The following is a 71619-nucleotide window of genomic DNA, read 5'->3' as shown; positions in this document are numbered from 1 at the left end:
ATTAGTGGTTAAAACTACCTTTGTGTCTGTGGGGGCAAGATTAATGTGAATTAAATGAGTATAGCCTCCAGACTGATGTATATGTTAAGACAGATTATGGTATTATTAGATATTTTACGAAGGCAAATTGTTGAGAAAATGTTTATGACACGTCAAGGTCCCTTGACATTTTTTGTCCAAACCGGTTTATGGTGATGATGGCTTTAATCTATCAGATTTTCAACTTTATCACTGCAATTTCATTTTAACATCCATATTTTTGTGGAACCAGAATCTTTTTGAGTATCATTCTCTTTGGGCTTGTTTACAGAGCCATTGTGTGACTTCTTTGAATCTTGGCAACTCCTAGGATCAACATAGAGGTTGCCGTTCTCAGCCCTGAAAATTGCTAGACACATTTGGACATTAATAGGCTGGTACTTAAATTCTGACCTGGACCCAAATGAGAAATTGTAGTCATAAATTAATCCCAATTTGAAGATAGTGGGGAAAATGTTTTATTGGAAGTCCTGGGCCAGCAAGGAATTATATCTTGAATTAACTGATTTATAATGGCCAATTCAAGGCTTTTGAGAGGATATGCTTTGAATATGAATCATCTGCTAGACAGTATATAAAATTAAAGTATGTATTGAAAAAACAATATGGCCTGGATGCTTTGGCAGTTTTAGAGGTATCCAAAATTTAAATGATGCTATATTTGAAGTAAAACCAACAATCCAATTTTACACCAGATTATAAAACAAAACAAAACAAGATGAAGGTTAATAATGGTAATACAAAATATGGAGTGAGGAACTGGAATATCCAATTTTGGAAATCAACAGGTCTAAATTTTAAGGAATATAACGTATATGTCTTATGACCTAGGGATGAGGTTAATTCAACATAAAATATTGTTCTGTATTCATTGGATTCATCAAAGAATGTTTTTAAAAGGTTGGAAATCAGATTATTGTATTGGTATTGCAAAAGATTTGAGGGCACTCTGACTATGATTTAGTCATGTCCAGACATGACTATTTTTTGCCTTCAAATTATTACATTAACATAACCTTTGAGAAAAAATATATATTAGTAATGAGAGATGTAAATGTGATGATGAATTATCCTCCTAAGTTATGCAATCCAACATTTTATGAAGAACCCTTGTTTCTCTCAAGCATGAGATTCAGCAAGAATTACTCTACATAGCTGGAAAAAAAATTCACTCCTGAGGTTAAAGAATAGATTGAAGAGAGGCGTTCCTATCAATTTTTGAAATGCTTTTCTATTGTGAAAATGAGAAGACGGAGCAATACATTTCTATATTGTCTGATTTAATAATATGGTAAAGAAATTAGCTAATTCTATATTAATACTATACAGATCATTTTTCCCCTTCGCTTTTAGTTCACTAATTGCTATTGGGTATTTCTTTCTTTTTTATTGTATAATCATGGTTGTATTATTTTTCTCTATTATTTAATAGTTATATTTCACCAATTAAAAATTTAAAAAATGCCAACTGGGAATGGTACATTCTGCATGCAATCTATTTTATTTTTCCAAGAGGGCAAACAAAACAAGAAGAAGAACAATCTTCTCCTGTCCACTTGCTGAAATATAAGCTTGTTACCTTTATGCCGATTTCCATAGGAAAGGTAGAGAACAATGGAAAACATTTATGCTTCCACAACATCCATATCCATTAATAAGAGCGTGCATTTGAAACAGCTGCAGCTCCTACAAACGAGAGCCCCTCTTTCCCCTAAACCTCCATACTGCTTACTCAAAAGTAAACCCTCCAACAGATCAGACCTCCAGGAAAGTATGCATGGAAGAATTGTTCCAGTGGCTTATAAATTTCGATGCAGTTACATTTATATGACCATCCATCAGTGACTATTTTCGGGAAAGCTTATCGATTCAAAAGCAAAGTCAAGCAAAACGAAAGGTGAAAAGTATAAAATGCCATAACGAAAAACACTATGTACCTAAAAGGATTTTCTTCTGACAAACATACTTTATATATGTGTGTGCACACACACACACTCACACACATACACATACAATAGACCTACTGGTCATCTCAAATAAAAGGTCTTATTTTATTAAAACAGCCAGCGCTGCAAGAAATGCCCAATACTCACATTGACTCTCATCTTGCTTGTATCACTTTGCACCACTATCTTCTACCACCTCAGAGCCCATGCCCAGACCGACTTTTCCTTTCTGCTGTAAGGCAACGGAGTCAGGCACAGCTTTTAAAAGCCTAGTGATGAGCCTTAGCCGCCTACTTCTGCCTTCCTTTTGCAGCCCAGAGAAGTCATTTTTTGAGTGAAATGAACAGCCTTCCTTGGGGTGGGTGGAGGAGATGTGTGTGTGTGTCTAAATCGCATCACCCACTGAAATTCTCCCCCGGTATTGCAACTGGCCTGCAGTTTTCCTCCATGCAGATGAAGGTCTTCCCAGAAGGTGCTTGGTGTCTCCAGTGTCTAGGAAGAGGGGAGAGAGGAAGGAGGCAAAGGAAACCAGCTTCCACCCTAGGCAACCATAAACGTGGGATTCTGAAAGCAATGCAGAAAGGCTGAATATGCCTAATGAATATGGTCTTTGAGCCGTACTTCACAGCAGCCTTCTAACACTGCAGCTGAAGTTGCCAGTTTTTTGATGGGTGTTTCTCGCTTTTCATTTTTCAGCACTGCTGTGCCTGTCCTGCCTCAGGAGTCCCCTTTCAAATTGCAAGTAGAGGCTGAGTAATGACATCTTTATAAACAGGGCAGGGAAGGGGGGAGAGAGGGAATATATATCAGAAGGAACAAAGCATGACAGAGCCGTAAAAAAAGAAACACTTTCACTGAGGCCTGCCTATTCAAATGGGCCATCTGTCCTGGGCTGGCATCTGCAATGTAATCACTTAAGAAAAAAAAAGCCTCAGTCATACAGTGCGGGTTAGATAGACCTGCCTGGTCCTTTAGAAGAGCTGGAGAAGCCCTTTGAAGATGTCATCCACTATCTGGGACTGTCTGGACAAGGAAGAAGGCTTTCTTCTACGGAAGTCTCAAGCTATGGAATACACTGTCCAAGACGTGCATTTGGGCCCTCTTTCTCCTGGTATTCAGGAAAATTCCAAAACCACTTCTCTCTTCTCACTCTCTCTCATAATTACTTTAATATTTTCTTGATACTGATTTTACATTTTAAAGCATCTATATGGATGCCTAACTAGAATACTATAACTCTGGGCGGCATATAATAAGCCAATTAAACAGAGATATCAAAAACAAAATAAACAATGCCAAGTAAAAACAGATATAAACAATTAGTCAGTGATCGAAAATTTAAATGTATGACTCTTCCAGACAAAAGCAACTTCATCCACAGCCAAGAATGCAAACTCTCTAGATCCTAGACTTAGGGGACCCAAAACCTACAGCCGCTTGGTCTTGGTAGAGTTCAGCTGTAACCTGTCCTTCCCCATCCAGCCCTCCACAGCTTCCAGACACTGGGAAAGAACCATGACAGCCTCATTTAGTCACCAGAGGTAGAGAGATATAATTGAGTATTATCAGCATACTGATGATATCCTACCTCAGCAGCTTCATGCAGATGTGAAAGAAGCTGGGAGAAGGTAAAGAAGGAGTCTAGGGCTGGACAGCTTCCCCCTACCAACACTGACTGGAACTGGCCCAGAAGGAGGGGAATAACCTCCATAATGCCAGGTCTCCCACTCCCAACTCATGAGCCAGTCCAGAAAGATACCATGGCTGATGGTACGGAAGGCCACCAAGAGGTCAAGAAGAGGCATGGTGGATGCGCTAACCCCATCTCAAGTCCACCAAAGGTCATCAACAAGTGCAACCAATGCTTCTCAGCTCTTCTTCAGGAGCATGTGGAATGTCATCTGATCCGCGGGGTCCATCATCCAGCACAATATCATGAGACACTTTATATACTTTATCCATGTTGTTTTCTTAATAAAATATAGCAGTGGTTTACCACTGCTCCCTCCTGCACAGTATGGAATTATGCCTTTGCCATGGTCACTAAAATAATCATTTGTCTCCAGCGTCTTCTTATATCACCTCTGCCTGATGGCCTTCACACCTTGGGTAACCCTACTGGAAGTATATACTCTTGGTAGACACTCCTGGCGTCCATTGCTTATTTCTCCTAGCAATATCCCTTGCCACAATGAGGCAACATAGTAGGACTTGAAGAGGTTTTACTGTTTACACAAATAATAAAATGAGATTGATATTCAATAGTAGCCAGACAGAAACCATCCACACATATGAGGGAGGTGCCTTCAGACCTGTGGTATTTACAGAAGTACAAGACTTCGTTAGGAAGAGAGAGAAACTTTGAGGAGATAGATGCCAAAAACAATCTGTTTCCTCTAGCACAAAAATATAAAGAACCATCCTTTCTTATGGTTTCTGGAACAGAGTAAAGCATTTTGCCTGCAATCTTTCCATCAAGAAACATGCATGAGGAACAAACCAACAAGAATCTGTTTCCAGTGGGCATGGCCCATGCCATATACTTCCTTTCTTTGGAAGAAAGACAGAGTGTGGATGAAGTGGAGTTGTTCTGGCTACACTCTTGCACATGGAGAAGAGAAGGCTTTAGGGAAAGTAGAAAGATTTTGTTGAAGCCTTTCATGCTGGATCCCTTGGCCCTTTGGACCGGATTAGGTTTATCGGTCAAAGTTTCCATTCCAGGAACAAAATGGTCCCAGAATAGGGAATGGCTGACTACAGGATAGTTACAGGTCATACTTGTGTCTTCTAGAACAGTGGTTTAGAAGATCCACCATTCATGTTTTCAAAGAACCTGGTTCCCACTACAAAAGAAATAAAAACTCCACTTTTTCCAAGGAGCTAGACCTGAGCTGAGACTAAAATGGCTGTAGTATTTAACTCCTATCCTTCTTCCAAGAAGCTCATGGAATGTGATTCTGTATTTTGTGTCTTGTATCATCTTGAACTCCCAAAGGAAAAGTGCAACAGCAGCAGAAGTAGTAGTAACAGAGTTACAGCTCAAAATCATATAAGCAGCTTCATATTTGAGTGCCAACACATTCAGCTTTCTGAGAAATCATGAATAAGAATGGATAGAAACCCAGAGCTGGAAGAGGACATTCAGGACAGCTTTGAATAAGCTAAGTTCCTTTTGCTTCAAATGAGGAAACCATACTGAGTTCTCAGGATGGAAAAAGGCGACAAAAGAGGAAACATTATAAAAGCATATAGCCTATTGAAAGTACTACACAGTTGTTAAATATATTTTCTATGGCTGCTTCCCAAATGAAAATAAGAAACAGAAAAACAAGCATTTTACAGTCCTCAAGGAAACCCTCAGAGCAGATCTGTTTGCTGAAGTAAATACTATTGTTGAGCAGAAATAAGAGAATCCTATCGTGTCTGATATGCAAACAAATTTAGGTTTTTGCCAGTTAGTGTCTTAATAGGCATGAAGGACTAAACCCAGTTAAGGTTTAAGTTATGGTTATGCAGACCAGTTGTGTGCATAATTATTCAGTTGTAAGATCCATCATATTTAATAAAGCTTACTACCAGGTAAGTGGGCACAGGACTGCAGTCTTTAAGCACCTAAGACTTTGTTCCTATTCTGTTCCCACAGCAGCTGACCAGATGTGTATTGGAAAGATCACAAAAATAGGAGAGGTATAAAACAAGCATCTTCTTATTACTGACAGGTATTTTGTCTCTGATACTGGACATAACATATTGGCATCGTGACTAGAAGCCGTTGATACTTTTATGGTCTATGAATGTATTTACTTCTTTCTAAGATAGTATTTTTCAAACTTAGCAACTTTAAGATGTGTGGACTTCAACTCCTAGAATTCCTCAGCCAGCATGAGAGAGTTGAAATCCGTACATCTTAAAGTTACCAACTTTGAAAAACACTGTTCTAAGACAACTAAGCCAATAGCCACCACTATAACATGATTCACACATTGGGCAAAAATGTGGCTTGTTTTATTTTGGCTTAGTGTGGAATTCTGCAACTTTTCAGGTACTGAATGTCAGTGTTCCACAGACAAGACAGTACAAGCCATGATGGTGTCATGGCATCATACATGCAAATGACATGATGCTAATGTCTGATCTAACTCTATAGTGTAGTCACTAACAAATTACAATAAGTAAATTTGGTGAAATTTCAACCATCTCACCACTGCTATATCATAACATTCAGTGATTTTGTGAGATGTTGATTATTTTAAAAATAATTCTTAAAAATATAATTTAATTCTATTGATGCCATCTGTAGATGTCCTATGTACTTTACATCCTGGTTTAGCATACTATGTGAACTTGGCCATTGAAGTTTATAAACCATGGCTTATAACTTAAAGTCTTATGTGTGAACCCAGTCTGTATATCATGATACAGATTCAATAATTTAACTATCCATGGGATGAAGAAATACTTTATGTCTGTCCTGAACTTCTCATCACTCAATGACCCTCTATCCCTGTTTTAAGATAAATTTCTGCTTATTCACAGTATGTATAATTTTAGACTTCTTTATCATGACCTCCTTTATTCATTTCCCCCTGAATTAAAGAACTTCAAGTATTATAACTGTTTGCTCACTAGACAATTACTTCAGCTCTTGATCATTCTGTGTGATTTTCTTAATTCTGTAGTATTTTCCTACTCTATAAGATACAGTCATACCCTTGTATTTAACTGGGGAAGAAACCCTACCATTATACATTTTGTCTTAGTATTAACTAAAGTTTATTTTTCAGCATGTATTGATAAAGTCTCAAAACCAGTATGCCTCAAAAAGTGTGCATAAATCTCATTGTTTTGTCATCCTGCATACAGATACGTCAAACTGGTGTGTTCAGAAATTATTAAGCCATATTAAAGCTCCTATTCCTGCCTACTTCCAAGTAAACCCTATGGAATTAGTGGGCCTTACTTATGACTGTGCACACATACACTGGATTAGGTTAGACACAAAGTTAATTAAGTTACCCAGAGATACACTCCAAAGTTGTTGTGTAACCACATTTCAACAGTGCTGTTTTGGAGTGAGCTGGCTGGACTAAAACTAATCATGGCAAAGACAGGTAAACTGATGCTTTCCAGAAGTTTGGAACAACAATTCACACATTTCTTGCTGGATAATTGAAGACCAATGATCAGGAGTCTGGTAGTACCTTTTCAGACTAACAAATTTTATTGAAAGGCATAAGCTTTTATGAACTACAGCACAGATGCAATTTCATTGGATGCATGAAGAGCATAAATGATGTTGGATTTAAATCAGGATGGGGCGGGGAGAGGAATGGGAGGGGGAAGCAGGGTGGTTATGCACACGCAGGTTACAAGTGAGACAGCTCATAGGTACCTTATCAATTGTAATGTGTTAAAAACCGATTGAGTCCTTCTGAGACGGCCTGAATGTATATAAATTCATCTCTCTCTCTCTCTCTCTCTCTCTCTCTCTCTCTCTCTTTCAAAATGTGCTAGTAAAATATCTTTGTCCTAAAACAGCTACTTTGAAATCTGCAATGGAGTGTCCTGGGAGATTAAATGCTCTGATATTAATTTGTCCTTGTTTTAAGTCCTGATGTCAAACTGAAGTCCATTCATGACACCAAGTTGCCTGCTTTTACATTAAAGTTTATTATAAACTTGATCAGTTAGGATTATCAGATCTGAGTTACAGTAGTCTGGAGGACTACTACACAGAAGCAGTTTGATATAGATTCTTGCTGCCAATGTGTGGCCATCCAATATTTTTCAGCCTAGATCTAATAGGTCTATATTAAACATGTCAGAGGATTGTTTTTACAGCAACCAATGAATATAGCTATTTGTCTGGAAACTAATATCCATGGCTGGGTTGACACTGCAATTTGTTTGTTTTAATGCTTTTAAAAAATCATAATAGATTCACATATAATGCAAAGTCTAAAACCCAAACCCAAACCACAGAAAGACTCCATTTACACATCACACTAAGCCATGGTTTGCTTAAGCAGAAATTCTCATAATTGGCTGGATATTAAAACATGCTAAACCACAAAGATGCAGGCCACATAGTAGTGTAGGAATTAGCATTTGGGATTTCCAAAGCTAGAATTTATACCCAATGGTTGCAAGTGGTAGTTTCTAGAAATCAAAAAACAACAGCTTTTCAAGCTCATATAATGCTGTAAGCCACAGAGCATGCTTTAAGAGCTGCACACTATTTATTTATTTAATCAATCACTTTATTAGCCTGCTCAGTCACCAAAACAACTCTAGGCATTTTACAGGATAGTAAACAATTAAACATAAGATACAAACATCCATAACAAGAATCAGAAATATAACATCCTATGTTGCAGAACAAACAATGCCATATAACATTTACAAAGTGGGTTACAAATCATTCTGCCCCATAGCCTGCTGGAGATGCAGATTAAGTGATGGGATGTGTACTACCATCAACTGAACTATTGATTGATTGGCTGAGTTTTTACACCATGCAGTAACATAATGTCATATGCACCCAGTCATAATATAAAAGCATGGTTAGAAATCAAGCAAGAATAAGCCTCAGTTCCAGGAAAGAGCATATCAACCCAACATGATCCATGATTCCAGGAAAGAGCATATCAACCCAACATGATCCAGTAGTTCTATGGGTAGGCAAGAGATCTAACACCAGATACTAGCAAAACAAAAAAAACGATTTAGAAATTATTCCAGTATCAACTTCTGTATATTAGCCCTAGCCATAGGCAGTTCTGACCATTTGTGGTGAATTCCAACTCCTCGTAAGAACTGTTTTTCTGCTGAGTGTTTCTCATTTGGACTTTGAGTGTCCTAAGCTGTTTTGCCATACTCCAGTCTCATCATGCATGGGTCCTTTGGTTAAGTGGAACTGGAATCATGAAATGTGATTTTTGAAAGTGCTACCTCTAATTTAGGACTTCATGAAGCCAAATGCTCTCCTAAAACATCTAAGTCAGAATAGGGATGGTAAGGCTTAATTTATCTCCTGAGGACAACCTCCCCAACAGAAACTTATCATCAGTTTAGATACATTTATGTCATCCATTTAGAAATATTGATACCAAAAAATATCTCTATGAGCCTTTTCCTAACTATTCAAGGATACAGATAGTTATATGCTGTGCCCAGTTCAGTTCTGAATTTTTAAATTATTATTATTAGATTTTTATTCTGCTTTTTGTTCTTAAATAATATTTTAGGCTCCTCCAAAATATCCTCACAATGTTAATAGTGCAAGCCAATGAGTAAATATAGGAATGCTATAGAAGAGTTTTATTCTCTGCAGGTTTATTCCTAAGCCAGTCCAGTTATGTCCCAAAAAGCTTATTGAAAGAGAAGACTTCTCTTAAACTGCGATCCTATAGACACACTTCTCTGGAATTAAGTCCCAGTGATGTCTATGAGATTTACTTTTGAATATCTGTACAAGACTGGACCATGCATCTCTTAAATCACATTTCAGAGATTTCTGCTAAAAAAACCCAAACCTACCTTTGCAAGTGTGCTGAGTCCAATATTTCTATCCATAGTTGCAAGAGATATCACTTCCTGAATCATCATCAATCATCAAAGCAGGACAGCTGAGTTTTGCAAGAAGGCTGATGTCAGAAGTGTTTTGAGAAAAAGGCTCTGAACTCATATCCCTCTAAAGGCATCCCGGTCAAGGGAATTTCTATTTCTTTCAGTTGAGTTGAAGACCATTAGTGCAAAACTGTCAGAACAGAGGTGGGATTCTAATTTTAAAATGAGTTGAATTCTCATGACTGATTGCAGCTTTACTTCAAATAACCACACACAGGAAAAAAAACAAAACAACTTTTTGCTTTGCTTCATCTTCCTGTAGTTCCTATTTTAGACAACAAGTAGGAAGAACTGTAAGGCTTACTAGCTGTAAGCATATTGCAAGAAGTGGTCTGCCACTTGCCTTTCTAATGGAAACAATGCTTTTTAAAACAATGTGTGTCTACCTGGATGAAATGCCATTGATATTTTCGATCCAGCTCTGGAGCTGTCCAGAAATGGATCAGGACTTGAAAGACTAATGTAAGATGTACGATTTGTAAACAATGACATTTAGGTTCATGCTTTGGATTTAAGAGGCAGGGGATTAGGATGTGTGTAAAATGTAACACCATCATCCTGACCAGGTCTACTCACAGGTGGAATTGACTTCCTAGAAAATAAGGCAATTGTCTTACTAAACTTATTTTTATTTTAAAAATGCCTATGGCACCCTTCAAAACATAACTTTCTGGGGGTGTCTAAAACTAAAGCAACGATTAAAAATATAACATATAAACAATAACAAATAAAAGAAAGCTTTTACGCAAAACATGCATGTAAAATATTAACATGTTAACATATGTAAAGACCCAGAACAGTGAAAAGAACTTTTGTGCTGGAAAGACAATAAAGGCAGTGCCAGACATACCTCACTTCAAATTTGGGGATAACCATTCAGCAAACTTCAGCAGTGGAAGCTATTTGGAGCATGTCTCTGAGGTCTTTAGGGTGTATGTAAGAATATATGGAAAGATACATTCCTTCACATCCTTTAGAGCAGAGTTTTTCAAACTTGGCAACTTGAAGATGTGTGGACTTCAACTTCCCCACATTGCCAAGTTTGGAAAAACACTGCTTTAGACCCAAGCTGTAAAGGCAAAAAAATTGGCTTAAGACTAGCATAATGCTTAAGGGGTTGAGTAAGAATGGGGAAGGCACAGGTTCAAGTCCCCATTCAGCCATGGTAACTCACTGGGTGGCTTTGAGCCAGTAGTTGTCTCTCAGCTCAAACTACTATGCAGGTTTGTTATAAGGATGAAGTAAAGGCCCCATGTAATAAGCTTCTAGTACAATGTTTCTCAACCACAGCAACTTTGAGATGTGTGGACTTCAGCTCCCAGAACTGAATGCTGGCTGAGGAATTCCGGGAGCTAAAGTCCACACATCTCAAAGTTGCTGAGGTTGAGAAGCACTGCTCTAGAGAAATTGTAGAGAGTAAGGAAAATGACCTTGATGGAGATATGCAAGATTGGGCAACAGGAGGTAAAACGTATTTTAAATCCACAAAGATAGATAATACTCAGAAGTGGATCAGACAGACACCTCCCTAATTTACTGAACTATAAGAAGGAGGTACCACACAATCAGACTTACATGATTCTGTTATCATAGCCCATTTCAATAAAAGTAGTTTCATCCTTCCTGTGGAGTTGATTTCTTGGTCTAGTCTTCCTAGACACAATTCTAGAATACCTAGAATTGCAGGTATAAATCTAACAAATAAAAATGTACTCTTCCTTCAGTATTTTGTACTAACTGAAGTTGCTGAATTGTCATCAGGGGCAACCCCACACAGAATACATTGCAGTAAACTAAACAGTAAATTACCAGGCTATTTTTAAGTAGGACTGCTTGTAAAAGGCTCTTTGTGTCAGAAAGGACACATGCCTAATGACAGAGATGGACCTGGAACATCCCTTAGGCAATTAACTTGACCCTTTAGAATGAGTGCAACCCTTTTCAAGGGCAGGGTGATAACTTACCTGGCCTGATAAACCATCTACTAACTGTGTCTCTGTTTTTTCTGGACTGTGCTTCAATTCAGTGTCATATGAACTCAGCTATACAGTAACAATCCACTTCTATGCAGTTTACTCAGTTGACATTGTCGCTAAATTCATTAGTCCCATCCAAGTGTGCAAAGGACTGCAGCGTAAATATTACTTGGAAATTGCTTTTGCATAACCCACCCCAGACTACAAAGCCATTCTTTAGCACCAGGTCATTCATATCAAGACAAGCCCAAGAATGGGTGATCAGTCAAGAAGAGCTTCAAGCCAATTCCCACATGGTCCATCAAATCTTCCCCCCTTCTGGCCAATTCCCCTCCAAATATTCTATAAAGCTCACAGTTCTCCCAGAGCAGCTGATCCCCCTCCTCTCACAATACTTGGGCTTGAAGGGTGGAAAGGGAAGGAATGATTGTGTATCACATTTGTTTCATCATTAATCACATTTTTAACTTTCCCCACCCCTTTATCTCAATCTAGGGTTTATTTTTCCCTAGGCCTTTTTTTCTCTGCCCCCTGCTGCTGGGTACATCTGGTTAAACCAGGCTGAAAATAGAGTGAGCAGGAAAAGAGAAAGCAGAAACAGCTGCAGATGGTCCCCCTCCCCATCTTTAATTTATACTCAACAGGGGCACTTAGACCAGTCCCCTAGAGCAGTTTCCAGAAGCTAAAACAATGGGATTTTAGAAATGACTTCTGATCCACGCATTCATCTTTTCTGCTTCACTCAGTTTCTTGATACTTTGCGTTCTGCAGATTGTGTCAGCTTTTTCCAAATTTGGGGTACAATTTCCAGATTAAAATTGGAGACATTTTACATTTTTTTAAAAAGGAAAGTGCATAAAAAAGTGCATACATTTTCCTACATGGTCAGTATGCTCCTCTTTCCCAAATACAAAACAGGCATATGATTAAATATTATTTTCTGATTGTTACTCACTCTTAGTTGCCCAGTCAGGTTCTGGGTACAGCCAGTTCCATGCCCTGTGGCTCCTGAATAAGGTGCCCCTAAAAGGGCCTCAATCTGCACACTATTGCCACTGCTCAGTCCCTTGCTTCAGCTATACCCAATTTAGAGCACTTCCCAGCAGAAAAGAACCAAGACATCTAAAGGTACTGCTGTTCCTTCTTGTTGCATACTATGTTCATACAAGTTAACTTATGGGTTTCATGAAATAATGAATCACAAATTAACCACACAATGGTTGTGTGGGCTTGAACAGCTCACTAACCTAAAATATGGCTGGTTTGTGATTCAGATGTCATGCAAGCACAGCCATGATCTCAAGAAGGTTAGATTGACAATCAGGTGCTTCAACTCCTATAGAACTAGCCAGCATAGCCATTAACATAAAAGCATGGGAATTGTGGATTCCTTGGCACTCTTGATGATTCATGTTACCTAGTCGGGTAACGGAACATCTAAAAGCAAACAGCCAAGCCCAGAGAGCACCAAGGCCTCCACAGTTCAACCCTGAGCTAGAGACATTCTCTTCTATTGGAGTGTGGGAATTGTAACCCCAAGTATTTGTAGGCCTGGCAGTCCCTTCCTCTTTTTGAAGTTTACACAACATTCAACGGGTTCACTTCCTGTTAGAAATAATTTTTTTTTTTTAGTACTTCTTAGGAATAAAACTACTTTGCCAAAACAACTTTAAGAGCAAGACTTTAGGAAGTTGTGATAAGTATTAGCACATTACCATTAGAAGAGAATATGTGTAGCTCAGGGTTGAAGTGTGAAATCCTTAGGGTTCTCTGAGCTTGGTTGTTTTCTTGCAAATGTTTCATTACCCAGCTAGGTAACATCTTCAGTGCTAGAATGGAATAGGGCTTGCTCTCTGTTTATATACAGTGGCATGCCCTGCCATCAGTGTTGGTGGGGGCGTTTTATTTTTCCCCCCTAATCAAGGAACTATGTAAGCAGAAAGCAAACCCCATTCCATTCTAGCACTGAAGATGTTACCTAGCCAGGTAACGAAACATTTATTAGCTCATTATTTCACTGCCTGTTTTCAAATTTGCTATTATGCAGTAAGCCAACTATATTATAGTTTAGCACCCTGTGTGAATTTAGCCATTCTGGTTTGTAAAATGTTTTTATTGTTCAAATCTAACTGCACCTTATTAAACTATGTTTTAGTATGCTATTGAGCAAAACTTCATTTCACACACAATCGTTATTTCTCAATGTGTACAAGGAAAATGCCTTGGCTGTAAATGTTCCCATGTGAAAAGTCAATGTCAGGAAAATATTTATGTTGGTTGAATATTTAAGAGTATATCTGAACAACTTATCTGTAAATGGGAATGAAGATGGGCTCATTTTAATAGACTTTTAATTATTCACTGTTTTTTCCTAACATATTATCCATTTCAAGTCTTTGGGAATAGAACAGATTAAAATCCAATTTGCAGTTGTCCGTTATATATATCGTGGTGATGAAATTTCTTTGAAGTGTCACCTTCAAACCAATCTTAGCTCAGAGAAGTATAAACTAAGCACCTGATTAACCAGAACTTCCTAGAAGTATTTTGCAATCATAATATGTATTCCTTATTTGGGATTATGAGGTAGAAAGAGGAAATGACTAATTCTGAGAAAATGAAGACACACCATTGTAAGAATCAATTTTAATAAGAGAACTGTAAGCTACCAAGTGTAAATTGTCTAAATAATAATTAACAAAGCATTAAAGCATGGTACAAAATTACAAGTCAGAACTAGACAATTATTCGTATATCAAAAGAAATCAAGAATATTAAACATTTTGTTAAAAACACAAAAACAAAAGGCCAACTTTAAGTAGTAAAAATAGGCAGACTTGTATACTTAAGAAAGAAAAATTAAGCTTACTTTTTTTTTTTTAAATATATGACCACAACTTTAAAAATACCCTTAAGGTAGGGCTTCTTTCCTACAGATGATTCAGTTTCAAACTTCTTAAATTAATCATAATAAAAACAGACTTATTTGTAAAAGAAAATGGAATAAAATTTGGGCAAGTATTTCAGAACTGCAGTTTTAATCTGTAGTTGACCTTCGGTACCAAAATCGAGCTCTATAGTCATCGCTGCAAGTCATAAACCCAGGATTTGTAGGAGAATGGACAATACAGCGAACTATGCTATTATGCCCCAAGGAAAGAAGATTTCTTCGTTCTGCTGTTCGTGAATCCCAGCAGCAAAGGCTAATGGTCCTTTCATCTGGCAGCAGCACATAGTCTTCTGTGTGATTAAAAACAGCCTGTGTCCTGTGAACTTGGCGTCCACTCAGGCCAGCTCCTGCAGGTTTAACAGCATATGTATACAATTAATTATACGATATTAACACATTCCATCCTTTGCCAAGTGGATCCAATATTGTTAAGTATTAAATCCCAACAATAAGAATGTCAAATCTCCTACTATGGGCACCAAAATATTCATTACTAATGTCAGCAAGAGTATTCACAGAAAAGAAAATCCTCAGTGTTTACCAAACTACAGACTAGTTCATATTCTTCTCCAAATTCATAGTATTTGGGAATAGGCCTTAATTTCTCACATGACCATCTCTGAACCCAGAAGCTAAATAGGGTCAGGCCTGGATGGAAGACCTCCAGGCTGTAGGCCAGACTGGGAGGTTGACATAATCATCCCAGAAAGCAATGGTAAACCACTTATCTATTGCTGCCAAGAAAACTACCTGGACATATCCACGAAGTCATCAGCAGTCAAGATCAACTTATGTTTCAAAGCTTCCCCTGAGTGTAAAAGGATACAAGTTTCCTCTGTCCATTATGAACATTTGCCATGAACTATAGAGAACTGCTATAATTTCAGGTCAGCTGTTGTTTCAAGAGCAGAATGAGACTCAGCTATTGGAGATGTAGCTTAACACCCCAAAGAAGAAGGTAATACAAAGGTATAAGAAAGATACCATATGTGGCTTTTCAAAAACAGCCAGAATCTATGGGTTTTTTTTTTTACTCATTAGGGGAATTAGTGTTATTAAGAGAAGACAACATGCTATTCTTTCATCTACAACTGTTCTCTTATTTAAAAAATGAAAAAGAGAAAAAAGTCTGGATTACTCTCTGTACAAGAAACTGTGAAATCCATGAACATATACAATATGAGATGGGAAAGAAAGAGCTGTATACATTGCCCAAATTTACAGTGTTGTAAGACATATACAAAAATACTAGCACCCTACCTGTAGATAACGCTGCTCTAATTATTCCATAGAATTCTTAAGATAATAGTTTAATAAATAAGTGTTAAATAAATCCATTAATTAATATCAGTGAAACAATCAACTAACATGAAATTTTATCAAGACTTATCTGTAAATCATATTTCATTCAATAAGGCTTATTTAATTGAGCTAGGGCTAAGAGCAGGATTAGACTGCAAATGAACTGCAGTCAGGAAAAATGGAGAGACAGCACACAAGGTAGATATAGTTATCAGTTTACTCAGAGAAATCTGCAGTGTTCAACTTCATTATAATGGAGTATGACATCAGTCCTCAAATTTCTATTGACAACTTGCAAAATTCCAGAGAACTAAAAGAGCCAAAATATGCCTCCCAGAATTTAAAGAACAGTATCTATGTTGCATACAAGAGTCATTTATCAAGTAGATGGCCTTACAAATCTAAATAAAAATAATGACTATATATGGAACCTGCATATTTGTAGATTATAATGTATTACAATGTATTAGAAATATTATGTTCTAATTACTAAGGCCTAAGAATAGTTTCTGGGGGTGGGGGCAGCAGTCTTCTCTCAATTCATGCCAATCTGTACTGATGTTAAGAGGGTGGCCTTAGTCCCAGTTTAGTCCCAGTGAGGGTAGATTCAGAATGGGGGCAGTACGGTGTTTGCTATGTATGGCGGGTAAGGCAGCTGCCTTGTCTGGATCTGTTCCAATTAGAGCACGCATAGTAAAGAGGATTCTCCAATTTTGTTTGTTAAGGAAGCACAGTAACACCCAATGTTTTCAGCATGCCAAATCTTGGCTGCACCCTGCTGGCTTGATGTATTATAAACTGAAATTTGAAAATGGTAAGATAACCTCAAAAGATAGATCAGTTTAAATGATTTCTGATTATTCTTTTAGGAGCTTTACATTGTTTAAAAATATTTCACAATGAAGGTGAAAGGGAAAAAAGCATTGAGCAGAGAAATGCCAAGCTTACATTTTGTGCTGCATTTCATGATAAACACTAAAAAGAAGCAACATCATTTTAATACCAAGTATTACTGAAAGGCATGTGTTAATGCCTGAACCTACCCAGGAATTTCGCTTAAAAATATTTGTTATCTAAGGAAGAACAATTCAGAAATACAATATACGCTCCTGGCAAGTTTGCAGATTATACTCTGAATTTCTCCTAGATCTCTGAGATGTTATGTTTTACTTAATAAATTATTGTACTTACATATATACTTAATGTAAATACTATTTTATAATACTTAAAATAGTATTAACTCATAAAATTACAGAACAGGAAAAATGTTTGAAGTTATTCATAAAATACTTTTTACAGACTTTATATCATTCAGTTGCTTAGGAGAAACACGGAAAAATTCAGTCCACCACTGTTTTTTTTTCTTCTGAGCTAAAACAAAATGTTCCAAGCTCACGAAGAAACCTGATTTTACACTTATTGGCTAAGTGAAAAATTGTGATCATCTAACAACAGTTTTGGACTATGCACTGCTAAAATCCATGGGAAAAATAAATATTAAATACACTTAGCTTGCCATAACTACCTAGGAATCACTGCAAAAGCCAAACCAGAGAAAGACAGATTATATTGTTCAGATTAGTTTTCACCCACCTGTATATTTGACTAGGGTCCTTCCTGTTGATATCTCCCACAATTTAGCCACAGAATCCTTTCCACTTGAAAGAATGTACTTGGAGTTCTTAGAGAAAATGGCAGAACAGACTTCAGCACCATCATGTGCCTTCTCAAAAGTAGTGATACAACGATTTGAAACTCCATCCCACAATTTGATGCATCCATCTTTGCTGCCTGTTACATACATGTTAGCACTTGCATTGTAGTTAACTGAGCATATAGCATCTGTATGTTGATCTTGAGGATTGCAAGATACAAAGCACTGGAAAGTATTAACATCATATAGCCGCAGGGTAGGATGCTGTGTCCCAACAAGTATGAAATCCCCAGAAGGATGGAAAGATATAGAGCGCAGCATTTCTGCTTCCTGTTTAATTGGAAATTAAACAATTAACATTAGAGGGCACTATCCTATAACTGTAACACACCTAAAAAACAACTGCTATGCTAGTAGATGTATCAAACATAGAATGAATTCGTATCCACAGAAGAACATGGGTATCTGAATAAGTCAGACAGGATACAAGAGAGAGTATACATTTGGAGAAAAAAAAAAGGAGGGGGGAGAAAGTTCTATTTTCACTCTAAAAATGCCTGACTGGTGAACTAATATTTAAAAAAACACAAACATTTTCAAAGTTTTAAAGAAAAGGACACTGATTACAGAAAAGAGATATTTTCCTACCAAGCAGTTTGGGATTAAAAGGGTTTTTTTTGTCAACTATCACATTGTTATGCACTCACTAACTTCCAATGTTGAATTTCAGTTGAAAAACAAAAATTAAAAGAAGCAAAACAGAAAGAGAAACAGAACTTGTTATCATGCTTAATTTGCCCCATAGTTTTAAAACTAAAATGTGGTCTGAATAGCTACATCATTGAGTATGATTTATGTCCTTATATCCAAAAGTTACTAATTAGGTAAATATTCAGTAACATCAGCAAGGCTTTCAAACCTTTTCTGAATTTCTTATGGAGATATTTATTTCTTAAAAATGTATGATTAGAGAATCTGACCTGAATATATTTGAAAGCTCTCTTGGCAGATGGTTTTGAGTAGTCAAATAATTTAAGCGTGTAGTCTCTTGATCCAGACGCAAGGATTTGTTCAGTTGGATGAAAAGCTAAACATGTCACCTCATCCACATGATCATAAAGAGTCCTAATAACGGGATGGTTCTCCATGTTTTGCTGAGCTGTTTCATTCATCATAACCTGAAAAAATTAGAAATACAGCATTTAACTAGAGTCTTTTAAATATATGACATAAAATACAAGTGAATACACCTATAATTTCCTTTGTAGAGAGTTACACCACAAACAACACAATGGATCAGCACCTTTTCACAATGTTCTCTCGTACAGAACCTAACAATTATTTAAAGTAGGCTAATACAAATCCATTTTATGAGAAAAGAAATTGAAACAGATTAGGATACATTCAAACCCCCACATGGCAGATTGTGGTCATGTGAGCACTTTTCAAAATTTTGACAGCCCACCTAATGCCATGGCTTATACAGTAAATAATATAAAATATGATTATTTCACATATTCAGAAATGTGCTTTGTCTAGAATGCATTTCAACAATACAAATGATTCTTTTTCTAAATATTTTTGTTTGTTTTTTGAAATTACCTCTGTGTTGTTCTCAGAGCACAAATTATAATCTTATCAAATTAATCTTGACTCCTAATGATTTCACAGACACATCCATACAGCTTATTTTGACAGTGTTACCTAAGCATTTTACCACTGCCTTCTTCCAGGTTATATTTCAATTTTCTAGTCTAGCCAACAGTCCTGGAATTCCCAGGTCTGAATACCACTGTGGCCAACCCTGCCTAGCTTCTGAAATCAGCCAAGGACTGTTAGATGCTACCATCTGCTGAAATTTAGAGCATATTTCTAACTAATTTGAAAACAATTTCAGTTTGCAGTGAAATATTATACAGAATCAAGCTGTTTCACAAAATATCAAGAACAGGATCTTGAACAGGATCTGAAAATTAACTATCAGTTTAACTTTCAGGTAAAGCATAGTATGTGTGTAGTTCAGAACTTCAGTGTTCAATCTAGCTGCCCCATTTAGCTGTAACTTTTGAATGAGTCTTGGGGTAGTTACCAATAAAAAGTATAACAACAACAACAACAACAACAACTTATTAAAGTTGTATGCTGCAATCAACGTGGACAGACTAATACCATCCAGGAAAGTCTGTAGTTACCAAACTAGATAAAACTAATAATACACATTCTTGGCCACCTGGGCCTCCAATCATAAATAATGTATTCACCAAGAACTCCATATTGTCCACCTGTTCCTTCAAGCAGAGTATGACCTCATCCAAGAGAGGCATTTTCCAGGAACTACTCATCTGCAGAACCACACTTTTACCAAATATCGATATTAACCTATTTGCCCCTGATAAGCCCATCAGCAAATCCAACTATTGTTCACAATCATGCACTGTCGTACCTCACTCAGATATAAGAGAGAAAAACCATTTATCATTAATATATTGATGATACTTGGCCCAAAACTCTTAATGACTTCACCCAACAGCCTCATATAGATATTAAATTGCACTGGGGACAAAATTGTGCCTGTGCATCCCACAACACAACTGCCAATCTCAGAGTCACCTTTCAAGACCAATTCTACAGTAAGAAAGGAAACACTGCAACATAGTGCCTCTTACTTTAACACTATTAAGCTAGCCCAGAAAGCTACCTTGGACAATGAAATCAAAAGACACTATGTGATAAGGATAAACAATAGGGTCATGCCCTGTCACAACTCTCTTGATAAAGATCATCAAGATGATCAAAGTCATTTTTCCCCAAACCAGACCTGATCTTAGAATGGGTTCAGATACTTCATGTACTCTACAGTGCCTATATAACATTTACTGGAAAAGAGTATTCTGAATTAAAATGGTATTCCCATCCCCACATGGAAGAATAGATGGGAAAAATTCTGAACACTTAAAATACTTGTAAGCTTCTCCACCTTGCCAACTCCAGCTGGAACATACCCCATCCCTATTAGTGTATACTATTTTCTCTCTTACATAGAAACTGCTCTGATGCACAAGTATATACATAAATGCATACATAAAGCAAGGCAGAGAAACAAAATGAAACAAAAAAGAGAATGGAGACTGAGCATAGGTAAGGATAGCTGTTCTGGGAATACTGTACTGGCGCAGAAAGGGAAAGTGGGCAGAACAAAATTGGATGGAGATGAGGTAAAAGGAACAGGGGAATGGATAGGGAAAAATAAGACAGGGAAGCTCTCTTTAGACAATACAAAAAGGGTTAAAATTCAGGAAGTGAGCAGCAGAGGTGAGCTCTATCCTTCCCAAGTCCCCAGCAAAAGTTAATCTTCAAAGGCCATCCACAACTATGTCTGCAGTTATTTGTACCTCCTGCAACAATTTCTTCTACAAATTTATGTATTTTCATAGAAATCTGGGGAAATATGTATTTTTCATTGATTAAATAACTAGAGCCTGAATTCTGAAGATTGTCAAACAGTCCTTCCATTTACCGTTCAGTATTTCTTTATGAGAACAGCAATGATCAAAAATAGCCGAAGCAATAATATATATACCTATGGATTTATACTATTTTAATATTTACCTCAATAGGCATAGCACTTTTTGCCAACATTCTCTCGGTATCAAGTATCTTTATTGACGCATCTGCTGATCCTGTAGCAATTAACTGTCCATCTCTGCTATATGTAGCTACACGACATGGTCCTTTGTGAGATGTGACATAACATGTCTCATATTCAGATGCTTCTGGGGACATAGTCTGTACATCTGCATCAAACTCCAAGTCAATTCCTGTTCCAGGAGCTACTGTATCAGAGCGTCCAATTGCATACTGAACTGCACTATCGTCATTCTCCATTCCTGGAAGAGAGAACACACCAAACCTTATTTTTTAAATACAAACTGAGTATGATTCAGTAATGTACCATGTGACTGCACAAGAGGCAAATGTAATTTTAGGCTGCATCAAAATAAGTATAGATTCCAAATCACAGGAAGCAACAGTTCAATTCTATTCTGCATAATTTAGAAAAAAGCAATAAGGATGATCAGTCACTAAATCCTGTAAGGATGTATTGAGTCTTGAATAAAACAAAAACAGAGTGGATATGGTATTGCTAAAAGAATGTCACATAAAAAAGGAGAAGATTGGTTCTTTCTAATCTAAAGTGCACAACATGAAATAAGTTATATAAAAAAAATTGACTGCACAGTATATTAGGGAAAACTTCCAAACACAGCAATTTACCAACAGAATCACTTAATGAAGCCACCTTCTAAGGAAGTGTTGCGTTTCTTTTCACTGGATGTTCAAGTAAGGGCTGGGCAGCCATCGATCAGGTGATGGACTTGATGACTTAAATGACCATCTCCAACTCTATGATTTTACAGGTAGTCCTCAACTTATGACCATTTGAAGTTACGACGGTGCTGAAAATGGAGACTTACAACTGCACCTCGAAGTTGCAGCCATCCCAGCACCCTTGCAGTCACATGATCATGATCTGGATGCTTGGCAATCCGTTCACATTTATGACCGGTTGCCAAGCGCCCCACGATCCCATGATCGCTGTTTGCAACCTTCCATGCCGGCTTCCTCAGAAAGTCAAAGAGGAAGCTGGTAGGGAAAACTGCAAGTTGCTGGGGTAAGTCTCCCCCACTTGTGCACCCTCCCCCAGCCCCTCTGCACTCACGCCATGCCAGCCTCTCATGCACCCCCCAACCTGAATCCCTATGCACCCTCCCTGACCCATGTGGCGCCCCTTGTGCACCCCTACACAACCTCCCTGACCTGTGTGGCACCCCTGCACACCCTCCCCAACCCATGCACCTCTTGTGCACCCCTGCCCACCCCTTCTGACCAGCACCACACCCTCACGTACCTTCTCTGACCCACGTGGCACCTCTTGCACCCTCCCTGACCCTCCCCCACGCATCTTCCTCCACTTGGCAGCATTTACGTGCCTGCTGGCCTGGGACTTCCCACAACCACTGAGTTTGGTCGTGGGAAGCCAGCAGGAAGTTGCCTTGCCTAACAACTGTGGGATTCAGTTAATGATGGCAACCAGGACTGCAGACATTGCCATTGCTAAGCGATGTAGTCGTGCTTTATGGCTGCATTATTTAGCAATGGAAATTCCAGTCCCAACTGTTATCATAAGTCAAGGACTACCTGTATTTATAGTAATAGTGCCACATAATGAGTACAATCACATAAACATCTATTCAGAAATCTGTCATACTGAGTTCAGTGGTACTTATATGCAGAGAAGGGCATACTATAAGACTAATATTTGTGTTTAGTTACTGTTCAACTGATTTCTGTTAAAATAACAAATATTTTGTTTTATCTTATTTTGAACTACTAAGAGATTTTTAATAGTTGGCAGCTTGTAAGTCTAAGTAAAAATATTATAAAATATATAATAAGTGGAAGGTTAATGCATACCATTTTAATATCTATAGATAAGCTGAATAGAGAATGCTTATCAAATAAAACTGGTATATCTTCTAGCATTGATTTGATTCAAACATAATACCAAGTCTTGCTTTAGAATATATGAGCAAAACTTGCTTTGTATGCCCTTTCCTTTCCTTTCCTTTCCTTTCCTTTCCTTTCCTTTCCTTTCCTTTCCTTTCCTTTCCTTTCCTTTCCTTTCCTTTCCACAATCCAATTACTTCCTTCCCTCTCTTGTACAAATCATAGTATGTCATTTATTTCCATGCAAATCAAAATTTGAAACCAATAAAAAAGGAAGTCTTGGAATATGTAAAACAGTAGGAAAAAGGAAGGTGAGGAGAGTCCCTTACAGTAACACCAATGTATAGTTTGACATTACAGTTAGATCACCATTTAAAGTCAGAAAGCTAGAAACACCTCAGAAAAAGCTCTAAAAGTCCATTAGAATTGCACCATTACTCAGTTGTTTTTACAATATATATATAGAACTTACTTGTGTACTAGCAAGACTCCTTACTATTAATAAGCACTAATAGTAAGGTGTAGTCTAGTTTCAAATGTATTCACCTGAACAAGTTTTACAATAAAAATGAAGGCACTGAGGGCTGCAGTGGAAACCACCATAGTATGTATATTTATCATTAGGATATCAACAAAATCATTAATATCTTATTATGAGCGTGTTTATGAAATATGATAGTTTGGTTTGATACAGGAGAGCTGGTTTGGTGCAATGGTCTAGACTAGAAACTGGGAGACTATGAGTTCTAGTCCAATTTTAGGCATGAAAGCCAGCTGGGTGACTTTGGAACAGTCACTCTCTCTCAGTCCAACCCACCTTAGTCTGTTGTTGTGGGCAAAATACGAGGTGACAGCATGGCACACACTCCTTGGAGTTGTACAAAATAAAGATAGGATATAACTAATAATAAATAAAATGATAGCTAGACACACTTGAACATTGGACATATTCGCCTCCATTGGTACACTTGAACATTGTCCTTCTGTCTTTATTCGATCTGGGACAATTGGCTGGTATATTGCCCAACATTATTTTAAAAGACAGAACCAAAAACTTGGTTCTATGCCTGAACCTGGGGCCTGGGTGTGTGATGGAGTACATCTCCTGGTTAAGTTAATGGTGGTTTTATGATTCCTGGCTGCTGTGTTTTAATTTTTTTTGCATTGTTTGTGTTTTATTTTATTGTAAGTTGTCCAGAATCAAATAAGATGGGCTGCCATATCAATCAATCAGCCAATCAATCAATCAATCAATCAATCAATCAAATAAGCAAGCTAGCTATGCAGAGATCTGGATTCACAGGACAACATATGGTTCAGAATGTATATATAGTACCATTGGGAAATACCTTAAAGCAGCTAAATCTTTTCTTGGACTTGTACAGCAGCCAAATTACATTTTGCCCTTTGACCCTGGATCTCTGTACAGCTATAATATTTAATTAATGATATGTGGGAGAGGTCATGTTAAAACAATAGCTTTCAATGTGGAAATAACCATAATCAAATTTAGCATACCATAAAATATTACCGTAACATTTTATTTTTGTTCACTGATGTTTCAACTTACCTAGTTTAATAAGATGCAACAGTTGCTCAGAGGGTGCACAGACAGACTGTGGCTTTACTTCATTTATCAGACCATTAGCAATGTTGATATAACCATCATATAACAGCTGACTAATAATAAGCTTGTAAAGTTGTTGCCGGTCTTTAAGGCTTACTTTTGGTCTATACATTGTGAGCAAGGGCTGCCTTCCAGGTGTCTAAAACAAAAATAAAACTGTTTACACGTGTGACAAAATGAATGACATTTATCTAGTTTTCTATTTTTCAGAAGAAAAATCCCAAAACAGAATGATAAAGTACTAGTAAAAATGAACTAGGTGGCAAAAAAAAATCATAGTGTCTGAAAAGTATTTTTACATAAACAACTATAAAATATATGAGCAGGTAGTGATAGAACATTAGAAAGGAGTAGGAGAGACTGATTTTTCTAACCAGAGAGAAGTCTAGACTGCAACCACAGAGAAACCTTTTCTTTCTATTTTCACACATCAGATACTAAAGACAATACAGACTTCCGTAGATGATCCAAATAGGGTGGTCAGATATATATATATAAGATAGGTCTTTAGACAACCTTGTCTGCAAGCTGTTTGCACTCAAGTCTAACATTAAATTGATATTTAGACTTTTAAATTGGGTACAATGGCAGGAAAAAGATGCCTGGACGTAACACTAACAAGAATTTGGATAGTAAAAATTATCCAGCTGCATCTGATTTAGAATATTTAAAAATCTCTTTGAAAATTAAATAGACTAAAGAACAAAGGTACAGAAGGAACTATTTATAAAACATGCCATTAATGTAACAGCAGGAAGGAGGTACTGAGTATTGCCTAAAACAAGGCAATACATTTGTAGAATTCCTTGTTACAAGATGTAATAATAATAATTTCTTAAAACAGAGATTCTAACAATTGAACAAAAGAACCACAGCAGCTATACGGAAAGTTCAGAGATAGGCTGTCTCAGTTTACACTCCTTGGGCTAAACTGTAGTTACTGAATTTGTGGTTTGGCTACTGTGTTACCATAATATGCTAAGCTTAGTTAGTTTTTTTGGAGGATTACTATGCTATGCTAATCCAGACACTGTTGTTAATTTCTGATTCAGTGTGTTAACACAGCCAACTGAGTTAAGTCTATAATCAGGGTTCAGTAAACCATAAGATTAGCATGCTGTACAAGTATCTCTTATGACAGCACTCATATAATCTTAACTTTGTACACCGTGCCTGCAAACCCAGCCACTGTTGTTACTTTATAATTCAGTGTGTTTTGTGAACCTGGGCGATTCAATTATTTCAGAAAATTAAGATTAGAACAGTGTGCTTTGCTAGTGCCTGAATACTACTTGCAGATACCCACACAGCAAAAAGCAGCCCACTGCTCTCAACTACTTGTAGGTCTCCTCCAAAAAACTGTAACCCTGGCCTAGATAGGCTAAGGATTTGATATACAGCAAGGGTGGGTGGAGCTTACTTTATGCAGGACTGAAGTTTTTAAAATCAAAATCTTTTTCATGTTTATTATTTTAGGATCTCCCATTGTTGTAGCAACCAACTACAAATACCCACTCCTTCTCGACTCCATCTTTTTCCAGGGCGACCGCTTTATACCCACGGGGATAGGTCAAGAGGCACGAAGGGCACCACCTCCTCCCGCCTTCCATGTGGGGGAAACGAATGGCTGACGCGGGAACTACCAGATCCGACACTTACTAGCCCGTCTTTCGCCCGGGATCGATCTCCGCTCAGGATGGCTGCTGGCGGCCCGACGGCGTCAAGGGGCGACTGCGCGGGCAGGTGGAGCGGAGCGGGCGGCGGGGGCGGCGGCAGAGGGGGCGGCGGCTGTGGCGGCGGCGGCAGCAGCAGTCTGGCCCGAGGACCGCTCCGTCGAACAGGCTGCTGCATCGAGCCTCCGCACATCGATTGAAGCCGCGGCTGGAAGAAGGGAAAGGCAATCAATCCCACAAGACCCAGAGATTGCTACGCTGGACGCGCGCTCTGACGCTGGAAATGACGAACCCGACAGAACCTGATTTTCTCAGCTGAAACCGAGCCCGGGGCGGAGGAAAAGAGGAGCAAGGAATGAGGACTTCCTGGGCGAACGTTCTCCCTTTTGCTCTGGCAGGGCGACTGGGCCCGTGAGAACTCTTTAACGGGCAGAAAGTCGGCGTTCTCCGCATCACTCCCTCGATCCTGGAGAAACTGTCCCACTCTTTAATTTCTGTTTGACATACAAGACTTGCCAGGAAAAAAAAAAGCAATCCCGTTAATAAAATGTGGAGGAGCAGTACCCAAAAGAAGGAAAAAAGTTGGATCCATGATTTTTACCTGGACTCGGATCAGTGCACATGTCTGCACAACATCACCATTACAATCACAGGTTCAAAGCTTTTGGCACCACCACGAGCCCAAATTGTCAGCTTGAGGTGGGCTTCATGTAATAATCATGGGTACCTACACCGACTACCTGATCCCTAGCAAAAGGTTATGTCAAACAATTAATTCCTTTTCAATTCAAAATATTTAATTCAGGATATAAGCTTGAAATCTATCGCAATGGAATAATAAAATAATATGGCATGCATTGTTATATATTTTGCTTAGTGATTTTTGTATGCCACAAACCAGAGTCATATTGCTTGAATTGGGCAGCTATATAAATTAAATAAATACCAGTGTAAAGGCCCTGAAGCTAATGGTCTGTATTGTATATATTACAGGTTTTATTGCCAGACAGAATGCTGGGAACTGTCTGTCAAATACATCTGATAGCTTGGGGCTTACTGTACTTTATGAAATGCTATGATTCTGTGTCATATCTATAATGTGCAATGAAGCTTAAAGGGTGAGGAACAGGTTGCATCTTCTTAAATAAGGGATTTCTTTAAGGAAGTTCCAGTCTCCTCCTAGGAATTCTTAGAAGTAAAATCCAATCAGTTCTTTGGATCTGAGAGAATTTGAATCTGGGAGAAGAATGAAAAGTTAGCTATAGATGTGAATCCCAGTTCTCCACATATTTAGTTGAAATATTAGTAAATTCAAGCAGGTCACTCCAAAGTTTTGCAACCATAGAAAATTTCAGCGATGTGCATGTGTTAGGCTATCATTCATGATGGCTCTAGAATGTGGCCTCTATTAAACAGCACACATTTCAGTATCATTTGCTGAGAAAGAGGAGAGGATCCTATGATAAATATGACCTGCTTAAAGGTTTTCAGGGATATCTGTAGAAAAAAAATACTGGATTACAAGAGGCTTTGGTTGGATCTAGCAGGATTTTTCTTATGTTCAATCTTCAGCATACAGTATCTTCTTTGATATTTATGGTATTTACACTTCAGCATGCCCAGTTACCCCAATCCAAAAGAACAGCATTACTCACATCGGCTTCAAGAAATGGTAATCGCATTGGTCGCAGTTCACCGGTGGGTGAGCCCACGCCACTCATGCCCCATGGAAGCTGCCGCCTGTCACATGGCGGAGTGATACGACGACTTGACATTCTTTCTGAGAGAATAATATATCACAATATTCACACTTCTGAAATCTGCTCCTCACTGTCCTCATAAAGAGCACATCACTCTACATTTCCAGTATGTTGCCTTTACAAAGTAAAAAGACTGGAGAATCTTTTTTTTTTTTTTTTTTAAGTTCATGGGTACCTCTTTCAGCAGTTGTTTGTTTCGGAGAACAGTGAAGAACTGCTAATTTGATATGATAAAGCAATGGCAATATCCACCATACAGGCAGCACTTATTTTGGAAAATCCAATGTAGTTCAATTTTTCCCCCCACTTTTTGCTGTTGGAAGGAAAGTCCCTCGGCAGCAAAGTGTCTCTTGCTTGGCTCATAAACTATACAATCCCATTGTATATTACTGTTCAAATAAACAGGGAAAATTCTTCATGCATACCCTTCTTATTCTGTAACCTGTAAGGCTGGCCTTAAAATTAGTGGTAAAGCATAAAATTACAGTCTCTAAGCCAACTGCCTCTTTGTATTGTTCCTGTTGAGTTATATAGAGGAAAAACACATCAAGATTGTAAAATGCAGAAAAGCCACAAGCATGCTTTTAAAAATTGCTGTGTGTATAAAGTGTCACACTACACCCCTCTGCCTTTACTCTTGGAGATCACACATTGTCCATAGGAGCGCAACGGCACCTAACAATTGCAAACCGGGTGGCAAATTCCAAAATGGACCTTCAGCAACAGTCATGCCCGATCTAATTAATCCGTGGCTTTGTTTGGCTCTCCTTATGCCCAAGGGCAGCCCACTTTTATTGAGTAGTAAGGAATAAGGCGAAGTTCCTTATTTCCTGCCCATAATTGAAAGTCTGCACCCGACTAATGATATCGATCCATCACACATCCAACCTGTCCTAATCAAGGGTCCATGCCTGTGTCAATGGCTGATGTGTCACCCGCAAAAGCCCTCAAGGGTGTCCACTCATGTAAAGGAGCTGCCTCACTCAAGCTTTATGGCAGGGGCTTTCGTCTAAAAGCGGGTCCGGGAGCGGGAAGGCAAGCACGCTAAAGTCTCCCTCAGTCCTGGCCTGGCCGCTGCCACAGCCGCGCCGCCGTTGGAAGCCTGCTGCCGTTGCTTGAGAAGCTACGCACTTTGCGTAGAGGAAAAGCGAGGCCGAACGCCCCCGGCGGCGCGATGACAAACTCATGCGCCTGCTTGAGTAATCAGCGCAGCGTACGCCTCTAACGTAAAAAAGCTCGATACGTTAAGCGCATTTTACGCTCCTTCCGCAGCGGAACATTTCCTTGAACCGCTAGTCTCTACATTACAGGCAGGTGGGCAACGGGGGCGGGGAAGAAACGACCGTCTCGCCCCGCCTTTCTAAGTAGCTGACGGGGAGGCGAGCCTGCTTAGAGTGGGAACCGGTGCTCCTACTCAGCCGAGACGGTTAGGAAGGGCGGGTGCTATCCAATTTCTTGCCAATAAGCGGCCGAGAGTCTTGGAGTGAAGGATAGAGGGTCGCCAATCAGAGCGCGCGGGCGGTTTAAAGGGCGTTGAAGGAGGCGGGCGGGCGTTTGAATTCAAACAGCGTTCGAGTCTGCTAGAGGCTGTGGAGGAGGTGAGCGGGCCTTCGAGAAAGGTGGATGGCTGGGCTCTTGGGAGAGCCTTGTACGTGCTGGTGGGGAGAAGCTTTTTCCTAAGTGTTGGCGCTCGCCCGTTTAGTGGCTTCCACGAGTGTTAGAATAGAGTAGCTGTGCTGGCTGGGGAGGATGGGAGTTGTATTCGTAATCGGGTTTTCCCACTACTAGTTTGTAACATCGTGGACCTGTGGCCATTTCGTTATCAAACCAGTCTTCGTTTTACGGAGAGATCGGCACAGGGAGGACTGGATGATGTTCTAAGTCAGCCCTATAGAAATGGCCTGCCGATGATTCTGTTGGATTAAGTCTCCTCAGTTCCTTTAAGATATTACCTGTGTCTTTGTTTTCTTTTTCTCATCTGATCCCGTTTGCCTTTCCTGCTTTTTAGCTTGCTTTTAACCTGGAAGGCAGGGGCTAGACCCTCATTTAAATTTTTCTGGGGATCGCTTTTGTAGGAGAATGTAGTTTTTTTTAAAAAAAAGAATCAGTACCACAGAGGAGAGAATAATGGGGAATTGGGCTGCAAATGCATGTTTGTAAATAAATAAAAACAGGAAGAGTTCTGTGGAAAAATTATTGATTCAAATGCATGTGCTTCTTTGGTGAGTACTGTATTTAGTTCAAGAGGCACTTCAGACAAATCATGTTTTAGCAAAGCATTAGATAACAAGCTGCTATACTGTAGTAAAACTGAAATGGAGTGAGATATGTCCCATTTAACTTCTTGGAGGAAAGGAGGATTCTAAAATGGACACTGCTAGGTGTCCATTGAACAGGTGGGAGATATGTTACTAAAGGATTCTACAAACAGTTGAGGTGATTGTGGATGAAAGTTGCATTAAGATTGCTTGGCTTCCAGGTTCCTTTAGATAGCTTTAGATGCTTGGGACAGGAAGAAAACTGACTGGAACTCTATAGCTGTGTAATTGTTAATATTTAGAGGACAGTTGGGACAGTAGGCTCTTAACTTGTCACATGCACTTCCACAAAATAGTTGCCATAGAGGATGGCCAGTTATATTTACCAGAAAGAAAGCTGGTAACATTACTTCCTACCACTTTATGTACTACAGTAGTTCCCTAGTGACCTTTCTTTCTGGATAGGTGGACACACTAAACTGGACTGCAGTTATCCACCATGTTAATTTTCTAAGAATGCCTCTGGAGTCTATGTGGAACCAGAAGCATTCTTGGAAAAAATGAGGTGGTTGGTTTATTTTGCAGCAAATTTCCTTTAAAAAAAATGCTGGATTCCAATTGAGATATAATCAAGCCAATTGGTACAATATTGTTGCTCCATGATTTAAAACACCTATGAGAACAAACAAGCTGTCTGTTCTGAAGAGTATATTTCATAAAGATTATGAAGTCTGAAGAAAGAATACATCCAGGCAAACCAACATGAGCTTAAGCTTATGTTTTTCAAATCTTTTGGTAATTTTGTGTCTCTTCATCTATCCTTTGTTGTTCCAGATGAAAACCTAAAAGTTAATATACATATGTGTGTCATAAAGTTATCATAGCTGAACATCTGCCTTAGTAACTGTAGAGAGAGCTCAAGTTAACAGGCCTTCTTAGCTATTCAGTTTATGGGATGGAAATGCTTTCAAAACTATAACTGCATTTCTTTGCCTGTGTGATGTGTACTGTACTGTTACATAGATAAATTGATGTGTTACTTGAGGGCACTGAAAAATGCTGTCAGAGTTCATGCAGTATGGTGACTTAATTTTTCCAAGGTTTACTAATATGAATAGGTTGAAGATATTGAAATGGTAGTCTCAAACAGGATGATGGAATATAAATAACAAAAGTTTTAGTTATATTATGTTACACATTAAATATCTGAATTTCTTCTCTCTAAATATAGTAATGGACAAAACTAAAGAAAACCAGAATGGACATCCACATAACAGCAAGGTAAAGTGACTTCTTGCATTTATTGGCTACATTGTAAGTTTGGCCTTTTTTAGGTGTTGCAGTTCTTGACTATTCAGCATGTAATGATCACAGGATGTAAATGAATAATGACTCCTTAGAACATGTCCTACATTTTAAGACTTGGTTCAGATGCTTTCTTTTGTATGCTACTAAACTCTTATTAATCTAAATAAAAATAATTGGGATCATAGATTGGAATGCACATGCTGATATGTAAAATATTGTTCCTAAGTTATATCCAGAGTTTTATTCATGTTTTAGTCTGATAATGGAATTTAAGTTCCCAGTAGAGAAGATTCATCTTTTCACATAACTGTCCATTACACACATCACTAAGGTTCCCTTTGCCCCTGTTCAAAATAGATTGAGGATGGAGTTGGAGAGGAGTTATTTCAGAATAGATGAATCATTGGCTTCATAGTTATGCCCAACAGATTACAGCTCAAATTGATTAACCAATTATATGCAGAAACTAATATGTCTTGATTGCTGTACTCAATATGCAGTTTGTTGGTCTCTTTCAATCCAATATTCTATTGATAGTAAAAAGTTAAGATTGGTAGATTAATTGGTGTTTATGCATCCTAGAATTTGTTAGTTACTGATAATCTCTTTCCTTCAGTTCCACTCCAAGGAATAAGTTGATGAAGCAGGAAAAGACTTTAGACCAGTGTTTCTCACCCTTGTCAACTTTAAGATGTGTGGATTTCAACTCCCAGAATTCCCCAGCCACCATGGCTGGCTGGGGAATTCTGGGAATTGAAGTCACACATCTTAAAGTTGACAAGGGTGAGAAACACTGCTTTAGACTGTCAGTTGTTGTGGGAGACAAAGTTGGGTGACTGCAAAGATGTGAAGGTGCTGGTTCCTCCTCTAGAAATCTGATTTGAAGGAGGAAGATAGTAAACTTGCAATTTTAAACTCTGAATTTCCAAATATTATAGAACACCAATAAAACACCAGTGGTCTTATTTCAAAAGAAACAATCTTAGGAAACTTTGGCAACTTTTTTTTCCCCTGAAGTGCCTGAAACAGCGTTCACAGTTGTGTTTGTTTTTAAATCAGATAGCTGTTGTAGATGGTCCAAAGCGGGTTCCTGTGACCCAGAATCGAACCCCGGGGATTGGAATTCAGTCACAGCGTGTTCTGATGGCTTCAAATGTTCCCCAGAGAGTGCCTATTCAGTCCCAGGCACAGAAACCTGTTACCCATCCAAAACGTCCCAACCACTTGACTCAGCAACGACCAACTTCTGCAGTTCAACCAACATCTAGGAATTTAGGTCCAAATAAATCCAGTGAAATCTCTCAGCACCCCTCTGCACCTGGTAAGTACTGCTGTTTCAGCTATTTCTAACTTCATAGAAAATCTATTGGTGATTATGATATACACTAAAAAGCAAAAAAAGACAAGCTTTAAAATAGTATTGGAAAATATGGTGAATTGCCATAGTGGAAATCTTCTACAAGAACATGACTAGTTCATAAATGTTGGTAAAGAAATATTTAGAACTGCTGAGTGTGGTGTGAACTTTTTATAAATGCTTGACCATGAAATGCTCTAAGTAGTCTTAAAACAAGTTGCACTCTCTTTACTAAATATTTGTGAGAAGAGAAATAAGAATACAGTAAATGGTGCTGTCTCAGTAATGTTGTATCTGCTCAAATTGCAATATTGATTCATTTCTAAATGTGGACATTTATTTGTCTTTGTAAAATCATTACAGTTGTAAGGTTCTTAAGACTGCATGAATCATAAATGCAATTCCATGAGAGATCTTTATATACAAAGTGAATGGAAGCTTAAAGCTGACTCCTTGGATTACTTAGTACAGGAATCAATGTTCCTCCAGCTGGGGTACTGAAAACTTCTACCATGTCACTAAATTTTGGCTGAGAGCATGTTTGAAATTGGCAGTTTCTCATTTAGAGGCAGAAAACAATAAAAACTCTTATGCTATAATAGCCATAAATATTAAAAGGGAAACAAACTTATCCAGAAAAAAGTAAGAAAGCCTCAGATCCATCCGTATGTGATACAATCCTGCCCATTCTTCCTCATCCCATGTTAGCCTTTGGACGCACATAGATTGCCCATCCTTGATTTAATGCATGGGGTGCTATGTTCTAAATATAGAGTACTTTCTAGAGAATACTTTCTTCCTTCATATAGCTATAGTAGATGGAGTATCTTAAGTATGAGTGGTGGGCTAGCCAGAGCCCCTTAATTCCAGGTAATGGTGCATCCACTGAGGACTATTTTGTTTGTGGCACTACAGAATTTCTAAAGATAGAATACAGATAAATTGAAATTGCCATGCAGGAATGTTAATTTAACAGTGTTCATCCTTAGATAAAGGTATACAGCCAGTCCTTGCAAATGGTCACTAACTGCTACCTCAGTTAGTGACTGTTTGCCAATACAATGTTGAAAAAAACAGTAGTAAATGGTAGTAAAAAAAAAAATTCAACAAATGTGCACACTTAGACCAAATTTCTGTGCCTGACAACAATGCATGCTGGAGTGAGAGTAACACTGGGTTGGTGCATGAGAGAACTTTATCTGAATGAGATGGTAACAACCAGTGATCTTCACAGTCTCTGTCACGTGGTTTGCTTAGCGACCATGTTGCTGGAAAAGGATTGCGGTGGCTAAATGCAGATAGACTATACATCTTTAACTTCTGCATCATCTATAAAGTGTATGCTTTTCCAAACATGCTATGGAGAGGAACAATTTAAAGCACAATTTGCTTAAATTTTTACGGCTAAGCTTGATTTAGGGAATTTAACTTTCTTATGTGCAGGGAAAAAGCCTGAAAATGAAGATGTATCAAATCCAACAACTGAGGCCAAAGGAGTCTCAAATTCTAAAAATGAAAGCAAAGGGGGATCAAAAAGTGAAACCAAAAAGTAAGTTCTTATTTTGTTTCTGTGGGTGCATATGTACAAAGATATGTACGCTTATTGAGAGGTTCAGATGGACCCAAGCCTGTTAGCCTTTTGTAAAGCATTGAAGACCTGGCTGTTTCCCCAGGCATTTGGGTCAGCTGGTCAGATGAACTCTGTTATTGTCAATGCTTTTTCTTCCTTGTGAGTGTGATTATTATCCTTGGGTATCCACAATTATATGTTGTGGGTTTTTTTAATGTGTGTTATGTTTCAAGGTCACAATGTCTTGCACACCTATATTTAAGTGGTAGGCATTTATGTAAATACAATCTTACTGAGAAAGGTCTTCAAAGAGATTCTCTCCTGGCCACAAGGAAACTGAAGCATTTTCCTCTACATTACTCAAAGGAAACAAATAGTGCTTTTACCTATCCCACTGTGCTTCTAGCCTACCCCCACAAAACATTTTTCTTTGTAAGAAAGATTTCCTGGACAAATTGTTAATTTTGGAGAGAGAACAAAATGTTAATATTCTAACTAAATACTTTTTTTAAATAGAAAACAGTGGTCCCTTGATGACTTTGAAATTGGCCGTCCTTTGGGAAAAGGAAAATTTGGAAATGTGTACTTGGCTCGTGAGAAAGAGAGCAAATTCATTTTGGCACTGAAGGTCTTGTTTAAAACACAGTTGGAAAAAGCAGGTGTAGAACATCAGCTGCGGCGAGAAGTAGAAATACAGTCTCATCTTCGGTAAGGCTGAATACAAATAAGTGTTGAAATTCAATATAAAGCCTCATTGTTACAATTAAAGAAGTGTCAACTTGTCCTCAACATTTTCTTATGGCTAACAGCCTATAATGAACTCCTCATCCCTTATTCAAAGGGGTTAAAGACTGGGAGGGGAGCTACTTTTTAATGTTGGTGTTCCCAGTTCTGTCTTCATCAGAGAAGGTTTTTTTTTTTTTCAGCCTTTAAAGTGGAGATAGTGGAGGCCCCATCTTTAAGAAGGTATTCCTGGATCCATCAGTTTTAGAGAACTATTATTCAATCTCCAACCTTCCTTTCTGGGGAAGGTTGTTGAGAAAGTAGCATGTTAGTGGCTACAGAACACCCTTGATGAAATGGATGATTTAGACCCATTTCAGTCTGGGTTCAGACCAGGGGACTGAAATGGCACTTGTTCTGGTAGATTACCTCTCAGCAGCCTCTGAAACCATAAATTATGGTACTCTACTGGACTGCCTACAACAATTGAGAATTAGGGGATGCAGTGCTACCCTGAGCATGTGGTACCAGTCAGTGGCAGCAGAGTAGAAGAGGTCAGCTCAGTGGCTCTAGCTTGAAAGATCTGTCAGTTTAGGTGAGCTACTATCAGTATGCTAATGATTCTCAGCTAAATGTTTCTCTGAACTTGTGTTTGGAGGCTGCAGTTTTGGATGGAATAAAACAAGATGAAATTAAATCCAAGCAAGATACAGTTGCTATTTGAACAGAAGGAATCTCTGTTGTCTCTGGTGATAATTTTTGAAGGGTGGCCTGTTCCCTGAGATATCATGTCCATGATTTGGAGGCCTTCCTAGACCCACAGCTACTAAAGTAACCTACAATAGCTACAGCACTACCTCTTTAGATTATTGTCTATGAGACTGTTAATAAACCAGAGTCTCTATAGCCACATAACATGTTTTATGGATGCTATATTGGCTACCTTTAAATTTCCAGGTCTTTTTCAAAGTGCTAGTTTTGACCTATAAAGCCTTGTATGACTTGATGAAGAGGTATTTACAGGACTGCCTTCTCACCATAGGTCTGTGTGGACCTCCTGCCAGTATCTTTTAATGGTCCTCCGTGCAAGGGGAGGTGAAGTGGGCTGGGGTTCATGGGCAATATTTTCTTACTGCAGCCACCATACTATGGAACAACCTGCCTTTTGAGATTGGATTGGCACCTTCATTGTTGGCCTGTCAGAAACTGCTAAAGACAGTTCTGGAGGAGTTTTGGGGAGTGAATGGTCATTGTTGTGCCTACTGCTTTTATGGTTATTTGTGTTTGATTGCCTTTAATGTTATGTTTTTGCAGCGTAAACCTCTGGGAGTCATTTTTTGAATTCAGCAGTACATAAACAATAAACAAATATATTGTTTTATTACAAATGCCCCATAAACTTAATTAGAAAGAAAGGTGTGGCTGCAACCCAAGGTCTATTTGTCTGAGAAAGGGGCAAAGATAAGGGCAGGAGGGAACATTCTGTGGTATGGAGGGCTTACATTATTTGCAAGTGAATGGCGAGTTTGAGAAGTCATGGTAGCTGTTTTATGAAAGGGCAAGCTTTCCCTTCCTTCTGCAGAATACCTCAATGTGTTCTCAAAATTCCTAATGTGTCAACCAACTAGAAAAGTTGGGGATCAAGTAGATATTGACAATGCTTATATTCAGCTAGATGTATTCTGCATATATGTAAAGATTTATCAGAACAGTTATTTAATGAAAGGTCATTGGGCATGATTTATAGAGGCTTTTTTCCCAAATCACTTTAAGTCTTTGTTCAGTATTGGTGCATGAATGTAATTTCAGATATTTTCTACATGACACAGTAATTCTAGAAACCTAAATTATTTGGACTACAAGTACTGCTTCATCAAGTTTAATGTTCACTTTAAAAGAGCTTGTAGTGCTTCTTCACTTCCCAATTAGTTATCAAATGACAGAACTATATCCAGTGATTATTTTTTGAAAAGTGTGTTGTGAAGTTTTAAGCCACAGTTCTAAATTTATGAGCTGGTCTGCTATGAGAAGGAAATAAATTTTTACTCCATTGCTATATGCAAGCCTTACGTATAGTGTAAGATAAGTGTTTTCTTTAGTATTTCTGCACAGCATAGATTTCTGAGGAAATAAATGCCTGCCTTGGATTGTACATAACTATCTTAAAGGGGTACTCACTTTGCATAAAGTATGAAACTTCTCAGTACTATAAGAACTCTGTAGATTTGTCTTGACTCTTCTAAACAATCAATACTAAGAATTGAAACTTGGTCTATTGGGCAACAGTAGATTGAATTACCAACTAAGTGGCTCCACATTGTTATAGAATATATTCTCTCTGTTATATATTTCTCAGATGAATAAGGATATATGAGTAGGAACCTGTGGCTTCCATTACACTACTATTCTCTGTAAAATGAGCCCTGTGAATAGTTTAAATTTAACTTAATTGCCAAGTGATGTAAGCTATTCTAAACAACTCAATTCTCATAGGAGTTTAAAGTTCTTGGAATTGTCAATAGCTATTAACTAGCTATTGGTGCTGTTTAACTGGAACAGGTTTGGGTTTAGACTGAAATTGCAGTTGAATTGGATGTTATAGAAGAATAAACTATTTTTTTTTACCTCAGGAAGTTATTACAGGTAGTCGTCATTTAGCGACCACAATTGGGACCAGCAACTTGGTGGTTAAGTGAAGCTGTCACTAAGTGAAACTGCAACTGTGCTTACAATCTTACTTCAGTTTTCCTTTGCTTTACAGACCTGCAAAGGTCGTAAATGCGAGGGCTGGTCTCAAAGTTACTTTTATATCACTGTCATAACCGCAAACAGTTGTTAAATAAGTCAGTCACTAAATGAGCACTAGCTATACATAGAATAGGTGGGTAGCCTGTAGGCCATATATGCCTCTCAGCAAGCCAGGATTGCAATGCTGAAATAGGATGGTAAAAGGGTAAAAATTCAATAGTACGATTATTATTGTTCGCAATTCAGGGTACAAATGAGAGCTGGAGACCTCTGGGAATTCTTTCTTTTACACATACAGAGATGGTTTTGGGGGGGGTGTTTGATCCATTTATCAGGTTTTGAGGGTGGTAATGAAAACTAAAGACCTTTAGGAGGCAAACTGCTCTCATTCCTAAATCACCCCAAAAGCTCTAAATCACCCTGAAAAATGGCTATTTCTGCCCAGTGGGGAGGTGATGAGAGTAATTTGTTTGTCAGGCTTCCTGCTTCTATTATTGCTGAAACCTTCTCAAAGAGCTGAAAACGTAATCCAACTTTTTCTGGTGACATACCATTGAACAGATTGCTTGGCTCCAGCCTCTCAATGTTGTTTATCCCTTGTATATAACAGGGAGGGCAATATAGAGATAGGTATTTAGTTTATTAATAGCAATGGTCTTGTTTAAAAATTCATATATGCTGCTTTTGTAGGCACCCCAATATTCTCCGGCTGTATGGTTACTTCCATGATGCAACAAGAGTGTATTTAATCCTGGAACACGCACCTCGTGGAGAAGTGTACAAAGAACTCAAGAAGCTCACCAAGTTTGATGAGCAACGAACGGCTACTGTAAGTTTTGTGAATGGCAATGCATATGCAACTTTTAGTATGAAATACTAAGGCTATTTTCTCTTTCGAAATGGGTGCTCTGGTATAGTTGTTATTCCCTCTAGTGGTTTTAATCTGGGTATACTGAAAATAGTTGGGTTTAAAAGAAAATAATTATTTTGAAATCTTCAGGTAGGTAGAAGTTCATAGTTTCTCCCGCTGAAGCACATCACCAATAAGAGACAATGGGAGAACTTCACTGAAAAGGAGAGAGCTGTTTTGTTTAGCCCCTTTCTGAAGTTAACAGGGAGAAGATATTTCTTCAATGATACTCAGCTTTCATGGAAGAGAATGAAAGTTCAAAATAAAATGGTTATTCGTTGTATTTAAATTATGTTGAATCAATCTGGTACCCTCCAAGTGTTTTGGATTACAAGTCCATTGCCACTGGCTACTGCTTTAAGATTTTTGTGCCATGTTGTGTTTTTTCTGACTTATCATATTTTTCTGACAATAAGATGCCCCCATGTACAAGACGACCCCCACTTTTCCAGCCCAAAATTAAATCAATATTTTAAAGATAGTGCAGAACACATTTTTATTTAGTAATTAGTTAACATTTACCTGATAAACTCGGTGGGAGGAGGTCCAAACTGTCTCTCTGAAGCTCTATTTCCAGGCTTTTTTGCATAATTGATTACATTCAAGCACGAGTGAAACTGCTGATAGCTTGTCTCTGCAAACAGCCTTCCTCTAATTGGTTTGTTCAGCATCAGCTGACGCCAGTTACATCAGGCTCGTGATTGGAGGAAGTCTGTTTGGGAGACAAGCTATTTCACTCGTGATTGGAGGCTAGCAATAGGAGGAAGCCTCTCTGCAGAAACAAAGTATGGGCAGTTTTGCAACCGCGCAATTCTCGGCTGACTTCCTTGAATAAGACGCCCTTCAATTTTTAGGGTAAGGATTTTAGAAAAAAGTATCGTCTTATAGTCGGAAAAATACGGTAAATGATATCTGGGCAACCTCACAGGCCCATTCTTGAGCTGATTTGATCTGCCCTTTGCATTCCCAACTAATTAGCAATCTTGTAGCTGTTTTCAATTAAATCTGATTATTTTCTTTCAAGTAATGATGGGAATACTATGATCCTGTTGCAAACTCTTTCCATTGGTCATCTGATTTGTATGTACCCAGGTGGAGTACTGTTTCTCTTGTTCTTAAATTTATGAGATGGTTAGGGATTTTTTCTCAGTGAAAGATGTTTGATATAGGTTTTTTTTTCATGGAACGTTGAAAATAGAAATACACCTTTGGAGACTTTGTGCTTTTTGAAGATTTCTTAAAATATAAGCAAAAGGAAAAAAAGAGGGACACACAGGCTACAAAAAATTTGAGTTACTTAAAGTGCTGTTCTCACCCATCATGTAAATGTAGCAGTGAGTGGGGAAAGTGGGACTCATACATCTGGAGGATGCCAAGCTGGGAAGGGTTGTTGACACACATTCAGTAGTTGAGATAACAGATATAACCACTCTCACAAACTGCTTGACTATCAAAGATTCCAGAAGTGCATTCCAGATATGCATCCCAGTCATTGATAGAACATTCAATATTGGAGAGTTCTTCAGTATAGCTTGTATGGTCTAATCAAATTTTGTTTAATGTGCTAACACCTGCTTGCCAGAAAAGTGCAAAATAAATACATTAATTTCTTTTGAATCTTTTGGGACAAAGTTACAAGCAACTCGTATGTAAAGACCAATGGTTAGTAAGTATGAGGAACCAAGCTAATTTTTGGAGCAGGTTTACTTTGCATTAAAGCAGACTTCTGTGATCAAACTAAAGTAGGTTGACCTTTCTAAAATTATCATGGTGATAATTCAGTAATCTGACTAGTAAAAGGATGGTGAGATCCATAATGATTAAGAAAAACTTGATTAAAAGGCTATTGAAGAAAGCCTTGCCTTATTTAACCTATGCTATGGGGAATGTTCAGGGCTACCATTCTGTAGTAGAGACTTGCTATTTAGCCCATTAATGTAGCATATGACTAATGCACAGAGGTTTCCTATTCTTTTTCTGACAGTTTCTAAGTGTTTTTATACCATTTGTGGCTATAGTAGTACAAGGTGAATATATGATCATTGGCCATATCTGTTTAAATTGCATTATCTGAACTTGTTAAGCCTTAATTGCAAATGTTGGTTTTTTCTACAGTATATGACTGAACTTGCAGATGCATTACTATATTGTCATTCAAAAAGAGTAATTCATAGAGACATCAAGCCTGAAAACCTGTTGCTGGGATCAAATGGAGAGCTCAAGATTGCTGACTTTGGATGGTCTGTGCATGCTCCATCTTCTAGGTAGGAGGCTGTTTAATACTCAAATTTGAGAGTAGAATCAGCTTAGTGTTATCTGAATATACAACATGCTTTTCTATAAGTAGTAAAATTTACAAAAATAGCTAAATATTTCTGATTCTTTCAGTTGAGAAGGATATAACTCTAATTTGAAAATATATTTAAATTAGTTGGGGTTCATATTCTAATGCTGGCAACCATGTTTTCCTGAAGAATACCAAAGTAAATTAAGCTAATCTCCACCCCTATGTCATTTCTGTTCCTTTTCCAACTAAAACTCAGAATTCAATGGCTTTAGCATTTCTTTCAGAGTTGTTACTGCATGTATTATCTCAGAATGTATATTTTTGAAATGTTGAGCGTCTATGGGCCACCGTATAGTTAGGTGAAATCTAACAATCTGAAGGAACCCATTTTATTTAATAATTAAATATATAAGAAAGTGGAACCCTTAATGGAGAATTCAAACTCAAAATATCACACCAGCTATCCTAGCTAGATATGAATTCTAAATAGGATAAACTAACAGCAAGAAAACACTGGTAATATCCTAGAAACCAAGGAGAAGGGGGACAAGAGAAATAAGTTCTAATAAAAAGGGAGTAAGGAAGATATGCAGAGAAGTGTGAGTAGGGTTGGATTTAATATTCTACAAAGCTACTTTGGATTTGAGTTTGAGAAAGGAATGTTTTTGGTAATATGCAAAAATGTCAAGTACTGTGAGGACGGAGAAGGTAGAAAGATTTAGGGCAGTGATGGCGAACCTATGACAAGCATGTCAAAGGTGACACTCCAATGACTGGTGTGGGTCTTCCGGGCTGTGTGGCCATGTGGCTGTGTTCTGGAAGTTTGGTTTCCTAATGTTTCACCAGCACCTGTGACCGGCATCTTCAGAGTGCAGGAGCACAGACAGGAGCAGTTCTCTGTATTGTCGAAAGCCTTCGACAATACAGTGACACTCCAATGTTCACCAATACCCGACAACAACTATTCTCCCTGTTTGAGTTACCAAAGAAACTGAGTTTGTTTTACTTGCATTTCATTTTTGTAATTATTTGATGTTTCTTTATGTAATACATAGCACCACACATGATTGGACTGTACTTTTTAAAAATATGAAAGAATCGTTTCACTTTTGTTCGGGGGTGGGTGGGATGACACACTAGTAGAGTTAGGCATTTTCCAAAATTTTGACACGCCAAGCCCAAAAGGTTCACCATCGCTGATTTAGGGTTAGGTTTACATTCATAGACAAAACGTCTTAAAACATACTAATAAGAGTAGCACGTGAGTATTAATAGCATCTCTCAAGTGCTTTTTAGATAAGTAACTTGGTTTTCTGGCTGCTCTATACTTTGCTATCCTAGGAGGTCAACACTATGTGGCACCCTTGATTACTTGCCGCCTGAAATGATTGAAGGGAGGACACATGATGAAAAGGTGGACCTATGGAGTCTTGGTGTCCTATGTTACGAATTTTTAGTAGGAAAGCCTCCTTTTGAGGCAGAAACGTATCAGGAGACATATAGAGCCATTTCAAGGGTAAGTCAAATTATCACCCTGCTTGATGTATCCTAGCCCAAGTTGCTTCTCTTAATTGCTCTAGAAACAGGGTCCAAAACTCATTCTCTTTATATATAGGAGTTTCAGGTGGCTGTTGAGTAAGTGATGCCTTTCAGATTTTGAGAGCCCTAAAACTGCCTTAAGAAGTTCCCTGATGTTACTCAGGGATTAGAATTTCCACTTACTAAGCATGTTTCTTTAGTACCTTTTTGTCAGCTGGGAAATTCAGGTTCATTTACTGCACTAGTTCTCAGTAGCAATCATTTGGATGGTGTCTTACATTGATATGCTACTTCCAAGCCAAATTTTCTTTCCCACTTGCATTCTGCATTGGAAAGGTAGGACAAACCAGACTGAAAACAGGCTTGTTTGAGCTAGTTTAAGAAACGGGGAGGAGTAAGCTGATATACAATAAGCTGAATAACTTTTTGAAACCCTATGGGATAATTAAGATAATAGCAAGATGGCAGGTAGACTTGTTAATCCCCCTTGAATGCAGTGCTTTGTGCATAACTGTAACTTTGGACTCCTTGGGGTTCTCTGAGCTTGATTGCAAATGTTTCATTACCCAGCTAGATAACATCTTCAGTGCTAGCACTGAAGATGTTATCTAGCTGGGTAATGAAACATTTGCAAGAAAACAACCAAGCTCAGAGAACCCCAAAGACTCCACAATTCAACCCTGAGCTACATATATTCTCTTCTAACTGTAACTTTCTTTGGTTTAAAGGTAGACTACAGATTTCCTCCTTTTGTAACAGAGGGAGCTCGGGATCTGATTTCAAAGCTCTTGAAACATGACCCAAAGCACAGATTACCGCTGGACGATGTGCTTAAACATCCATGGGTTACATCAAACTCTATAAAATCTCCCAAGCATAAAATTGTGGAAGCCACTGTTGCTAACAAAACTCAGTCATAGCATAATATGCATTGCTGATTATAATTCCAAAGTAGCTGGGATGGCAACAATTGTAATGCAGCTGATATAGGCAATACTGTATAAGATTGGGCTCAAAGTTTCCTGCATGATGAGCTGTTCTATGAACTCTATGAAGTCTGAGCTGCAGTTTAACAGGCATGCTGTATTGCTGGTGGTTCCATTCAAAGCAGTCTGTGAATATCTTAAACATACTTGAACTCTTCTTGCATGCGATCCAGAGCTGCTGAGGCACAACTTGTCCAGGACTTTCTCAGATAAATAGCTGCTGTTCTGTTGATCCTCCTTGCTCCTTGATAGTCACATGAAGCTGTTGGAACAGTGCAATAACACCCTAACTGCCTGCATTTTGTAGGCTAAAGGTAACCTGTGTGGTGAGGTGATGTGGATGGAATCTGCCTCAGTAAATGTGTGCTAACTGTGCAGTCACTGTCTTCAGTTATGAGACATTTTGAAGCTCTCTTAAATAAAGACTTTATAAGTAATAACTGTGCTTTAAGACAACTTGTTCTTGGATGCCCAACTGCTTATTCAGTGATCAAGAATATCCTGTTTCTAGAATATCCTTGATAGTGTGCAATTGTTCATTTTAAGTTTTCTTACAAGAAAAACTGTATGGGACTATCTTGATCATCAATTCTTATATAATATTGTACTTGTTTAAGCATTAGTAAAACTTCATTACAAAATCATGATGGTTCTACAGCACTTTTACTTGCATCTTATGGTACTTAAATCTTAGAATTTACATTTAACTAACCACACAATTTGACTTCAAGCTACCTGTATAGTTCAGATAAACAATGTTTGATTCTGAAAATACAAGCCTTGTTCTTTTCAAATCATCTATTTTGGCATGTACTGATTCCAGGCAATTCTCAAAATACAGCTAGTCATGGGGTTACAATAGCACTTGGGACTGGGATTGACATCACTAAGCAATGCAGTTGTAAAGTGCAATGTCATGTAACCTTATCGCTTAGCGATGGCTATCCCAGCAGTCCTGGTAGGTGTCATAACCCCAGACTCTGTGGGTCATTAGGCAGGAAGAGGCAGCAGTCCTAGGCAAGGAGCGTGGGGGGGTCGGTGGGGGCGGTGAGAGGGCCAGCGGAGGCCATGGGTGGGAGGTGCTATAGAGTATGAAACCCCTAGGATCTCATACTCTAGTGGACACTGGAGCAATTTGTGACTTTCCTGCCAGCCGCTCCATTGATTTTGCTTGTGGAAAGCTGGTAGGGAAGGTCGCAAATGGCGATCATGTGGCATAGGGATGCTGTGCCAGCTGGAACTTTGAGGAATGGTCGTAAGTCCATTTTTTCAGTACTGCTGTAACTTTGGTCACTGAACAAATGGACATAAAGGATTCCCTGTATATCTGTTAAAAGTGGTCTTGAAATTTGATTCAGGAATGTTGGGTGATATTCTCCTTAAAACTGGTGGTAAGATAGAACCTGCTAGAAAGATCTGTTGACCTTAACAGTGCCTTGATGTAACAAAGTTAATATGCTAAGCCAAGCACCATTGGCCTGGTATGAACTTATACCTTCTCCTTGTTTAGGGACCACATTCCATTCCAGCTTGGTTGCTAAGTGAGTCACTAAGTGAACACATTACAGAAAGATCTGTGAAGATCACTGGTTGTTGCTGCTGCCTCATTTAGATAAAGTTCTCTTAGTGTCCTGTGCCTAACCTCCGTCTCCCCCCCCCCCAACAGGGTGGAGAGCTTGCTTAAACAAGCTATACGTATTCCTCGCTTAATAACCATTCATTTAACAAGTTATGGCCTCAGAAAAAGTGCTTTACAACCTGTACTCATGCTTATGACTGTCACAACCCCTTGCACCCCCCCACAGTCATGTGATCATGATTTGCAACCTTTTAATGAAGGTCGTTAAGTGAATCATGTGGCTGTTAAGCAAATTCTGGCAAAAAGTCCACTGGGGAAGCTGGATTTCCTTAATGACCACAATGATTTGCTTAATGACTGGAGTAGCTTAACGACCATTGTAAAAATGGTCATAAAATTGGGCCTAGTCACATGACTCTCTTCACCACCACCCTGCTTAACCAATTTTCCAGTCTCTATTGTGATCATTAAGCAAGGACTACCTGTATCTCTTCTTGAGCTGATTTTCTCTGCAGTGCTAACCTAAAAAGTGTTAACCATAAGTTAAGCTCAGCTCTGTGACCTTAACTAGTTGATTAGGATCCTTTAGCTTACTCGGCTGCTGTCTGAAACTGACCAGATTGTAATCAGTTTCACACTGAAGGCTTTTGTTGTCAGGCACAGGAAATATGATCATAAATATGTGCACTGGTCATAAAATGAATTTTTATTTCTGTATGGTTGCTACGCAAGATAGTTCCTAAACAAGGAGTGGCTATACTCAGTAATTAGAATACAACAATAATAAAGGCATATAATGAACAACTGATTTAAAGAACTAAACAGAAGAATAGCCAACCAAAAGGATACATGGCTGCAAAATTTCAGTTGACTCGTGCTGTCACTCACCCTAGGATTTGCCACTAGAAACTGATAGTTCTGAACACTACAGATTTCATCCATGGCCAGATACTCATACATTATTTTTTAAAGTGTTTGATTCTGACAGCCAATAGTGAAAGTGGGAGTATCTTTTCCTTGTGAACAGAAGCAAGCAGGTATTTTTTATGTTGAAGTGAGCTTGATCTCTTGAAGTGACAACTTTATACTCTGCTGAAGTACAAATTGATTTTGCTGTGATCCTTGGAATAGTGAAATCCCATGCATTTTTTCCTTTGTTGCCCCCATGGAACTGATCTGATTCTGAGACTTGGCAGACACATTGCTCAAGTTACTTTCATTTAATCATTTAAGTTTTTGTAACAAGTAGCTTAATTTACACATTGCATGTATGGCCCTTCAGATATAATTATAACATTGTACTTTATTCTGTGTAGTAGTTTTTTCAATATCTACTGATTCTTGAATTCAGTGGATTAATGATCCCCCAGTGATTGGAATCGTGCACCTATGCTAAGCCATGTGATCTCTTTAGTTTTGTTTAGTGTATTGTGTCTATGTAACCTTTGCAGCTTGCAAAGTTCATGATTTCGAGCAATGTATGAACTGAGCCACTGCCTGCAACTTCATATAAATTTAAAATCACCTTAATGTCTGGGATAGATCCCAGGGTTTGGATTATTTCATCCCAATTTGTTGAACTACCTGGCTTTTGCAGTTAAATACGGTTCACTGAAGCCTTGGTTAATTTTATTCAAAGCACACAGGTGAACTTTGTCACTTTTATCTATCAAAGTAATAGGTTTCAATCTTATTTCACAAGATTTTTTTTTTCACAAAATAGTATTACATTATGAACTGACTTAATTCTTATGCTTTTGGAAAATAATTTTATCAGGAACAGTAGCAAATAGGTTATCCACTTATTTATTAGATTGCAGCTAGTTTATATAGATAGCATTCTGCAGCTTTAACATTTCAAATCCCCAGAAAACCAATTACCTCCAACCAAGCATAAAATACTACAGCCTGCTAATACAGTACAATTTCCCCAGAAAAATACTTCCATGGTGTATCTAGTAAGCTCAGGGCAAAGCAATTCTATGGAATGGCAAGGTCTTAAGTTATAGGAAGGCAAATTATGGCTGAATGTTAGGAAAAAGCTTCCCAAGGATAAGAAGTCTGGTAGGGGAACAAATTTCTTAGGAGTCGTTGGCTTCCTTTCAGTGAATATACTCATGCAGAGGCTACCCCAGTGTTTCTCAACCTCATCAACTCTAAGTTGTGAGGACTTCAACTCTCAGCATTCCCCAGCCAGCATAGCTGGCTGGGAAATGCTGGAAGTTGAAGTCCACAGCTGGCTGGGGAATGCTGGGAATTGAAGTCTACACATATTAAAGTTGATGAGGTTGAGAAACACTGGGCTAGACTAGGGTTGCTTTAGATACCTACATTCAATGGAGGGTTATGTCCGATGGCCTCAATGGCTTCTAGCTGTAGGGATTCTAAGATGTTTACATTTTTCAGTTACAAGCCAGTTGATGCAATAATGGTACTGGAATCTATCCTGAGCATGCTGTGCCAGTAAGGAATAGCAAGCTACCCTTTTTTATTGTTATCAATTCATTCTCCATTTCCTGCATTCGCTGCAGTGTTGTTTCAGTCCAGGGTTTAAAAAATTAAAATAGTTGAAAGTGCAAGGAAATGAAGCTGGAGGTATCTCACAGTTCTACAAGACCTACTCTTGTACTTATCATCATGTATTATCTGTAGCTCATCCCTGGCAGATAATTTCTCCTGTATTCCCTCTGCTGTACATCAACCACTGGCATTGTTTCTGCCCGACGCTGCTTTCTATAACACAAGATGGGCAATTTGTGTCCCCCAGCCTTTGTTTTTGCAGCCCCTGGAAGCCTCTTCTGACTACGATGGTCAAAAACGGAGGGCAGAAATATATAAAACCTGTAAATAGGTATAATACCATTTAAAGAACCAAAGAAACCTTCCACATCAAAGCACACCGAATTCAGGAAAAATGGTAAATCCTAGCTTCTAACTGCCCCTCCCTTCACATCCTCAAATTGGCCAACTACCCCATTATGTATGCTAATACGTTTATCCACTATCATTAAATCACTCAACCATTTCACCTTTTTGGCAGGAAATCCCCCCACGCCTGCAAACTATTATGGGCAACAGATGCAAGTGTCCAATAGCTCATGTTAACCAAAAACTAATTGCTAGAAAGTTATCTTTTGGAATGCAAGAAATATGACTCCTTAGAATCTAGTGCTTATTCATGCACTTATTTGCGTATCTAGTGTTGTTTAAAATGCCTTTGACCTTTCTTTACAAGATCATTGTACATGAAAGGAAACATAATGTTTAGTGGTATAACACAGAGTCATCCTACATTCAATCACCTTATCTAAAAGATGAGCTTGCAGAGAAGGGTAAAGGCTTAGAATCAGAAAAGTGAAAGGGCTATTTAAGCTACAGCGTTCATACCTTTACTAAGTTCAAGAATCAAAATCTGCTTGAACGCATCCAGAACAAGGGAATCATGGCTTCTCTCAGAAATTGGCTTCACTGTCAAACTGCTCTTAGGAAGCATTTCTAATGTTCAACTTGAACCTGCCTTCTTGTGATTTATACCTGTCCTTCACCGTCCTGCACTCTAGAACAATCCTGAATAGGCCCATTGTCTTAAAAAGCCTTGCTGCTCCTTACAGATAGTACTGGGTTAAAGGACCCAGTGGTCTGACCTGACATGTTTATCAGCATACCCAATCAATAATTCTTCCTCTGCCTCAGCAAGCTAACAATGTATCTGAGCAACACAGACAATAACCTTTTTAAACTAGTTACTGATTTCAGAGAAAGCACATTCCCCAGCCTTTCTGAGAGAGGTTTGGGAGTTCCAAGCAGGCCTGCCAGAGCGCAATAGCTTCCAAATGGTTCTATGAAGAAACAAGGGAGCATCCTTTTCTTTATAGTTCCACAGAGTAACATTATGGGTTTGGAGCTGGAGGCTTGAAAAAACCTATCTTCCGAAAATAGCGAACAAGAAAGGGCACTGAGATTACAGTGATGCTGATCCGGACTGGAGCAAACAGTTTATGAATAGCATAGGCCAACACAAAAGTGCTTGTTCCAGCAGCTAGCTTGGATCGCACAAGGGCTTCATCAAATCCCAGCTTGAAGAGAACAGTGGTCATGTCCACTCCGCTAAAAGGGAGAAAAGGAGGGAGAGAGTACATTTTAGTAACATGAAAATTAGTTTTATTTTGTTTTTAAAAAAGACTGATTTATAAAGTAAATCTTGGCTGTGTTCCTGTTCAGGTTCAGCCAATCTGAAGCAAACACTTTGTAGGCGTGGGAGAAAACTATACCAGTGCTTCCCTCAGGTCTGGAGAAGCCTACTTCATGGCTAAGATGACTACAAAAAAAGTCAGAGTGAGCCTCTCCTTTATTTTCATGTTCCTATGAACATGGAGAAATACAGGTAGTCCTCACTTAACAACCACAATAGGGACCAGAAAATTGATTGTTTAGCAGGGTGGTTGTTAAGCGAATCACCATGGTAGTTAAGCAAATCACCGCGGTTGTTAAGCAATTCATGTGGTTAAGCGAATCCAACGTCCCCAATGGACATTTTTTGCCAGAATTCATTTAACAACCACATGATTCACTTAATGACCACAGTGATTCACTTAACAACCATTGTAAAAAGGTTGCAAGTTGAATCATGAGACCACAGGGGTGTGTGTGATGGTTTGTGACAGTTGTAAGTGCGAGTACAGGTCATAAAGCACTTTTTCCAAGGCCACTGTAACTGAACCATCGTTAAATGAATGGTCGTTAAGCGAGGACTACCGGTAGGTCTTTTTTATCTCTAATTGAACTGTGGATTTGGTATCCTGGTTTATTAAGTAACTTGAATCAAAATAAAGCCAGTTCTGTGGAGTAGGATTGTGTCAAGCTTCGAAGGCGGCTTCAGTTTGCAAAGCTTCAAGTGAAGTACCCTCTTGAAAACACTTCCTAAGCTAATGCGACCTCCTTCCTTTTAAAACTCAGCAAAAATGCTCCTTCATCTTGCTTTGCTTTGGAGCCCCACAGCATTTTCCTGCAGAGAAAGGTGAGAAGCACATTCTCCCCCAAAGATGCCTGAAGTGCATCAAAGCTAGATAGTTTCAGTGAACACTTGTGTGTGCCAAGAACAGCTGGCCTGGAAGGGCCTTGGGATGCACAAAAGGTCTTCCAAGCTACAAACACTACAGGCAGCCCTACAGCACGTGCAAAGCCATTCAGCCTAGAGCAGTGTTTCTCAATGTCAGCAACTTTAAGATGTGTGGACTTCAACTCCCAGGGCTAGGGAATTCTGGGAGTTGACGTCCACACATCTTAAAGTTGCTGAGATTGAGAAACACTGCTCCAGAGCCTCCTTTGGATCACCTGCCCAGAACAAGGCAAAGGCTGTACAGATGAGTATTTTGTTTGGAGCCCTTACTATTATTATTAATTCAGATTTATTAGCCACCCAACTCCAGTGGTTCTTGCCAAAGGGCAGCAGCTGGATGATCTTTGATATCTGTTAAAGGGGTTCCTGGGTGGGCAGAACTGCTTGTGTGAAAAGTCCTCCAAATTGGGTGATCATAGCATGTGCTGAAGGCAATGCCAAAGCTGTCCAATCTGGCAGCACTTCAGTCAGGGGTGGAAGAGAAAACTGAGGATTCTCTCACTGGCCTGAAGCAATTTGGCACTACCCAAATTCCAACAGGCCTAAGTTCAGTGTTTGGAATATTGGACTTAGCAGTTGGAAGACTCGGGTTCAAGTCCACCCCCAGCCATGGAAGCTCACTGGATATTTTGGCATAGCCCACCTTTAAGAGAAAAATCAGAGTGTGATGTATGGTACCTTAATATCCTGAAGAGAAAGTCAGCTGTAAATCTTACTTAATAATAACAATTTTTTAAATGAAAGGAAGACCTCTCATTTTCTCTTTGTAAATGCAGGAAGATCAGAAAGGGAGAGCACGCAAACCTCATTTACAGTGATCAAAAGTAGCCCTCCCAAATGAGATTTTTTTGTGCTACGATTATCATCATCTGTCACTGCAGTCTTAAATATCTGGAAGAATCCAGATTTGGGGAAGCTGATCAAACAACATGAACAGAATGACCTGCCAAGTAGGCAGCCATATACATTGAATAAACAAATAAATGAAGAGGAGTGGACAGCTTCTAGCTCTCCAGAGGTTGCTGAATTTTAACCCTCAATGTTTTTGGACAGGCCAAAAGTGAGGAATTCAGAGAGTTGTACTTTGGCAACTTCTGAAGAGCCACAGATTGCTGACTCCTGCTTTAGATTATAATCAGAATCAGGCACAGTGTATCTTATAAACTCAATGAGACAAGATTCATAAGAGCTGCAGTACTGACTCACACAACTGTTAGGAATTCTCTCAAGTGCCAACTGTTGGAGATAAATTTAAAAAAGCCATCATTCTTACAAACGCCCACTGGCATTTTTGCCAGTTGCTCTGCTCCAACAAGGCAATTATATTCATTTGCCACAACATGTCTCTTTTCTTAAAGATGAGAAATCTGGTGCCTACCAGATATCTTGGCCTACAATTCCTGCTTTTGGCCATGCTTTTGAAGGGTATGCAAACTGAAGTCCAAAATAACTTGATAGTGCCAGCTTGCCTATAGCTAACGTAACCTCCAAAGCATGAAATAATAAATAATAATAATAATAATAATAAGGCAGCTTTACTTGGAACAGCTTATAACCTGCGATGATACCTTTAACACCATCAAACAACAACATCTGCCTATCCCAGGGCCTTGGGAAGGACTCGATAGGTGGATAAAAATGCCAAATCCAGTCTAAACATCTGGCTGACTATGCAACCAACCATAATAATAATGCCTACCTTGACACTACCAGATAAAACATCCCCAGAGACATCAAAGAAATTCCAATATGGAAAGTTACTCCAACAGCTCCGTATTCCTTAAAAATTTTCTTCAACTGCTGGGATTTATTTGGTTTCTTCCCATTTTCCTGGTTGGGATCTGTGAGATTTTCTGGCGATGCACCTGTAGCCTAAATATTGGAGGTAGGTAGGAGAGAGAAGGTTGGTTATTCCCATACAAATAACCCATAGTGATTCTACAGCAGTGCTTTTATTTAGAGCGTGTTTATTTCATCATTTGGATCCTGCAATTCATGGGGCGCTTTGTTCAAACATTACATTACAGACCACTGGCTTGTAACAGTTGGCCCCCTTACCCTGTCCACACCGTTCCTGTTTGTCATATACCTGCTGTTAAAACTGAGATGATATAAATGGTCATTATTTATCAGCACCAATCCCAAAATATCAACCAGCGTTACAGGTAGCTACTGCCTTGTTTAGCAACCGTTTGCAATTCAACAGTGATGAAAAAGTAACTTGGCGACCAGTCTTTGCATTTATGAACTTTGCAGGTCTATAAAGCAAAGGAAAGCTGAAGGAAGATCATAAGGAGAGTCGCAGTTTCACTTAGAGACCACTTTGCTTAATGACCAAGTTGCCAGTCCCAATTATGGTCGCTAAACAAGGTCTACCTGTATTTAGAATAAGGAGGGGCAATGGCTGAAAGCATGAGTAGCCATGGTTGCAGGGTGGGCTTATGATTTCTACCCGCCCCCCCCCCCCCCCCGGATAAGGATGCTGTTTTCTCTTTGGGGTTTCCCGCTTATTTTTAAGTGTGTAAAATCTATTTGAGGGCTTACTCTTCAAAAGGGTAGGAAATGAGTTTACCAATTTTGGGGCAATGACCTTCAGAAAGGTTGCTGGAAGGATGCAAATGGAGATTTAAGGTCATAGAAAGCAACACTTTGCCTACTCCAACTAAGATCTTTTAAGGATTGGTATTATTTGTTGGGGTTCCCTACTCCCCAAACTCACTGATCGCCAGTTTAACTCATTTTTGTGTTGTCTTCAAGTTAATTTGCTTTATTCTATTTTTTATAGTTTTGTGACTCATCTTGTAAGAACTCTGTCCTACAAAGGTTAGCCTGTACATATGTATACGTACTTCGTAAATGTATTTCACGTACATGTACATGCAAAGCACACAGGTGATGGAGAATATAGGGCTCTAGCCCTCTTTTCCAGCTATTCAAGAGCTGATTGCAAGTAGACAAGCTGTGAACCTGAGTCTAGGTCTACATCAAAGCGAAGTTTGTTTCAAGATTCTGCAAATCCTGGAAGAGGAAGGAAAATTCTGTACTGTTGCAGGCAGCGCGCGCAGTAACACACTGAACTGGTTGTCACCACTTAGGGGATACTGACATAAAATGAGTCATCTGGGTATAAAGCCTTGGCTTTCCTGCTCCTGCTGCATCATGCAATATGCATGCTCGTAACAAAACATGGCAGATTGTGGAAAGGAACCACAAGGGAATTGCTGGCAATTGCTTGCTGACAACACGCTTTACTAGGCCAGCTGACGAAACAAAACATGACAAGGAATGGGTTCCGCAATAGTTCGCTGTGTCAGAGAGGCAGCAAAGACAGCATTTATCGTGGCTTTTTCACTGAAAAGTCTGCAAATCATCTAAGCTGTTGTTTTTACAGTAACACTGAGTCAAGCGCTCCGGTTCCTAAAAATTTGAACCAATTCTCCCAAAGTCCATGCCTACATTGCAAAACCAATTAAATTAAATCAATAAAAAATACTGATTAAAAAAAAAGGGAGAGGTGTTGAAAAACAAAGAAGAATCTGGGAAAACAGGAAATCTAGCAGACCTTGATGCTCACTGCCCCCTCTCCTCTCCAGCCAATGGTTCCTCCATACATTATTCAATTGTTTTTTTAAAAGCTTGGGAGAGATATTCGAGACATTATCATGGATAGGAAGGAAAGATGTTTCTAAGAAATATTTTAAATGTGTCACATAGCAGCCTTTAAAACTACTGTTATTCATATGTATTTACCTACTGTATTTTTAATTTTTTTTTAATTCTCTGATATTCATATGTTATAAAACTTGATTTTCAAGGGCTGCATGGACATTTTAAAAATAATCATTTGTAAAAAAAGTTGCACAGTAATATGTACATCAGCCTTTCTTAACTTTCATCACAACTAAACCTTCGCAAATTTCCCAGCCATAGTTGTCAAGCATCATGCTGGCTGGAAATATGAAAATCATAGTCCCACACATCTGAAATGCAACTAGTTGGAAGAAAGCTGTTAGACCTCCTTGACTGGCACAACTTAGGACCCATAAAATAAGTCAGCTAACCAGGAGAAATGATAGGCATTAGACTCTATTAATGATGCATAAAGACAAGTCCTCCTCTGGGCTATGTAAGTGGCTGCAGATTCTGACAATCTGAGGTCACTGCAAAGCTTTGGTATAGGAAAGCAATTGAATGTGGACTTTTGTTGAGATTTCCTTGCAAGGACATTCACTGTTGTGCTGCTGGAAATAGTAACATAAACAATCACATTGATAAGTTTCTAATTAAGATCAGCACAGGATCACTGCTCCATTTTCCACTCTGTAATAGATTGTAAGTGTGATTTTAGTGCATTTTGCTATTATCCCATGTTCAGCTATTCAGCTGATTGTACATATATTTACAGGCACACTGTCATATGCCTCTGAACATCACTTTTTATTTATTCATTAGTACAACTCACAGGCTGACCAGTTCCCAATAACTCTGGACATCTTACAATTAAAAGTAAAGAAATACAAAACCCCCAAACCCCCAAAACAACATATAATCAAAGAAATTCCATTCAGCAGGGGCTCAAACTTTACTGTGTCCCAGAGCCTGGGAGAATACACAGGTCTTTAATAGGTTCCTGAATGTCATCAGGATGGGAGCCATCCAGAACCAGATATTAATACACACATAGTAGAGAAAAGCAAATTTTGGGGGTCAAGAGCACATCTGAAATGTTCAGAGGCTATGGCAAGCACACCTATAGAATGGCTTGCCATGGCAGGCTTGCAAATTCACACACACACAAATGTAGATTTTGATATGACACAACAGTGTCCCCTAAAGTATCTGTCAGTTGACTCCATGCTGAGAGGCATTTCTTGTCCCCAAAATCCTCTCCCATGTAACCTAATTTGTAAAACGGTACAGCTGATAAAAACTAGATTGCACTTTTATCATTCTACTAAAGTAGGTCGGTTAAGCCACCACAGACTTTCCGATTTGCTGACCAGATTTAAGACGACGGAGAGCATGGTGCTTGACCTTGACAAAGCAACAGTTTTCTCAAAAAGGCTGCCCTACAATGATCCTCCACATTCAGTAGAATTGAAAATAGTGCTGAGACAGACGGAGCAAGGAAACTTTGACTACCCATGTCCCACCAGGAGATGATTTTTCTCCAATCATTCTCTCTGCAATAAACCTTGATCGTGTACTGAAATCAAGATGTTATTAAAGGATGTAATTAACTAATTTAGCTTTATGGTTACTTGCTGTCAAGCTGAGGTTGTCTCAGGGTCACCCTGAGGATAGTTGGCCTGAACTGTGCTCCATCTTCAGTTGGGTGGCTAATTGTTGCTAAAGTGGCATGCATAGCCGTTGTTCTTCTATTGCATTGCCTCTTTCTCTTTTACGCTTCCCTTCACCCAGCGAACTTCCATGACTGAGACCGCCATATTGTTACAGGCAGGCATAGGGTATCATTTACCCAAAGGCAACCTATCTTCTAGGACTCCAGTGGAACCTTTGTAGGCATTTCTGTAAATAAATGATGGTACAGACTAGTGCTTTGCAGCATGCCAGCTTCCTATTTATTAATTAATTAAAAGAATCTTTTTAAAAAATTAGGTAGACCAGGGAACCTGATGGGTCCATATGGAGCATTTACTAATGCTAACAGATCACGTATATGGTGTGCTTTTCAGAATGAAGACCAGAAATTCCACTGCCAAAATATTCCTGTAAGAAACCCTTCTTCAGATGCAACAATCAGCATGGAGAGCAAGAATGAGCAGAAAGCCAGTTCGGTCTCATCATTAAGGCACTGGACTAGCAATGGGGAGAAATTAGGCATGAAAGCCAGTTGAGTAGAAGACAGTAGTGTTGAAGGAAATTTTGGCCCAAGACCCTGGAAAAGGGAGGTGGCTAAGTGAGGTGAGTTCCTTTCTGTAAGTTCACACAAACAGCCAAAACTTCCTACAAGTGAGAAGCTGTACAACTGAAAAACTCCTTCATGTAAAATAGCTCTCTGACCAATTTTGTTAAACTACTCCCTGGATCTCCAGAAAGTAAATTCTAACGCTCCTTCTTGCTAATTGCTCCTTCTTACGCAGACAGGGATTTCAATTAATTAAATGGAATCCTACTTATTTATTTATTTAATTAATTAATCCAATTAATTAAATGGAATCCTACTTTTTCATTACAAGCAGTGCTCAGAAAGGCTGACAGTAAGACAAACTAAAACAGTAAATTATAATGAAAACCTAGGAGCTAATCCAGTCTTCTAATATTGATTTATTTATTGAATGTTTATGACACCAAATCCATTTAGACCTCAGCATTAATTGAAAAACCAAAAGCCTACCTGAATAAAAAATATTCTCCAGGTTTTGATGTTGCTTTCTTACTAATTTTTGTTCTGTTAGATTGCTTTATTATGTCAACTGTAATCCACCTTGGATATCATTGCAACAGAGAAAAGCAGGGGTTTTAAAAACAAACCGTGGTTGCATCCTACAACATTCTTAACCTGGTTTCTGAATTGGCCCATCATCTGTGTTCACACAATCCAACGAATCATAAATTCAGTGGAGTGGTTTGCACATACACTAGGTCTCCAAAAATGCAAACCAAGGTTACCACGAAGCTAGCTTATGTTGTGCAAATTACTCTTCTAAGTCTTTATATGATTGCTTAAGCATGTTGCATAAGACAGAAGGCATCTGGCGCTCTTTCTGGAAATGAACAGTAAGATGACTGCAAAATAAACAAACAAACAAGCAAACAAACACACTAGTGTTGTGTTGCACCATAGCAGAAAACCGGTTTTTCCAACCTTGCCCCAGCTGATTATTGTGGCCTATAAACCTAAATAAATAAAATAATGATGGAATTGTAGTCCTACCTGTATCTGGCAGGCACCAGATAACAGAAAACTGATGTAAACTGCATGCTCAAGGCAGATGGGGTAAGTGACAGGGCCTCTGCCAGCTGCCCCTTTTTTCCCCCCCAGTCCCACCCTTTTATCTGCAGCAGGCACACTAAAAGTCAAACCTCTGGCTAAGGATTGTTGAGCAGATTAGCGAGACGAGCCATGCTGAAGACTTCTCCCGTTCAAACCTGGTAAATATTATAAAGGAAGGGAAGGGAAGTAAGCGCCAAACCACCTTTTACTTGCGTCCAAATCTACTAACATTAAAAAAAAAAAAAAAGTCGCTTGGAATCCTACTCTCAAATACTTTCTGCACGTGCTCAGGAAAATCTTCCTTTTTCACATTCCGGGCAATTTCCAGTCGAAGGCCCATAGGTTGTGTGTGCTCGTTCCGCTAATGGTCCCTTTTACTGTGACCGAAGTCGCAGGACACGCCAACCAATTGTTGACTTTACCGCGGTTAAGCCCGTCCAAGTCCCCAGGGACGGCGACACCCCGATCCCTAAACTACACGGGCCTGGTACGCACCACCACTCGCTAGTCTTAAAAAAGGGATCGCTTCGTCCGTGCCGGACGAACACAGCCTTGTGGGGCGCCCTGAAGTCCAGCCCTGAAGGTGGACCCGCGGGGACCCCTCTGTGCCAATCCAAGCGGCAGGCGCGCCTTCCCACGCACACGCGCGGACACGTCATTCACCCACTTTGGGAGGTGCGAGGCGGCTGCGGGCTCCGCCGCCGCGACTGTCCTCTCCGCTGCCAGGGAACTCGCTCCTCGTCGTTCGCCCGGCTCTCTCGGAGCGCAGCTGGCGCGGATCGGCCGCCGCCGGCGTTTCCAGCTGACTGAACGGGCGGCGCAGCGGCTCGCTTCCTCTGCGGAGGGGACCACCAGCCGCCGCCGGGAGCCACAAGCGAGCGGGTGGGTGCAGCAAGAGGCGGCGCAGGAGCCCGAGGCTGCTCCGCTGGTGCCCCTGGCCGGGCGACTGAGTCTCGACTGCCCGGCTGGGCTGCACCTGGCCCCACAGGAGCGCCGGCGCAGCGCCGCCGGCCCGAACTGCCCCCGCTCGGAGGCTGCCGCCAGTGCCAGCTGCTTGGTCCAGAGCCGCGCGCCCGCCGGCCGCCTGGAACGGCCCCCCGGGGAAAAGCGGAGGCAGAGCGCAAGGCTGGCCTAGCCGCCGCATGGCAGCCGGAGTCACCGGAGGCGCTGCCCCAGCGCAGCCCTCCCTGCCCAGCGCTTCTGGAGCGAGGAAGGCGGCACCCCGGCCCCGGGAGAGAAGGGGAAGCGGCCACCCACGGCCCTCCTCCTTAAAGGGCCAGCGCTTCCCGGCCTGACTTCGCGCTCGAGAGACCCAGCCGGGGAGACGCCGGCCGGGCAGGCTTTCCTGCTTCCTTCGCGTTCTTCTCCGCTGCTGGCCGGCCGGCCGGCTGCGTTCACACCTGGGACACAGCCCGAAAGGGGTTTGTTCGATTCTGCCTTAGCGAATTGGTGAACGCAGCCCACGACTTAGGCTGCTTGCGTTGTGCAATCCCAGGCAGTCCTCCGTCGGTATTTATGACGAACTCGAAGGGCAGATGGCCATTAAGCAAATCCTGACTAAGCATGATAAACAGACCCCCTTGAACAAACGTGTTCCCCTTTTCCTGCAAGGGCTCTTCGTGAACCGTGTCCCAATTCAAGGGAGAGCCTTGTGCATTTGGGGACCCTGAGAAATTCCAGCCCAGCAGAACCCCTGAGCAATTGATAGGGCTCCAGTTTTCTGCCAAGTACAGTATACCTCTATTCCTTCCTTCTCTCTGACCATGCCATTTGCTCCATCTTGTTTGGGGGCATTGTGGGAAATTAACATGGTAGCTAAATTTGAATGCTAGCAGCCAGGGAAAACTTCCTGGACAGGTGCAGATAATGTGATAATGTTTTTTTTTCTATTAAAAACATAAAGAATTAACTGTAGGTTGGATTGGATTGGATTCCTGTGTGCAGTCCCAACTCTAGGGTGGAGTGTATGCAACTCCTGGAGTCTAGGGTATAGGTGACCCTAACCTATCCAGGCCTTGATGTTAGATTTTTAATGTGACCGAAGGGAAAATTGCTAATTGCATTAGTAATAATCCTAGGTATGTTTAGCTAATCAAATTTAGGTTGGGAGCTGGCTCTTAACTCTTCTTTGTTCCAGCCTTTTCTATTTTGGGTGTGCGTAGCTCTTGCACGCTACTCAAAGACTGGAAATGGTTCATTTTGTGACCCAGCTCAAAGATATCCAAATACATCATCCCATATATACATAATACAATAGCTGGGAGTTGGGCAGCATATGTATAATAATAATAATAATAATAATAATAATAATAATAATAATAATAATAATAATATTGTATTTCTGCATCACTCCTCCCAGAGGCAATAAAGAATACAACAAAGTCTATATGATAGTGTGTGTGTGTGCACGTTCAAGTCAGTTTTTAACTCCTGGCAACTGCCTGGACAAGTCCCTGCAGTTTTCTTGGCAAGGTTTTTCAGAAGTGGTTTGCCCTTGCCTGCTTCCTAGGGCTGAGAGAGAATGACTGGCCCAAGGTCCCCCAGCTGGCTTTGTGTCTAAGGCAGGACTAGAAGTCATGGTCTCCTGGTTTCTAGCCTGATGCCTTAACCCTACACCAAACTGGCTTTCTATGTACTATATATCTACATACATACAAACACATACATAGATATATACATACATATTTATGTACTGTGTATCTATGTGTATATATCTGTATATGTGTTTGTATATATGCATATAAAGAGAAGGAAAGATTGTCTATGTGCATATATGTGTATGATGTATGTGTATAATAGTCACTTTATGTGAGATGGGCAGCTCTATAAATAGGATAAATAAATAAGCAAACACACAGAGAGGACTTTGGAGAAGTAGGACAGAAAGTATTGATGCTTTTAAACTTTCGTGCTGGAGAAGTCTCCAGAGAATACCATGGACAGCCAAGAAAAGAAAGAGATGGACCATAGAACAAGTCAATTCAGAGTTCTCACTTGAGGCACAAATGACCAGGCTTAAATTATCATATTTTGGGCACATTCTGAGAAGACTCAACTTCCTTGAAAAGTCTGTAATGCTGGGAAAGGTGGAAGGAAAGAGAACAAGATGACTACTAGCAAAGTTGATGGACTTGATTACAGTGGCCATGGGTGCTGTAGGGCCAGATTGGAGAATCTTGGAGAAGGTCTATCTGTGTGGTCCCTAAGAGTCAACACAGACTTGATGGCACATGATCAATTGGTAGTTAAAGGTATTCAACCTCTAAATATAGAGATTCAGTTTGTAAACTGAATGACTTCCTTCAGTCCTGATTGTCTCTGAACAGATGGCACTTTGGAATGGTGGTGACAGCATACACACTCATACATAACTTGAGCAGAATTAGAAGAAGAAGAGGATCAGGATACCACCACATTATTGTTTGGAAAGATTCCCGTGGACTTTAAGAAGTACATGTTCCTCAGGCATCCTGAAGGAATTCAAAGCCAAGTTCTTGAATAAGCATATCAGCAGGATGGAACAAGGAAGGGGAGATGAGATAATGGTATCCCTGACTTCAGTAAAGTTTCTGCTTTTTATCATAAAGCTGGCCCTAAGTGGAGTCCTTGGGGTTCTCTGAGCTTGGTTCTTTTCTTGCAAACATTTCATTATCCGGTTAGGTAACATCTTCAGTGCTAAAATGGGATGGGGGTTGCTCTCTGTTTATCTGCTGTGGCCTGCCTTGCCAGTGCTGGTGGGGATGGGGGTTCTGTTTTGCTCATCTGGTAGTTCATTGATTAACATCTGTTGACTGTTTGATTGTGTGCCTGGTGGTGACCTTTGCTTATCTGGGTGATGATTGCTGGAGATGATATAAATAATCGCAGAACAGAGGGATCCTGAAGAGGAGTTTTATATTCATTAAGTGGGAAGTTGAGAGCACTGAATGAAGGCTTTGTGCTCTGGGTATAATTCTAGCCTTCAAAATCCAGATTCCTTATAAAGAATGTGGAATCGTTCCAAATATGGGTTCCCTTGTTTGCATCCCCCAGTTTCTATATTTTATTTGTTAAAAAGAATTTTTATTAATGCAGTGTCTCATTAATAAACATTTTTATGGTAATCATCATTTTCAAGTTGGGGGCATTATATAATAGAAGAAAAAACTACAGTTGTGACATTTTTTTTTTCATTTATATCAATAATAGTGGTTAATGGAGTTTGCCTGGCTATAGGATATCTAAACTCACTGCACTGGACCTGGTGAGCATGTTGTGTGATAACAAACATGCTGACTGCGTAGATCTTTCAACTTTAAATGTTGCTGGTAAGCTTGTATAAAACAAAGACACCTCATTGCTGTGTGTGTGTGTGTGTGTGTGTGTGTGTATTTATTTATTTATTTATTTATTTATTTATTTATTATTAAACTTGTATGCCGCCCATCTCCCCCAATGGGTGACTCTGGGCGGCTCACAATAACAAAAAAGAACAAACACACCAATTCCTCCAACAGTGACTAAAATCCATAAATAATTAAAATACAAACATACATTAAAAATGTCCTAACCCCCCCCTGTATATTTTAGCACTAAAAACCTTCAAGATGCTGGGGGGGGGGAGCCAAAACCCATCACCCCACCAGCCATCTCCACAGGTGCGAGCCCCCATCTGGCCCCCAGGCCTTCTGGCAGAGCCAGGATTTAACCCCTTTTCTGAAGGACATGAGGGAGGGGCACACCGGACCTCGGGAGGCAAGATGTTCCATAGGGCAGGAGCCACAGCAGAAAAGGCCTTCTGCCTAGACCCCACCAATCGGAATTCCTTGACTGGTGGGGTCTGCAACCTGCCCCTTCTGCTGGACCGAGTGGGGTGGGCTGAAACAACTGGGGCGAGACGGTTCCTCAGATAACCTGGTCCCGTGCCATGAAGGGCTTTAAAGGTGATGACCAACAGCTTGAAATGGACCCGGAAACAAACTGGCAACTAATGCAGCTCACGCAACAGCGATGTTATATGTGGCCTCCTAGGGGCATTGAGAACTGTCCGCGCCGCCACATTCTGCACCAGCTGTAGCTTCCGGATACTCTTCAAGGGTAGCCCCATGTAGAGCGCGTTGCAGTAGTCCAATCTGGAGGTGACCAAGGCATGGGTGACCGTGTGGGTGACCGTGCGGCTGACCGTATATAGCTGCAGAGACTTAATATTGCAGATCAGTGCAAAACCAGACACAAACCTGAGACATTTATAAAATGCAATATTTATCTACATTAATAAGTTATATCTACAGCTGAGATATAGCTGAGTAGTCAGTTTTTTAGTATCCTCTCATGGCTTTAGAAATCCTTTGGTAAAAATGTTAGAATTGGGTAGGGCTATAACACATTTACACTAGTTTCACACATCATGCTAAGCTAAGCCATAGTGTGGTTTGTTTAATTTTGGAGTAATGTGTGGGGTGTGGAACCAGTCACTGTAGTTTTTAAAATGGTTTATGGGTTAGCAGGAGGGATAAACTTGCCAAACAATGATGAAACAAACCAGAGCCAAGCACGTTATGGGAACACAAACATACCACCTTTAAAAATGAAACTTGGCCTAAGGCGAATGCAGCTGCGTTTGGAAAAGAGTGGCCACTGATAGAAATGCCTTGCCCCTCACAGACTAAATAAAAAGATTTTAAAGGCGCTCCTTTAAAATCATTCTTGGAATCTTCTCACACTTGTCAATATTTTATGTTCATTTTCAGCTGTTCTTTGGGTATGCCATAAACCTTGGGTTTTGAACTGTGAGTTGGCATAAATAATTAAGGTTCCTAATGAATTCCCTTTCTGACAACAACCCACAAAACCAAAGTTTTGTGCTGTAACACTTTCTTAAATAGTATTCTAAATAAGCTTGGTCTCCTGTCTCCTGACCAGCTGAAATACTTGCAGAACAAGATGCTCTGGTTACTTCTACCATCCTCCCAGATACCAAAAAGAAAACCACACCTCATTAAGCTACAGAGAGCAATCTCTTGCTGTTCAATGAGGCAGCTAAACCCATTCATATTTAATCTCTGTTTAGCTTTTATGCAGCTGCCTTGTGTCCAGAGACTCTCTTGGACTTGTAAAGTATTTAATGGGCTTAGTGCAACCATTCCCAGAGGGAAACATGAAATTTAAGGTTCAGACTTAGTGTTAAATGTTGTAGCTGGCTGGTGAATATTCATGGAGACAACCATTCTCTGGTTCCTGGCAGAGAAATCATAACAGCCCAGTTGTTCCCAGATGTTTGGAAATTGGAGAGCTAAACCCATAATCTTCTGTGGGGGATGTCCCAATCAGTTGTGGGGAAAGCTGCATGCAGCAGTTGCCATGGGCCCTTTGCTGCCCTATTCTCCAGATTCACCTTCAGCATTGATGGGCAACAATGATTTCCCAGAGCTTCCTCTTAAGTTTTGTTGAAATGTGAGCTGCGTGCATGGTCATGCATTGTCAACCCTTTGGGGCAGACTAGATTTGGACACCAAATTATGAATACTAAAACTATTTTTATTATAAAATTACAATAACAGAATCTTGCAAATCTAAATGTGCCTTCGCCCTGCCTTTATCCTAAATAGAACTAAAGAGGGTCAAGTCTGAGACATTTTCTCAAATTACATTCCTGCTTTGGACTCAGATTTCTCTTATCTGACCATTGTCTTAGCTGCAGCTCTTCCTCCTGTTCCTCAAGGTTATTCTCACAGCTCATTACACACATATGCAGAGCAGTGTCATCCTGGACAGGCTTTCTAAGCCATCTTTCCTCCTGGCTGTCTTGGTTCTGAATGTTGCATCCCTGAGTTAACTCTCACAATTGGTTAAAAAATGTCACAAGTGTTTCTGCACCAGACTGCTCTTCAGACAGAAGGAAACCAAGAGAGGCTTTTCCTTTGGGAAAAAAACCTGAAATGATGCTCCCCACCCCCTGTTATTCAGCACATTGGTGATGCATATCGCCTATCAGAGCACCGTACATTCCTCTTTCTTGCTTGACTGGTGGCCAAGCAACATTGTACTTAGCAATACTGGATAGGTATACCTGAGTGGGGGAAGAATATGAGCCACCAGGAACATGTGATGCACCAAAAACCATAGCAAGCAGCCTCTGTGTGCTCCCTTCAGCAGCACATATACTAAAAATGGAACAATGCAGAGAAGATCAGCATGGCCCCTGCGCAAGGATGGTGCCTCTGGAGTGGCTCCAAAAACTGCTGTCTTGTTTGTTTGTTTATTTATTTTATGATATTTGCAAATCGCCCCAATCAATTAAGACTCTGGCTGGTGAACCACAAAGCAGAAGGGAAATAGTATATGGAGATTAATAACAGTCATAAAGATACATGTTGAAGATGGAGGCTCATAATCAAACTTGGCTTGAAGGCACAGTGGAATAATATGGTTTTAACAGAATGTGAGGAGGAAAGGGTCAAATGTACCTTGGGGAAAACATGTTCCAAAGTGTGGGAACTTCATCAGAAAAGGCCTGTCTCTGATCTCACCCCTCACACATTTCTCACAGATGAAAAAGACCACTTATACTGTACAACATCTTCCAACAAAATGGATATCTACGCAACTTTATCAAAAAGTGCCTGACCACTCAGTCTACTACAACACAACCTACACAAGCTATGAAAAGGATCACACTGCCATACATCAGAAACATCTCAGAAACCACCAACAGACTATTACAACCACATGGCATCTCTGTAGCACACAAACCAACAAAATCACTCCAAAATATCTTAAGTAAACCAAAAGTCCCAGTAGCACAAGAAGAAAAAACAGGAGTCATCTATAACACACAGTGTAAGGACTGTAACAAACACTACGTAGGACAGACAGGCAGAAGACTAGCAGAGTGTATCCATGAGCACCAACTAGCAGTCAGAAGACATGATGAAAACTCCTTAATCTCACAACACATGGACAGACAGAACCATAGTTTTAACTGGGAAACTGTCAGCATTTTAGACCAAGCTAAATCCAAATATGCAAGAGAATTCTTGGGAGCCTGGTATTCAGACAAGGCAGCAATTAACAGACACATAGAGATAAACAGCATCTACATACTATTCAAAAGAGTCAAAAGAACAGAAGATTGCCTCACCAGCAATCATCACCCAGATAAGCAAAGATTCTTGCTAGAGGTTGTAGCTAATAAACATTGCTGGACTGAATTTACATGGTCTCTTGGAGTTCCTTGGGCTAGGCCTGACATCAATCTTCCCAGACTGAAACCCCAGTTCCCAAGTAATGCCAGCCACAACATTGTGAATTCCTCAGGGAGGTGCCTGTCTCATCCTTTTATCTCTCCCTCTCGCCTCAGGAGATGAAAGAAAATGTTTTTCTCCCTGAGTCTGGCCTTCATAATTCCATTCCATCACACAGACTGAGAACAAATGACTATTCCAAAGTCATTTGGTGTGTTTCCGTGGCTGAAGATGGCTAAAGACTTTAACCTTGATCTCCCGAGTCCGACAATTTAACTGCTAAACCACATTGGATCTCATGTTTGTTTTTGCTCTTGTCATACCAATTACTTCATCCTGGCCCCACCCACTTTTTGTAGCCTCTAGGCGGCCACTGAAAAGTTAAGTGTTGATTGCATACCCCTGTTCTACAATTACACCGTACAGGTTGGAATTAGATGTAAAGATGAAATGTTTCTGTTTTATCCTACCCTGAATGGGCAACCTCTTTTAGGTTGATGGCTGCACTGAAGAAGATCAGTGGGGTTTGGCAGAAGTAGAAAAGCCAGGAGAACTGGTTGGGGACGAGACAGCGTTTTGATAATTTAAGATGATTGTGTTAATTTTTGACTTGCAATTACATTTTTCATTAAATTGAGCCTAACGTAGGGCTGCAGAAATCGAGACAGACAGTAAATGGCACCAAAGATTGTGTGTGTGCATGTGTGTGGGTGTGTGCTTTCGCTGCTATCTACTGGTTGTTATGAGTTCTGCAGCCCAATATGGCAGCCCTGTGTTACAGATACTGTACATTACCCACAAAGGTTGATGAAAAACCAATATTTCTAGTTGCTGGCTACATTTTTCAAATAGCATGTAGTTTGGTTATGCATCTGCAAGTGGCTAAACCTGGCTAATCTAGAACAGGGATTCTGAAACTTTTTCAGGACACGGAAACTGTTAATTAAAAAAAAAAGAAGCTTGGAATCCCTGATCAAGATGCAGAGCTTTAGTGACAGAAAAAGGGTTGCATTCAAGTGAACTTTTTTTTTAAGTTTCTCATGGAACCTCATCAAGTTCTCATGTAAACACAGTTTGAAAACTCTCTAGAAAATTAAGCAGAGGTAAGCTTGGTTAGTTCTTGGATGGGAGACCACCAGAGTATCTTGGTGCTATAAATGGGACTAGGAAGTTGGGGGGAAAAAATCGGAAAAGAGTGCTGCAAACCATTCTGTATTACAGCAAGAAAACTCCAGAGATATTCCATGTAAATCACCATGACAATGTCTTTACTTCAATTAGGCTGTCATTTTTTTAAAATTTTAAATAGGTGATGGCCACGCTTGCTAATCTTCTGAAAAATCACAGGATATCCCCCTGTTTGGTAGAGTCAGATTGCACAAGCTTGCCTTTGATCCTGCCATTACTGTTTTTTCTTTCTTTTAATGAAAGGTTGATTGCCATTCATAGATTGTAGACTTTTGTTCTTGTCTTGCTCTGCAGCTGTAGCCTGGAGCTCAGAAGGAAGTTATTTCCTAGGTGATAACCCCATAATACATTTAGGGACCCAGATTTGCAAAACAAACCAATATCAGGCCTCTTTCACATCTCCGTATAAAGACAGTATTAACAGTGAGAACAAGACAAAGCAGCAAACAACATATCTGTTGCAGAGCTACCCAGATGGGAAGAGATACCTTATTGATAATTATATACAGCCTGCCTGCCTGCCTATGTTATTTTCTCCCCAGATATTTTAACTGAGATTCAGCTAGGGAGCATCTAAGTCTAAGTCTTCAGCAAGCGTCTGACAACTACATCTCTGCTTTGATTTACAAATGTTTGGCTGAATCAGTGTCCCCTGCCTCTTGGCCCAACATGCAATAATGTCACGGACAATAAGGAGGGATTCTTCCATTGTGTATCCTCTGGCTGGGAAAGATTAGATGTTGAAAACAAACAGTAGAGAAAATAGAGTGGACAAAAGAAGTCAACCATGCATTACAAACCCAGTATGAGAAAGTGATGGGCATAGATAATCTCAGTTAAGAAGTACACTCATGTTTTATAGGAAAATTATCCAGGTCACTCTCTTGGTTAGTTGTTTGTATATCCCTTTTAATTATTAAGACATCAGCTGGTTTCTTTTGTATGTCCAGTGTAACATCTTTTACCATGTCATTCTTGTAGCCTGTTTTTTAAATCCACTTTCAAGTCCGTCTTGATCTTGTCAGGTAGAACTTGTTCCTCTTCGGTAACATCTTTTAGACACAGTCTGTCTATAGAGGCAGACACTATTAAAATTAACTTCTGGGTCAATTGTTCAAAAATATCCTTCAATATGTCCAATGTTAAAATATTTTGCTTCATTCTGTAATTATAAGTTGAGTATGGGTGCTCTTCTTTATTTATAATCTTTAATTCCCTCCAATTCCCTCTAGTGTCCAATTTTTAAAGTCTTATCTTATGGGTTTTTTTTTTTTAATTCAGAACAAAAGCCTTTTCCCATGGGAAGGATTCTTTATAATTAATTCCAAAATCTTCTTTCAAATTTATCTGGACCCTTGGTCCATTTGTAACTTTCTAAAATCAAAGTTTGAATCATCCTTTTGCTGTTTATTAAAAAAAAAAAGTTTTTTAAAGTTCTTAAACTTGTAGTTAAAATTGACTAAGGATTGAGGGCAACTCAACTGGTGCGTAAAACCTATTGATCCAAAGGCCTCTAATAGCCAAAAAGCATTTAACAAGCAATTTCTGAAAGTGTTTAGAAAAGGATGTATTTATTTTATTTATTTATCAATCAAATTTATATGGCTGCCCACCTCACAAAAAGTGACTCTGGGTGGCATACAACAGTCAATATGTGAACTTATTGTCCTTTCAAAGGCGCTGACCGTGGTTTGAGAAGATGGCTATTCCCTTGTCTCCCAAAGGCCACCGGAGACTGCTATCTTGTAGTCTCCTCACGAGGAGCACCTCTCTGGAGCACTTGTGAGTGATCTCAAGTTTTCTCCTTGTCTAGAGAGGAATTACAAAGAGCTGGTCTACTCGCCAGCTCTTCATTCTGACGCAGTTGTCAGCTCTGTTTTTCGCAAAGCCGTCTTCAGTCTGCTATTTATTTCCCGCAAGTCCTAAAAGCGTTGTTCCTTTTCAAGGGTGCTTTGCTCCATGACTATTTCAAGGAGAAGGAAGATGAGAAAGCAGGAGCTTTTGAAATGGCTAATCAAGAGTTATTCCCCAGAGCATAGACTTACACAGAGATGGTACACTTTGTTTGTCCACCTATTGGACAGATTTTTCAGGCTGGCAATTTTCCTTAGCAATATTTGAAAATTAAAAAACTGTAAGATTTACCAGTCTAGAACCAGAAGTGGGTGAGTGGGCAGTGCACTCATTTCCTAAGAAGTTTTTTATATTCTGTCACTCTTTTCACAGCCCCCAACTCTTTGCAGACCACAGCTTCCTTCGCTGCCAGAGCTGTAGAACAGCCAAGTGACCACATGGCCTGAAGCACACCAGGCTTTTGAAAAGTTAAAGATGGAAGAGATGTCTCAGCCCTCTTACATATTTTAAAAAGTGAACCATAAAACTCATCTGGTCTTAGTTTCCTCCACAGTAATGAGATGTATTACTATTGACAGTAATTATTTTCACATTTGCAGCACCATGAATAAATTAGGATATGCCATTTTTCATTCTTGTTTTTTTTAGATGATACATGTCCTCCTTTTCATTGATGAGCCAGTGGACACCCCAAACTGAACTATATCAAGAGTGTCATGGTAATTCTAGTAGTCATATGCCGGTAAAAATTACCGGTTTTGTTTCTGATGCTTTCTCAGAAATACATCTTATTCAGTACAGTTGCTTCAGGGAACAAACCCAGGACCGCAATCTTATATGGGTCTTTATATCCATGAGAAGCTGGCTGGAAAGGGAAAGTTGGAAAAAATAAATATATTAAAGGAATCAAAGCAGAAGACAGGTAATTGAAGGAAAAATATAAAACCTCATAGACAGTGTATCTTATTACATTTTCAGCTGGCATTTCAGCAAAGAAACCTGGATGAAAAATTGATAGGGGCTGCTAGCCACCTTCAAAGCCTTCATACTAGCCATGAAAATAACTGAGAAATCTCCTGAGTATAAGCCAAGAACTTATTCCATGGTGCACTTGAGCTGATCCCGCAGCAACTTAAAAAAAAAAAAAGTTGCTAGAACTGATGCAATGGGACTACCACTCCTAGAGTTCCCAGCAGCAAGGCTATCTGGAAGGGGGTCAAAAAAGTCAAGAGGGTACCTATGACCACGTGATAGAAGCCCCATCTCATTTGATGTGTGTGATGCATGTGACACACATAAAAAAAGAGTGGGGCTTTTTGATTCCCTCTGTGGGGTGAGAATACAAAAAGTTGCAATTCCAGCATATGTAAAGATTCCAGATTGGGGAGCACCGTATTAAAAACCCAGTTATTGATGATCAGGAAGGCATCATTCTGGTTCTCACCCATCCAACAAAGCAAATACAGGTTGGCATATGCTTTTAATTGCTATTAGTTTAGAAATATGAAAGCTGGGTGAGGGAACAAAACAAGATAAGAAGAGGCACACAACAATGCTTGGGTGGTATCATTTATTTTATACATTTTCTCTATTGGGGAGAAGAAAACCAACATCTCTCTTGCCCCCACCCCTCATTTTCAGAAAGCTACTGGAGCAAGGTATTAACAAAATAACATGTATCATTCTGACTTGTTAGACTTAATGTCTTCTATTCCTAACATTCTTTTTAGTTAAAATCCCTTGTATCTATGTATGTATGTATGTATGTATGTATGTATGTATATATGTATTTTAATCCTACTAGTCTACTCAGAGCTCTATAATTACCTTTATCTCATGATTTGCTTTGTGCTGGTTAATGAACATCATAAAGACTGATGATGATAATAAAAGTAACTAAACCCTTCTTGGCTTTCAGCAATTTAGAAATGTTACATCTTTGGGTTCTCGTTGTTGTATTACCTCCTTTTTACAATCTGAGGCAGAAAGTTAATCATTTTTATCAGGCTAGAGGAACTCTTGTGAGTCACACACAATACGTACCTGCTCTGAAGATGCAAAAACGGGACTATCTAATTGCTTTTCATTATTGCTCTTTCAAAGCTGAAACGTTGTCATCTGATTCATCCCTGAGTTTCAAGTAATTACCTGGCTCCATACTTGTCTTAACAGAAATGCAGATTAATAATCATACTGCCTCCGTATGACTGAAGCTATGCATATATATCTCCAATTCTTCTTAGAGCACAGCATATAAAATAAAATAAAATAAAATAAAATAAAATAAAATAAAATAAAATAAAAGTAATTGGCTGGTGTCTGGGATTGTGGGAGTTGGGAGGAAGTAAAGGTAGCCTTCACAACTTCATGCCTTGTTGGGGTTGAGAGAAGGGTGCTGTTCCACTCGCAGCCAACAGGTGGCAGGGCAGGCTCTGCTATAGGCAAGTAGTTGACTGTTGGCGAGATTAGCAGTGCAGTACTATCTCTGGTTGTTTAGCTTTTAACAAAGCCCTATTTAGTTCTGCAAACTGTGCAAACAGACCAGAGGATTTTAATTTTTTTTAAAAAAATGCTTTTAAGAACTTTTATTTGTTTTACAAATACATGCCAGAAGGTGCTCATTTTTCCCAGTTGGTCAAAGGCAGTCCGTCAAAGGCAGAAGATGCTCATTTTTCCCAGTCAGTCAAAGGCAATCTTTGACTAAAAGTCAAAGAACACGGTGCAAAAATGGGACTAAAATTAAATATAAAGAAGACTAAGCTAATGACAACAGGTAGAACAACCTGCCTTAGAACTGGCAATGAAGATATTGAAGTGATGGATGGCTTCTGCCTTTTAGGATCAACCATCAACAGTAAAGGAACAAGCAGTCAAGAAATATATCATAGACTAGCACTTGGTAGAGCAGCCATAAAGGCCTTGGAAAAGATATTCAGATGTTGTGATGTT

At 39.5% G+C, this 71619-nt stretch overlaps 3 protein-coding genes and 1 non-coding gene across 8 annotated transcripts; 2 read left to right on the top strand and 2 right to left on the bottom strand.

The window, feature by feature from the left end:
* Positions 1 to 14227: 14227 nt before the first annotated feature.
* Positions 14228 to 29195, bottom strand: CSTF1 (cleavage stimulation factor subunit 1). 3 transcript variants are annotated; one of them, XM_025174493.2, is made up of 8 exons: positions 28953 to 29195; positions 27960 to 28084; positions 26291 to 26512; positions 24575 to 24770; positions 21106 to 21383; positions 18477 to 18674; positions 17436 to 17826; positions 14228 to 14887 (listed from the first exon to the last, which is right to left on the bottom strand). In XM_025174493.2, exons 2-8 carry the CDS (start codon positions 28077 to 28079, stop codon positions 14628 to 14630), a joined length of 1665 nt encoding a protein of 554 aa, XP_025030261.2. In that variant the 5' UTR covers positions 28080 to 28084; positions 28953 to 29195; the 3' UTR covers positions 14228 to 14627. The 3 variants fall into 3 exon arrangements, with proteins under 3 accessions (XP_025030261.2, XP_007421889.3, XP_025030268.1); XM_007421827.4 differs by lacking the exon at positions 28953 to 29195 and having other exon boundaries at positions 27960 to 28451; XM_025174500.2 differs by lacking the exons at positions 26291 to 26512; positions 27960 to 28084; positions 28953 to 29195 and adding an exon at positions 26052 to 26203.
* A 387-nt stretch (positions 29196 to 29582) lies between these two features.
* On the top strand, positions 29583 to 44190 carry AURKA (aurora kinase A). Of its 3 annotated transcripts, none has more exons than XM_007421828.3 (9): positions 29583 to 29662; positions 31554 to 31603; positions 32690 to 32951; positions 34431 to 34536; positions 35074 to 35265; positions 38719 to 38857; positions 41054 to 41202; positions 42567 to 42741; positions 43493 to 44190. In XM_007421828.3, the coding sequence occupies exons 2-9, from the start codon at positions 31556 to 31558 to the stop codon at positions 43682 to 43684; spliced, it is 1263 nt and encodes a 420-aa protein (XP_007421890.1). In that variant the 5' UTR covers positions 29583 to 29662; positions 31554 to 31555; the 3' UTR covers positions 43685 to 44190. The 3 variants fall into 3 exon arrangements, with proteins under 3 accessions (XP_007421890.1, XP_025030276.1, XP_025030284.1); XM_025174508.2 differs by having other exon boundaries at positions 29634 to 29712; XM_025174516.2 differs by having other exon boundaries at positions 29644 to 29712; positions 32694 to 32951.
* Positions 44191 to 48110: 3920 nt separating this feature from the next.
* On the bottom strand, positions 48111 to 58641 carry MIMS2 (mitochondrial inner membrane scaffold 2). The gene is made up of 3 exons (XM_007421831.3): positions 58074 to 58641; positions 52148 to 52320; positions 48111 to 49436 (listed from the first exon to the last, which is right to left on the bottom strand). The coding sequence occupies exons 1-3, from the start codon at positions 58548 to 58550 to the stop codon at positions 49220 to 49222; spliced, it is 867 nt and encodes a 288-aa protein (XP_007421893.2). The 5' UTR covers positions 58551 to 58641; the 3' UTR covers positions 48111 to 49219.
* A 5883-nt stretch (positions 58642 to 64524) lies between these two features.
* Positions 64525 to 64626, top strand: LOC112542225 (U6 spliceosomal RNA). Its single transcript, XR_003086049.2, has one exon. It is a non-coding gene; the product is annotated as a U6 spliceosomal RNA (small nuclear RNA).
* Positions 64627 to 71619: the final 6993 nt, after the last annotated feature.

Source organism: Python bivittatus, unplaced genomic scaffold, assembly GCF_059951505.1.
Source record: "Python bivittatus isolate LINGU-HERP-01145 unplaced genomic scaffold, Pbiv_v1 ctg000700_np1212, whole genome shotgun sequence".
In the NCBI taxonomy this organism is placed as follows: domain Eukaryota; kingdom Metazoa; phylum Chordata; class Lepidosauria; order Squamata; family Pythonidae; genus Python; species Python bivittatus.
The sequence above is the reverse complement of the archived record's forward strand: the minus strand, read 5'-3'. Positions and strand labels throughout refer to the sequence as shown.

Coding starts and splice junctions, on each gene's coding strand:
- CSTF1 (XM_025174493.2), bottom strand. CDS start 28,079: ATGTCAAGTCGTCGTATCACTCCGCCATGTGACAGGCGGCAGCTTCCA. Junction 21,384..24,574: donor GTTGCATCTTATTAAACTAG/GTAAGTTGAAAC, acceptor TCTCTCTTCCAG/GAATGGAGAATGACGATAGT. Junction 18,675..21,105: donor AAAGTGCTATGCCTATTGAG/GTAAATATTAAA, acceptor TAATTTTTTCAG/GTTATGATGAATGAAACAGC.
- AURKA (XM_025174508.2), top strand. CDS start 29,688: ATGGCTGGGCTCTTGGGAGAGCCTT. Junction 31,604..32,689: donor GACATCCACATAACAGCAAG/GTAAAGTGACTT, acceptor TTTTTAAATCAG/ATAGCTGTTGTAGATGGTCC. Junction 42,742..43,492: donor CATATAGAGCCATTTCAAGG/GTAAGTCAAATT, acceptor TTTGGTTTAAAG/GTAGACTACAGATTTCCTCC.
- MIMS2 (XM_007421831.3), bottom strand. CDS start 58,550: ATGCGGCGGCTAGGCCAGCCTTGCGCTCTGCCTCCGCTTTTCCCCGGG. Junction 52,321..58,073: donor GCCGCCTCGCACCTCCCAAA/GTGGGTGAATGA, acceptor TCCAATATTTAG/GCTACAGGTGCATCGCCAGA. Junction 49,437..52,147: donor TTTTATCTGGTAGTGTCAAG/GTAGGCATTATT, acceptor TCTCCCTTTTAG/CGGAGTGGACATGACCACTG.